Here is a 60,948-nt window from a genome sequence, read left to right on the forward strand (position 1 = left end):
TAAAAGTCAGCCTTTAAAAAAAAACAAAAAAACAACAGTATTTCAGACAACTCTTCTTGGCACATCACAAAACATTTTAATAGATTCTGCTATAACCTCCACAGAGTTGGATTTTTGTATCTGCCCACATAAAGCACGATTAAAGACAACAGGGCATTACATGGTTACAGGAGGGGGCTGTCCGCTAGGATGTTGCTGAAGGAGTGAGGACCTTAGCAAATGGCATTAAAAATGTAAGCAGAATCTTTATTTGCATACATTTGAATTTAAACTTTATTCATTTCCCACTACGTTTTATTTGGATATTGCAAACACTCAGGCTTAATCCTTAAAACAAAAATTTTAAAAGATGCTAAGCTCAGTCAGTGTAAACAGCGAGTGAAAGCTACAGAGATCCACCATTCAGTATGTATGTATACTCAGCCCTTGATTAACACTAATAAAGGTCTGATACGCTGAGGGACCTGTGACAATATAAGGTCCAAATTTTCACAAACTACTAGGACTGAAAAGAAATGCTATAAAATTTCTTCTTTCTAGCCTTGTGCCACAATGTGCCTGGACAGCTTTTTCAGACCCTATCATTTTTCTTGACTCACCAAGAGCTCCTAGTAATTTCCTTCTCCTGACAACTGGTTGCTTCAAGCCAGTCCCTTCCAGAAGCTCAGTCAACAACATTCCCAGATTGTAGCCTTGTTTCCTAGAGTTGTTAGTCACAAACTCAATGGATTGTTGCAATGACACAGATATACATCTCGTAGATTCTGGGGAGAAGGACAGCTTGAGGAAAACATCCTGCTCCAACCTAATAGAAAGCAGGGATCTCAGAAACAAGAAAATCCCCACGTTCTCAGACTTGAAGAAAACTTTCAGAAACAAGAAAATTACTACAGAGAACTGATGAAAATCCTATGCCCAGTACCCAGACAGGTGCTGGGGGAGGGTAGAAGGGAGTGGATTATTTGGCAGGAAACCACTGGAGCAGCTTCTTCCATCTATAATCATACAAAACTTTCAGAAACAAGAAAATTACTACATAGAACAAAAAAATCCTAACTAAATAAAATAATAAACAGTTTTTTGAGAAAAGTTTGCAAAATGAGTCACCAAGAACGAGAGACCAGCAGGAGCTCTGACTCAGACCATGCGGCAGTGAGAAGGACCCAGGGAAAAGTGAAAGGGTAGAGCAGTCAAAGGGGCAGGGCCATCTTGCCAGTGCTGTCAGTGATGGCCTCTCTCAGATATGCATGTTGGAGGTCAGCGGGGATGCCCAACCTATAACATGCCTCTAGGCAGTCATGGTCGTCCCTCCGCATCCACCTCTGAGGGAGGCCACGCCTCCTCGCAGTCTGGTCTGCCAGAGGATGCTCAAAACAAAGAGAGGGGGAATTAGCAGTACTCAACAAGTCCCGGCCTTCAAGCAGGGAGGGGCAGCAAACAGTCTGGGTTCTAGCCTGTGGTTATAAACCCATCCCTCACTCAGGGCAGGGCAGCAAACAGCCGGGACTCTGGCCTTCAGTCAGGCAGAGCTGTAGAAAGTATAAGCCCTGCCTCAAGCAGCATGGGGCAGTAAACAATCAGGACTCTGACCTACAATTAGGGTGGAGCACCTGCAGCTATGATCCCAAGCCCTCGGTCAGGGCAGGGCAGCAAGGCTTAGGCAGGGGTAAAGCACCCAAACACAGTGTAGCGGGCTCAGGCAGGGGTTACAGTCTAGTGTCCTAGCTCAGCAGACTGTAGGCTGATGCAGGCCTCCTGGGCTAAGGACGGGGAGTACTGCTACGCCAGGGGTGGGATGGCAGGGGGGACATAGGCCCACCCAGCTCCACCATGTCCCAGCCCAGGGCCCTAACAGTAGCGGAGCGGTCTGCCACTAGTCAGCGGGGATCTGCCGGCAACACACTGACCTTCTATCAGGCCAGCTCTTAACCAGACTGTTGCCTAGTTTCCCTGGGCTTCTTCCTACTCTCCCCATCGGGCCTACCTGCTCCCAGGAGTCATCCTGTGTCTCCCCAGGATATACCGCCAAGGGTAACAGTAACAGCTCCTCGGCAGTGGGAGTGGCAGCAGCCTCAGAAAGCTCATGCAGGCCCTCAGAGCAGCCACGGCTCTCCTCAGCATCTCACTCCAACAGCAGGGAAGACATATGTGTCTCCCTCCGCAGTTCCCTCCCAACTGAGCTGCCTGGCCGGCCTTTTATACTTCCCCTTCCTGTCCTGCCCCTCTGCTTCCGGTATGCGGGTACTCCTGGCTCCACCTACCAGGTGGCTTGTGACGTTCCCTCCGCATCCGCCTCTGAAGGAGGCCATGCCCCCTCACTACAATACCCCGCCTATATATGCTATTACTTGTTTTGGACAGTAACAGACTGTTCTGGTTATATAAGGAAATTGTTTTTTCAAAGAGTTGGTACTACAAATAGATGAATACAAAACAGACCTCTGTGAATATTCCTTCCTTCACAAATAACATAGGTGTATGTCATCAATGTCTGGTACTTGCCTCTCCCACCTTCGAAAATATTTACAAGGGGGTGCAGGGGGTTGGAGCCAGGGATCTCTAGACCTCTTAGCAGCCACTAAAATCCACAGATCCATGTGGAAAGGACAGGCAAGCTTTATCTACATGGGATATCGCTCAATAACAGAGTTTGTAATCCCAACGCCAGAAGCACATCATCAAAATAGTCAACAACCGACGTTTCTCTATTTTGCACAGTTTTTAGCGCCTCCTTCAGAAGAAATCAATGGATTTACTAGGCAAACAAATTTTTGAAACATTAATTCAATTCTGACAATATTTTTTAAAAGCAAGAGCCATTAGATTGTCATTGGGCAGAGAAAAAAATTAAATCTGATGCCAGACAATTAGTATTCATTCTACTCAGAGCATGTTTTTGTTTTCGTACCATATACACATATTGTTTCAGTCCAGCAACTCATGCCTGTGAGAAAAGAGAATCACAGATGTGGACATGAAATAATTAAGGCCCCAATTCAGCAAGCCACTGGAAGTATGTGCCTATTTTTGAGCACTCAGGTAGTCCCACTGAAGTCAATAGGATTAGTCACATACTTTAAAGTTAGGCACATGCTTACATACTTGCTGAATACAGTCTAAAATACTTACAGACCCAGAGTTAAACTAGAGTATAAAAATCAAGAAAAAAGGTATTCTTCTATTGCTGTGTACATCTAACTTTAAAATAGAAGCATGAATGTTACACTAGATACAGTATTTATATATAAAGAGTACATAGTGTTCAAATGACAGTACATCCAGTATGTGTGAATGCATATTATGAATATATAAAAGGAACTTAAATAAAGCAACTGTGTAAAGCCATAAAAATTCTAATATGAACTAAATTATCATTCTGTAGAAATACACAAAAAAACCCTATGTTGTAATTAATATTTATTTCAATTTGATGAAAAGCCATAGTGGTACATATTGCCTTTTGAAGGGCATCATACAATAGGATCTTTTAAACAGCTGAAATGGAAACCAATACTTCTTGTAGGTAAAGAATTTAATAAGAATTTTTATTATGTATTTTCATATAAAACTCCTCAAGCTTTTCATGATAACATAGTGACTGCCAGTGAAAATGAGGTAGGATCAGCGGCTAAAATAGGGAAAGAACAAGTTAAAACTTACTTAGATAAGTAAGACGGCTTCAAGTCATCTGGGCCTAATGACAGACATCCTAGAATACTCAAGGAGCTGACTGAGGAGATATCTCAGCCATTAGCGATTATCTTTGAAATGTCATGGAACACTGGGGGCGGGAGGGGGGAGGCGGGAACGATTCCAGAGCACTGGAAAATGGCAAATATAGTGCCAATCTATAAAAAGGGAACAACAAACTGGGGAATTACAGACCAGTCATCTTAACTTCAGTACCTCGAAAAATAATGGAGCAAATAATTAAGTAATTTGCAAACACCTAGAAGATAATAAGGTGCTAAGTAAGAATCAGCATGGATTTGTCAAGAACAAATCACGTCAAACCAACCTAATAGGTTTCTTTGACAGGGTAACAGGCCTTGTGGATGTGATAGATAGTAAATGTGGTAGAACTTTACTTTAGCAAGGCTTTTGATACTGTCCTACATGACCTTCTCATAAACAAACTAGGGAAATACAACCTAGATAGAGCTACTATAAGGTGGATGCATAACTGATTGGAAAACCATTCCCAGAGAGTAGTTATCAGTGGTTCACAGTCAAGCTGGAAGGATATATCCAGTGGGGTCCTGAAAGGATCAGTTCTGGGTTGGATTCTGTTCAATACCTTCATCAATGATTTAGATAATGGCAGAGGGAGTACACTTCTAAAGTTTGTGGACGATGTCAAGCTGGGAGGGGTTACAAGTGCTTTGGAAGATAGGATTAAAACTCTGTTGCAAAAAAAGAAAATATCATTCTGGGATATACTACCAGTAGTGTTGTAAGCAAGACACGAGCAGTAATTCTTCCACTCTACTTTGCGCTGATTCGGCCTCAGCTGGAGTATTGTGTCCAGTTCTGGGCACCACATTTCAGGAATGATGTGGACAAATTGGAGAAAGTCCAGAGAAGAGGAAAAAAAATGATTAGAAGTCTAGAAAACATGACCCTTGAGGGAAGTTTGAAACAATTGGGGTTGTTTAGTCTAGAAAGGAAAAGACTGACAGGGGACATAACAGTTTTCAAGTACATAGAAGGTTGTTACAAGGAGGAGGGAGGTAAATTGTTCTCCTTAACCTCTGAGGATAGGACAAGAAGCAATGGGCTTAAATTGCAGCAAGGGAGGTTTAGGTTGGACATTAGGAAAAACCGCGGGCAGAGGGTGGACCCCACCCTTTGGGGAGGCTAGCCCTGCAGCCCCACCCCCTTCTGCACAAGGCCCACTCCCCCACAGCAGGAGCGCTTAGCCCCCCTATCTCCCCCTTCCCACAGCCAGAGAAGGCCTGGGACAGCTCCAGTCGCGGGTCGACTCAAGCCACCCAGTAGCCCCAGCCCGGAGAATGGAATGGAAAACACCAGACGCCTGCCTCCTCAGCAGAAGATTGCTGATCTTTTTATATGTGCAATGGAGGTTCCGGAGCGGCTGAGGAGGTAGTATCTGCTACTCAGCTTCCCAGGTTCATTGGTAATCTCTCTGGAGCTCAGGGAGATTACTGATGAACCCAGGAAGCTGAATAGCAGATACCACTGCCCCGGAATCTGCATAGCACATAATAATAAGCAAAAAACAGCAACCCAGTGTGCCACGGCAGTGGCTCCAGCCAGGGATGACAGAACCGCCCTTGGCCTATTGTACCCACCGCCCATGGGAAAAACTTCCTGTCAGTGTAGTTAAGCACTGGAATAAATTGCCTAAGGAGGTCATGGAATCTCCATCATTGGAGATTTTTAAAAGCAGGTTAGACAAATCCAAGTCAGGGATAGTCTAGATAATATATAGTCCTACCGTGAGTGCAGAGGACTGGACTAGATGACCTCTCAAGGTCCCTTCCAGTCATACGATTCTATGATTTTATGTATTTAAGCAAATTGTTTTATGTGCCCCAGCAAAGAAAAAAAAAACAAGCCAAAACTAGTTTAAGAAGTCTTTTATTCACTGTTTTTTCTTTGTGAAATTTAAAAGAATATGTATTTTAGAATAAGTTTACTCCTCATTAGGGACAATCACATAAGAAAATATAACACAAGATCCAAAACCATATGCAGCTTTTTCAACTTACTGCATAAGATTTTTAATACTTGAAAGGGTGCCGAAAAGTTTGAGATCTCCCTAGAAAGTGATGCACCTGCTGTTTAATTAATGAATGCACACAGTTTGCAAATCTGGCCTTCATTGCCCTGATCCTGAGAGAAATATCTGATGTGGTCCCTGTCCCAGAAAAATGGAGTAAAGATTGTATGTCCTTTCCCTTTCCTTTTAATGTGAAAAGGGCTGGGAGGAAGGTGTGCACACGGTCTTATCACTTCCAGTTCTTTTCTACTTTTGCTACCAGTTCCTTCCTTTCTTTTAAAACCCACTTGATTTTTCCTCTTCACTGCATCAATGGCTGTGTTCATTTGAAGATGGAGAAGAAATTATTTACAGGATGCGGCCCTTTTATGGGAGGAGTTATATTAAATGGGGAGAGTGCTACAGCTTCGGTGAGGGAAAGGACGTATTATAGACTGTTCAAAGCCATTCCATTTCTTGCATATGTTACAGATTTAATTGCTTCATTACTTGAACTGTTCATTCTCACCGTCATCTTTTGGAGTTAAAAGCCACATATGCTCAGTCTCTTGCACATGGTCTGGATGGAAGATTGTTTTCACCACCCTTCACTCCCATTGTGGAAAGCACCACCAGGAAGCGCACAGGAGCTTCTGTAGGAATGAAGGTGGACGCTGCTGTGTTGGTTCAATTTATCTCCCTCCGACAACATCTGGGCAATAGGTTTTCTCCTTCTTTTAACTAGCGGCGAGGGGGAAACCGAGGGAAAAACAAGGCCCAACATTTCTACCTCCGCAGCAAAATCTTAGGGGTTCTTTAAAGTCTCATTCTAATGCTATAAATTCGGTGGTGAATCCTGGTCATGTGCCACCTGAGGCATATCATGCATACGCTAAGAAGAAGTGACCAGTTCTTTGGGAGAGTATTAGAGAAACTATAGTGCCCCAAAGGAATTAAGTGAAAATTTGTCCAATATTTTCTCCACCTAATTTCACCAAACCCTTTTAGGACCTGTCTTGAATGCTGAAATTGTAGCATTCCGATTATGATCTTGCTGCTCCTCCACTTCAACACAGCCATGATTTCAGCAGCTGAGCACAAACATAGCCAAACTAATGTTTCATCTCATTTCAAAGTAGAGATGCAAGCATTCAGATGATACAGTGCACGCTGGTTATTTGGGATGCACTTAACTATTAGCACTCTACTTCAGCAGGAAGTTTCCCAGAGAACCAATTTAAGCCCAGGGAAACAATGACTGCTTCTTAATGGGGACAGTAATTCAGGCTGGCTGAATTCACACACTGTCCTGCATGATTTTCCTATGGCTAGTCTATACTGGAAACGTGTGCGCATGCGCACACACAAAACTTTCTTGACCTTGGCCAGTGAAAAGGAACCGGTACTCTAGTAACCCAGTCCTGAGAATTTTGAGTAAAGTATACTGATGAGCTGTGCACTTAAACGATCATGCATTTAAAACAACAAAAAACTTAACTGTCCAGAAATGTTGTTCTCTTATTAAAATTTGGCTTTTTCTTTTTTAAACTTTCCCCTATTATAAATAGTAACAGTGTAAGTTAAGAAGAAAAAAGATAAAGGAGAAGAGCCTAAATAGTAAACTACTTATAAAAACAATTATGGAATACATGGACAGAATCCCACAGTTGATTAGGATACATAAGATGCCACTGATTACTTTAAAAAACACAAATCAAAAATACAAAGGAATACTGGAGAATTGTTGCAATAAGATGACTGGAGTTTAGGAAGAGAACCTCACATTTAAAAGATGACCTTGTAAGGAAAGTAGGATTCCAACTGTGCAAAAATATGAAACAGCGATAAATTATATAACCCTTGGCAAGGACATGGAAGCAGCTGTGGAAAAGGTGCATGTCCAATGCATGCAGAGACTGACAAGACTGGCACATTACTGTGCGCTAGAGATGATGAGACTGTGCTCAATGTGATAGTATTCAGCTTCAAAAACAAACCACACTTTTCCAATCAAGCCTTTTCCCGGTAATAAAAATTACATAGTGCATATGTATTGCATATCATCTCTACATATGTGGCATGCTGCAGACCCATACAATATATTTAGCATGCAATTCTGACCACCTCACCTGTCCTCTGATGACTAACACATCTCATCTGTGTTCTTGGGTACTTCTTATGTCAATCTTCCCAAGTCATCCCTAACCTGTGCCCTGAATAGTTGTGCTATTCAGCTCTGGAAAAGAGGCAGCTCTTCTAGACATAAAGTGAGTTTAAAGTCTGCCATCCCTGGGCCTTAAGTGTTTAAAAGAAAATTGGAATTACCATTGGGCAGAAAGATTCCAAGGTTCCCAATGGGACTGAGCACTCATTTCCAGCCCTGGAAAGTTCCAAGATATTGGACTTTAAGGTCATGAGAATTTTTATGTCTAGAAAAAGTTTTTAGATCCTTTTTACAGATCTCAGCACCTTCCTCTGGTCCCCATTCAGCAGGACTCATAGTAGCTAAGACTCTACCTGGTCTTTACAAATAGAGCAATACAAGGAGTAGTCCCAAAATATTTTTAATAACTTTCTAACGCATCCCTGAAGTAGCTATTCTGAGCTGTGACATTGACATTGTGAGCTGCACCTGTGCCAGGTGTAGCCTGCCTCCCTAAGTGTACAAGAGAAATGTGACAGCAGCAAGACACTAGGGACCAGGACTGCTGGGAGATATAAGGGTAGCCTGTGTTCAGAGAGGGGAATCTCTGCAGGGAGAGTAGACCTGGAAGGCAGTGCTCCATTAAAGAACATGAGAACAAACAGGAAAAGAGTGAAGAGACCAAGTTAAGCACACAGGAAGAGGCACAGGGAAAGAGATAGGGTAGTCTGAGTTATGGGACAGATAGCCCAACATTGAAGATCAGTTCCCTCTATGCTACCACCTTGTGAGGGGTAGTATGGACAAGTGTTTGGAATGCTGTGCATACCTCATTCATGGCTTCACTGACTGATACAGTCCTGTCAAGCTTGCTCTTTACACAAACACCTTCTAGGTGCCGCTCCCTACTGTAGATACTGGGCACCCTGCAGATATTTTAAAATAGGAACGCACTCTTTCTTCCTTCCTTCCCATTTTGAAGAGCAAACCATTAGCTTATAGCTTTTTATCTGTGGGACAGAGGGGATGAAGGAATGAGGAACTTGCTGAGGGAAAACTAAGCAGAAGTTTTTCATTTAGTTCTGCAAGTGAGAAAGTCTTTATGGTTGTTCATTCCTCTGGTGGGGGTGAGACCCAGAGTTCAGGCCTCACCCCCTGAGAAAGTTCTGACTGCTGCCCTCACAAACCTCTCCCCGTGTCTTGACCGTGTGTCACAAGGAAACAAAAGTTTTATGGGAAGTCAAATTTGTAGAGAGAAGGCATTCTCTCAGGTAGCAGGGTCACTCTTATGCAGGGCTTGAACCAAACTCTGTACTCCTTAGACAGCCCATGGCAAGATACTTTGTCTACATACCTCTTCACAAGCCCTCAAAGATGACTCAGGAAAATGCCTGATTAGACACACACACACACTCTCTCTCTCTCTGCTTTCTATGTAGATTTTGCTTAGCACTTCGAGTCTCATCCAAAGCCCACATAAGTCAGTGGGAGCCTTTCCACTGATTGTAATAGGCTTTGGAACAGGCTCTTCATTACCACAGTGATGAGTACATTGGTAATGCCTGCAGCAAATTAGACACAATCAAACTAACTCAAAGACAGAAGAAAATATGTCACTCTGCTGAACTTAAGAATATTTAGAAAGCTTAAAAAGAATACTGAGAAAAGTGGTAAACACCAAGCAAACAGATGAGACAAATGTGTGAGACAGTTATTGCACTATGTACATATGTTACCTAACAATAGAAAAGGAGATTTTCAGTTCCAGTCCTTTCCTCCAAAACAACTCCCTGCAGATATAACAACTAGACTGGCAGACTCTATTCTTGTTGGCTATTGGAAAAAAACCCAGAAAGATATCCCCAGGATATGTGAACAAAGTGAAAGCTTACCATTAAATTCTACAGGACCACTGGGATAACACTAATTAGGCTTTTACAAGAGCCTAGGAAGACTGGGATAGACAATTTAAAAAAAACAGGGCTTTAATCCAAGCCTTTGATCACTCAAGAGATGTATACTGAAAGGTGATTGTTTGCTATTTCATTTGGTTTCCTTTGGAGATAAAGAAGAAAAAATGCTAACTACCTCGCCTGTTGGGAAAATTACTGATTTTTTGGGGTCACTGGATAGTTCTAGAAAAATCTAAAAAAAAAAAAAAGATGTGGTTGGGGTGGAAGAAGGAGGAAGAGGTGGTGCCACCTCCCTTATAAACCTATGGCCCAGTGATTAGCACTCACCTGGGATGTGGGAGACCCAGGTTGTTTCCTACTCTGCTAATGTGAAGCAGGGAACCCACCCCCGCATAGGAGAATGCATGAACTGCTGGGCTGTGGGGTATTCTGTAGCAGGTCTCAATCTCTCCCATTGAAGCTGTTCCAGTTTGTAGAAATATTTCAACAGTCATTGGAGCAGGGACTTGAACTTGGTCTCTCACCTCCCAAATAGATACCCTAACCACTGGGTAGCTTGGGATGGGTGTCTTGGTCTCTCCTGGTGAAGCTCTTCTACTTGTATAAAATACTTGAATATTCACTGGTCCCGAAAGGGAGAATGACTCTATATCTGGTGGGTAGGGTGCTCATCTGTGAGACTCATCACTGGGATAATTTTCCAAGGGAAGTGGTGAATTCAATCAATCACTTGGAGTCTTTAAATCAAGGTTTAATGTGTGTAAATAAAAGATACTGGGCTTGATAGTGTTCACTTGCATAGGAAGGAAGAGTAACTTCCTGCACTTCAGGAATAGTCTGATGATACTCTATGCCCTACGTTATATGACAGAAGGGCAGACTAGAAGATCATAGTGGTACCCTTTGGCCTTAAAATGGTGGCCTTCTGTAACTGTAACAATGGCCAATCCATCCCACTTAGCTGACAGCTGCCAATCAATCATTAATCCTTCAGGCAACATGAAGTAAGAGATCTCTCAGTGATCACTTCCTTACTGAACTGCACATCCCCAGTACCCACTACAACAAGAGGACTGGTGACCCTCTGCTAACTTCTTCTAAGTAGGGTCAATAATACTCATCTTCAGGCTGTTACTGTGCTACCCCTTCTTCCAGAAGGAAAGTGTGGTGGGATAGTTCTTTCCACATGGAAAGAACTTATGATAGTAGTGCTTTCCAATGGTCTCCAACAACTTCAGGCTGTAAGTCAGTAGGGGTCTGATCTAAATACAACTCAAATCAACTGAAAGGCTCCCATTGACTTCAACAGGCTTTAGATCAGGCCCCAGCTGAGCAACTTAAATCCTTCATGGTGGGTCACTTTGTCACCAACACAGTTGCTACTGGGGGCCTCACAGGTCAAAACCCAGTACTACATTGGCCTAAAGCCTCCATCCAAGCCACTGGCGCTGATTAGGAACCTCAGGCAATACATTGGGACAAGAGGTGAATCCCTTCTGTCCCAAAAAGAGCACAACAGGTAACTATAATCTCAATATATTTGCAGACAGAAATTATGAAATTTTACCAATATGGAGATATGTGCATCTCTATGCAGAAAGAAAGAGTCTGAGATATTGTGTTCCTTACTGTTTATTTGCATAAGCAGTTCAGCTAAACTGAAATTTTCATCATGGTATTTATTATATGACAACTCATTCAAAGCAATGCTGACCAGGGCCTCAGTGAAATTCCACTGACAGACCAATCCATGTAATAAGGACTACAGTGGGATCATTTCTATTTCAAGAAATCTCTTAAGAACTCAAAGTAAAAGTGCCATTCCACATTTTTGCATCTTTCAAACTGGCATGGAATTCTGTTTCCATTTTCCAGTATGTGAATGTGAGTAACAGCTACAGAAAGAAAATGAAATATTTCCCCTTCCAGGAACATTTTGCAAAATTTAAACTTAAAATTTGTATTGCAAATGTAGTATCAAAAATGTATCTTGCAAGGTCTTTCAAGAGTACAATGAGGAGTCTACATTAGTGACAGATCCATTTACAGTGTGCAGTGCAGAATATAAGTGAGAAAATAATAAATGCTGGACACTGTGTGTGTGCATGCGCATGTATCTTAGCACAAGAAAAAGATAGAAAGGGATGATTTTCTTTGCCTTGCAATTTGTCATCCTCAATGCACAAGGTTGTAAATTTACACAGCAAGGCAAGACAATCCCATCCCACTCCAATCTTAAGATGTCTCAATCATTCAGTCTTTTTCCTTGACTTGACATCACTTATCTTCACAATTCACAGTGGATTCTTCAGAATGCTCAGTCTTTAATTTTTTAAGAGATGGCTCTACTGCAAGAAGTGACATGCAATGCTCCAAGGACTGTGCAATTTCATCAATTGTCCATTTGTCTTCATGAAGTGCATGCTCCTCTAGTGTAAATGGTCCTTGTTTGGTCCGGGTCAGCTCTTGCACATTGGCACAGGAAGAGAGTTCTACAGCATAAAAAGGAGAAAGCCGCCAGAAAAGGTGAATATTCAAGTTAAAAACTATGGATGTTGTTCAAAACCCCTACTGAACTAATTTTTTTCATTTTTTTAGTTGGAGAAAAGGGGCTCCTATTCAGATTCTCAGCTCACTTACATCAAGGTAAATCTGGAACAAGTTCAACAGGTTTACTTCAGAGTAAAGGAGATCAGAATCTGAATGAAGGTCTTCAGGAGATTTTGCATATTCATATCAAATACAAAAAAAATTAGTAATGTACATTAAAACAGATCCAGGGTAAAATTTTCAAAGGTGACTTTGGGACTTTGGAGCTTAAGTTCCACTTTTAAAAGCCTCAATCCCTTTTAAAAATAAGGCCTAGGCATTTTCTAAAATTTTACTTTATATCACTTACTAGAACAGTATAAAATGAGGAACAATCTATGATAAATATGATAAATGCAATAATTAATCACCCTGAGACCGAAGAGATTCTGAATCAGGTTCACAAGGATACAGCACAGATAGAGTTGGCCTTTGGACACAGGATAAAGAACAGTCTCTGAAATATACTCTTAATCTCCCGAGGTGTCGGAGAATTTCAAAATGATTTTGAAATGCAATCAAAAGGAGAAATTTGGGGGAGGGACCAGGTCTCTGTATTTGTCCTTTAAAGGATCAAGCACACACTGGTAATGGGAAAAATAAATAAAATCACAGGGCCTTGTATTTTTTTTTCTGCCCAACACTTTCACCTTCTCCATTTTTATTCTCTCCCTTGTGATTCCTTCACAATTATTTATGCTTCTTTCCTTTATGCGCCAGAGGCAACTACCCTAGCACACGAAAGTGAATGACAGCATGGCAGCCCAGCACATCAGGTCTGGTGACCAGAGATATGCAAAAGGAGAATATTCTTCAATTAGCAGAGCTTGTACATTCCTTACGCAGTCATGCTTTTTCCAGGCCTACCTTTTCCGATGTCACTGACCAGGCTTCTCACATAAAAGCCACCTCCACATTCAACATCTGGAATGTTAACAGTGACATAGTAAATTGCCAGCCCAGTATGAAATCTACTTTACACAGAAACCGTGCTCCCAAACAAATGTAAAAATGCACTAAGCAAACAATCAAGTGATAAAATATTTATAGGATACAGTATAAATTATTCATCCTGTAACATATGTGCGGGTGAGATTGCAAAGCCAGAAAGGAGAGAAAGAAAACATAACAGTGACTGAACAAATGCATTATAAATTAACTATTGGCCTTGGCATTTTAATAAATACTTCAGTCTCGTTCATTTGAAAGGTTTCAAAAGGTCTTAAGTTTCATCTTTCCAATGATGAAAAACAGTCATTTTAAGTGCTACTCCAAACCAACAATGAGCACTTTAAAATACTGACTGTACTTAAAGTGAACAGCTGACATGAGCTGTGACATTATAAAAACCCAGCTTTACTATTCCTGTCCTCATTAACTCCCCATCCCTGCCCTTCCCCGCCTCCCGCAGTGATCAGCTGCTAATCTCCCAACCATAAAATAACTAACTATTTAAATAACACACACCACTGAAATATAGTGGCCGTACCCACTTTTAACAACACGACATGTAGTAGACCAAAGGGCTTCCAAGGGAGCAATCAGAGTGATTCCAGAAGGCATATAACTGTTCTGCTTTCACTGTCAATATTAAAGGAGGATAAGATTTCCAAAGGTTCCTCCAATTCATTTCTGCACGTCCTAATGCGTGAACTACATTTCTTTACAGATGGAAGAAGGGAGCGTGGATCTCCTCTCCCTGAATTGGAAATGGGGTCATATCATTGTTCCTCCCTCCCCCTTTCAGGAGGAAGTGAGCCAGGGGTCAGGAATGCAATTGTGGTGGGTGTGAATAATTCCCTTCCCAGCCCGGACAAGTTCCCCACCGAATGATAATATGAAATCAGCTTACGTCAAATCGAATCGGGGCACTCTTGTTGCAAAATGAAGCGCCCACGTGCAGACGCGCACTGAAATAACTAACCATGTGAACTGAAACCCACTTAGTTATTTCATTTCCAGTTTGAGTGTAGACAAGCTGGGAGCATCAGCCTACATCAAATCTTTGTCCCTTACCCAGAGTGAACAGCGGTGGCTGGAAGTTTTGGAGAGAGAGGCTGTATACTGTAACCGGCCTAGCAGGCTTTGCTTCCACTGCTTCTCCTTTCTTCATCAGAGACGACAGCCTTTGTCCATCTCTTTTCAGAGCAGAATAGCTGGTGGGATAGACCGTACAAATGTATGTCATACAGCTGTAACACAACAAGCCTCCTGTCCTCAAAATCCTATTAATACTGCACTACAGAAGGATATATTTTAGCCTTCTAATCCTCTCCAAGTGCTCATAAAAAAAGAACTATTGAAATCATTTGTACACAGGAGCCTCTTTATATGAGAAATAGTTAAGTGCAATAAATGTTGGGAGTCACCTATTCAATACTTGCATTTTAAAACGGTTCATAACTGAATTAATTGCTTATGAAAGTGAGGAATCAACAGTGGGCATGGTAACTGACAAACACATGCCCCCACTGAAGCCTATGGGACCAACACAGATACCGAATGTTATGTTGGGCCCATGATCGGTAAGCAGTGCAGCTGATGCTATACAGACAGCTTCCCTTCACCTTGACCCTGACTCAGAGTATCTCCACTGCTTCAGTCTTGAGTCTCTCATGAGAGGCAATTACCAACTACCCAGCCTTGTTTCAGTCTGTCTAACTGACCACTATTGATTAAACTAGATTAATTTAATTGGTGACAAAGGACCTTATCCAAAGACCACTGCAGTCATCAGCTCAGGATGATGTTAAAAAAGAAAAACTACCCAAGTTTACCAGAAGTGATTTATATGTAGCTTGCAGAAAATAGACTTAAATTTTCAGGAAGCTAGTACTGAAATAATCTCAAACTTTTTTTTTTCTTTCTTAAACACAGAAGTTAAAGTACCATTCTGTTTACAGAATGAAGTGGAAGTCTCAAAATTTTCTCCACTAACTGGCAGATAATGCAGTGTCCTGACAAACTCTTGCAAAAATAATATCAGATTCCTTCTCAAAGTTAAAATTTTGCCACAAAACACAGTACCATGTGACCATTTGTATCGGATGTTCAAATCAACATAACCCTCAGCTCTGAATTTGTCAAGTTAATAAATCCTACAGCCTGTGTAACCCACATGCTTAATAGGAGGATCTCTCTTTAAGCGATCTATAGAGAAGGGTGTGTAGGAATGAGCTGTGTCTGGTTCATTGTTGTTAGGCAGATGCACAATTAACACTCCACCTCAGAAGTTTCTGGATTTGGGTGTGGTAGTTTTGGGTATGGTTGGTACCTTTCCAGTAACTGGACTCAGACTCCACGAGGGTAGCTGCTTTACAAAAGGTCATACACAAGTGTGTGGGTTGGGAGAAGCGGAGACACAAAGCAGAAAGCAGGCTGTTTCCCCCTGACTCTCAAGCCTTTTGCAGCAGGATAGTGATACTGTTAACCCTCCAACAGGGAAGCCCTGGCAGAGTTAATTACAGAAAGGAGAAATTGGAAGGGAAAACTAATTTCTTTCATTTTAATTGTATACTTGGAAGGTTGCTTGATTTTAGCCAAACTGTTTTAAATTGTCTCAACTTGTATGATTCTCCAACTTTTCTCTTATTTGAATGATGATGGGGAAAGTGTCATTTATGTTTTGCTTTTCTTAATTTTGTATTTTTCTTGTAACAGGTTTTGTTTTATTTTTTTAAGTCTATATACTTAAACTGAGCAGTTGGTTAATTAGTTAGCTGACTAGCAGAGGAGGAAGAAGAGTCTGCATAGATTCCAGCCAGAGATTTTTGCAAGCAAGTGGAGGGAAGATGTTGCGGTGCTTTTGACTCGGCAGACTGTATACATTTTGGTGATCAAAGACTGTATCTAAGACTCAGGTGAACTTAACCTAGGTTTTTGGGACCTCTGAGTTACTTCTCACCGTGTTTCGGTTGGGAATCACCTGTTTATATTTGATTTGTTTTCTTTACTTATGTTCATGTATAACTGGGAAGATAATGTATGTGGGTTATAAAGGAACATGCCATGTTATCGAAATTAAGGTGTTATTATTGTTTCTTTATCATAACATTTTATAAAGTTGGTACTTAAGAATTAAACATTCCTTTTTTTTTTTTTTTTCCTCCTTTTTGGACTTGATTGTGGGGAGGTTGACCCTGTGCAATCCTTGCTGAAAATCCTGAAGGAGTGAATTCTGAGTCTCCATGTGCTTTTCTATGGGAGTTGTTTTTAGGCACTAGGACAGGGGTTCTCAAACTTCATTGCTTCATGACCCCCTTCTGACAACAAAAATTACTATAGGACCCCAGGAGAGGGGACCAAAGCCCGAGTCCAACCGAGCCTCACTGCCCCAGGAGGGGAAGAGGCCCAAAGCCTGAGCCACACCGCTCCAGGCGGGGGGGGGCCAAAGCAGAAGCCCCAGGGCTTCAGCCCCAGGCAAGGGGGCCTGTAACATGAGCTCCGCCACCAAAGGCTGAAGCCCTTGGGCTTCCTCTTTGACCCCAGGCAGTGGGGCTTGGGTTTCAGCCCCGGGCCCCAGTAAGTCTAAGCCAGCCCTGGTGACCACATTTTAATGGGTTTGCGACCCACTTTGAGAACCACTGCACTAGGATAAAGGCAGTAAAGTAAACTCTAGCCCACTCAAAGGTTGCACCTGCCTAGCCAATATCTTCTTGTCAAAAGAGAACTCTTTATTTATGGCAAAACTGGATTCTGCTGAAAAATGCTCCAAGTGGAGTAATGCTGCTGGCAGTGCCTGAGTACTACAGAACTTACAGTGGAGGAACTTGCATTATGTCCCCCGTGAACTTTTGCAACACACGTTCAAGATCTTCTTTTGTTATCTGATCTGTCAAAAGGAAACAAGATATACGTTAGCACTGATTATTTATATAGCGCCCATGGCACTTTACAAAACGGTACAAAGAAAAGGTCCCTGCCCTTTGGATCTTATAATCTAACCTAAGAAAAGAATCTCACAGAAAATGGTGGGAGACCACAGTGGGTAGAAGAGGAGGTAAGAGTGAGAGTAAACTTAAGCTAAGGAGGGCAAACTGTCTGGGTTGATTTACATGTTTCTTGCGATTTTAAAAATTTAGTTAAATAGTCCTATTTTAGGCACCAATACAGAAAGATGCTCCAGATTGCAAATATTGTTGTTACCTCCTTTTTGTTCTGTGCTTACACAACACCTAGCACAGTGGGGTTCTGGTTCACTATTAGGGCTCTTAGATGCTACAGCAACACAAATAATAATTAAATCCCATTGAAGTCAGTGGGACTACTCATGTGCTCAAGCATCCTGTTCAACTGCAGCTTAAAAAAAAAAAGTAAGTAAATACAGTGAGCCTGATTCTCTGTTCTGATACTGTCCCTTTGCCAATGCAAAGTGTCTGCAAACCCAGCAGACCTGGCCAGCTGGGAATTTCCCTTGAACAGGATCTCTGGGTAGAGTAGACCCGCATAGCTGCTCTGTGCCATACCACTTCACAGCCTCTGGCGTAAGGGGAAAGGGAGTTGTAGTTAGGAAATCAGTTCTAAGGCCTGGTCCACACACAGTTTTTGCACCAAATTTAATTATTTCAGTTAGGGGTGAAATTTCCTACTGAAATAGTTATGCCAATACAACCCCTATTTGGATCCAGTTACATTGGTAAAGAAATGCCTTATACTGGTGTAATTTATCCCCCTACCTGTACAAGAATACTGCCATCGCTGCATCCATTACCAGTATAGTAAAAGTGATACAATTTATGCATGTAGGGAAGCCCCCAAGTGAGTTTTCTTCCTTTCCCTGGATCCTCTGCTCCCCTCTCATTTTTTCTTTCTGCATAAGTGAGTTAAACTTGGATAAGGCTTAACTTGTTCCATTTCTCTCACCCTTTCCTTTCATGTCCTCCCCCAACCCACTCTCCTTTATCTTCTTGAATTAGGCAGAGGCTCCCCATTCATCCCAGAACTTAATGGACATTGTGAAAGTTAATGCTCCCTCCCAGCAGATGAAACTGGTAGTCACTAGCAGGAACTGGGGCGGGAGGGGTTATACTCAGGAGCTGAAAAACCCCAACATATGTTATTTTATTAATACTTTCCAATTTCCACTCAGGCCTGAGTATTCATTTTTCTGGAAAACTATATTGCAAGACTATGAAAACCGTCTTAGTTTTGATTTTGGTAAAGGAGGGAACTACTTCGCTAAACTAAGCAGCTTCTCTTAACAGTTAATCCCATAGCTTTAGGGGAATGATCTTTCAGGACATTTGAGATATAAAGCACACATTTTCTTTCCAGTAAGAGAAGAGAGTGGGAACACCACATCAAATTTCCCTAACTATCAAGATTTAAATATCTAACCCATTAAAGCTCACGGAAGCATCGTTATGTTTTTTTATGCATTCTAACTATTGCCATTTTATTGCGCAAACACCCTTATTAGCTATCTCTTCTCTCTAGAGAGATTGCCCCCGGTGTACTGAGTACAGTTCTGCACTATTTTTATTAGAAGGCCGTCTCTTCAGTGACCAGTTTTGTTGGTTGCTTAAGAGGGGTTTCAATATGACAGTTGCCTCTTATTGGTTCAGAAAGCAAACCTCATACCTGTAATCCACATGCAAATCAACGAATGACTAGGAATTGGCTGGCCCCATTTCTCATAAAATAGATTTGGTTCATGTCACCCCAGTGAAGTCAAGAGAGAGTTCTGCTTAAAACAAAATAAAATGGATGGCACTCTCAGTCCCTTTATTAGGTTTTATTCTGCACTCTAAGTAGTTCTTCAAAGCAGATGGATCTCACAATATGCATAAGGGTTTAGTCCCCAAAACCAAACAGTCTCCTCTCCATTGCAGCATCGGAGGAGAGCAACTTATGCCTCACTTTTGCAACCCAAACACTGCAATTTCAATAGCAGATGCTGCCATTATGCCCAGCAGCTGTCTAAAAGAAGAGTCATTAATGGTAATGCTGCAGTGATTCATAAAGCAGTCAAGGATGTTGGGGAGACCAACACACACTAGAACAGGGGAGGGGAATGGCAGAATCTTTTATACCATAAATTCAGAGCTTCCCCTAAAGAACCTCATGTATGTTATTGTTTTGCAGTCTTGCTGTTTGCTGCAGTTTAGCACGGTGCCATAGAAGAACCCATATGCCAGTAAATACTATCCTTATGAGCCTGTCAGCTTTTCCACTGTGAACCCATTTGCTCCAGCTGAAATTTGGTATGTAAACTGAGCAGGGGTGTCATTTTGTTTTCTTTTTCAATATTCACCGTCTGGATTGAATCTGTGGTTAGGGCACTTAATGACACAGGCGGGTTCAATTCCTGCTTTGATCTCATTGTGACGGTGCACCAAAATATGTTTATGAATGTATATATGACATAACTGGAATATGTTTTATGCTACACATGCCACATAACATATCTATGTAAAGGTTATGATCTACTGAATATATTCATCCTATTTGTATGCATGTGTCGTTTTTGTATTCGAAGTTATGAATATTGGCTGTATACTTGTTTGATTTTAAATAGCCTTAGTAAGGCATTTGGTCAGCTTCTTTAGAAAGGAATTTGCAAGTTAAGTGCCCAATCAAGAAGCACTTAACGCACAATGGATCTTGGAAGGCTCCAATCCACATAAGAATTCTACATAAGGACATTCAAGGTAGCCTGTGGATCGTGGCTGCTGCCTGTAAAAACTGAGTCATGCATAGACATGTGACTTGCCCATGTGACTCCAAAACTCCATCTTGGAGCTGGACTTTGCAAAGGAGAGAGGAGGGGGTCTCCACCCACAAGAGAAAGTCTATTTAAACCCCTGGGAAATCCCTCCATTTTGTCTTCAGCTGGCTAAAGAGATAGATTCTCCACCCCCAAGGATACCTGAAAGAAACTGGAACAAAGGACAGTAACTACAGGGGGTGTGAGTGATTGCTGGACCCAGACTAGAAGGAGACTAGTCTGTAAAAGGAAGCTTACTGAAATTCCTCTGAGGGTGAGGTTTTTATCTGCATTCAGTTTTCTTACTGTATTAGATATAGACTTGCGTGTTCTATTTTATTTTTCTTGGTAATTCACTTTGTTCTGTCTGCTATTACTTGGAACCACTTAAATCCTTCTGTATTTAATAAAATCACTTTTTACTTATTAATTAACCCAGAGTAGGTATTAATACCTGGGGGGGGGGGTGCAAACAGCTGTGCATACCTCTCTATCAGTTTTATAGTGGGAGAACAATTTATGAGTTTACCCTGTATACGCTTTATACAGGGTAAAATGGATTTATTTGGAGGTTGGACCCCATTGGCAGTTGGGCATCTGAGTGTTAAAGAACACTTCTTAAGCTGCTTTCAGTTTAAGCCTACAGCTGTTAGGAGATGTGGTTCAGACCTGGATCTGGGTTTGCAGCAGACTAGCGGGTGTGGCTCAAACCAGGCAGGGCACTGAAGTCCCAAGCTGGGAGGGCAAGGAAATCAGGGGCAGAAGTAGTCTTGGCACACCAACTGGAAGCCCCCAGGGGGTTTCTGTGATCCAACCCGTCACACTCATACTCCCCAGATTGAGAGGGGAATACAAAAGAGCCCACTAAGCTCTGGAGAAAATAATTTGTGGCACAGCTAATTTAGTAATCTTTGAAAAGAAAAAGAAAAAGTGAGGCATACTGCAGTTCAGTCATTAACAAACGAAGTTGTGCAATGTCGGTTTATCAAAGTAAACATTTACAAATTAGCCTGTTAGGACCTAGAATAAATAATGTTTGTCTTCTGCAATTTCTCACGGTTTGAACAGGCTGGTATTAAAAATGACAATCCTGTCTGCTCCTCCCCCAATGCCATTACAGGCTGATATGTCCGTTTGGATTTTTTTGCTATCTTGAAGCTGTCTTTGCTTTTGTGGGTTTACATAGGATTCGTGACTCTGCTGAAACATAGTGTAAACTCTGTACTCACCCTGCTCGGATTAGAACATACACATACTATACGTAGTGCAGATTTACCCCAGTCCTGAGGTTTGGCTTTGCTGGTAATTCATCCAACAGCCACCACGCAACGCCCAGCCAAACTTTCTCCCCAAGATTGGCTTGAGGTTTTCCCTGCCAGGCCTCTCTTTTTCTAGATCTAGTTTTTACTGCTGTAGAGAAATATACTCTACCCAGTCTTACATCCTGGGGAGAGGTAAAAGCTATAATTGCTAGTAGGACTCAGAAAAAAATTACACAGTACCTTCATGCAGGCTTCAAGCTGCAGATAAAAGGATGACTTAATAGAGGAGCCCTGTATTTCTATGCAAGCTTTTAGAGTTTGCCACCTGTTGCACAATGGTTTAAAATACAGGAGTCATGTCCAGTTAGTGCTTGGAATAGGCACTGCACACAATTTGCCAACAGTTTCTACACACTATCCTAAGCACTGAAAGAAATAATGTGACCAGTGACTGCTACACAGGCCAGATTCTGATGGAATAGTCCCCAGCTGCAAGTCCATCAAGATTCCGATGTACTACTGACCCAAGAACTTCTAGTCTTATCTATACTGCTGTAAATCAAAATAACTCCTTTGTCTTCTGAGACCAGAAGTTCTCAGGTCAACAGTGCATTGGGATGCTGATAAGATTATAGAAGGAAAACAGGTCAATGATTAAGATCAAGCAAAATAATATGTGCAAAAAAAGGATACAAATTATTGTAAGAGCACTCTAGTACAAGCTAAAGAGTCACATTTGTTCAATGTTTGTTTGCATAAACTATTCATCAGATAAACATAAACAGGATATAGATCACCAAATAGTGTCAGTTTAATGGAGCTATGCCAGTATATATCAGTTTAGGATCTGGGATAAAGTCTGCTTGCAAATGATTTTCAAAGAGGAAAAAGAGGGCTGTTCTCTCTCTTTTATAATTATTCAGCCAGTTCTATTAATGACATCCCTTCACTTCACTGGCAAAGATCTGGAGCTGGTCCTTGCAAGTTCTGTTCCCAATGCCTGGATTTAGCCAATAAGAGGCTGGGGAGGGACGTGGGTATACTACTGTGGATCATTACCAAAGGAGCCACAAAATGTAAACGGCTCTCTAAGAAAAGCATCAGAGGAGCTCTAAACAAGTTCACAGCTACTTTCAAAGTCCATGTTCATTTTCCAACAGTAAGGCAATAACGTGAAACAATTTCCACTTGAGGAAGCAAGAATCAATCTCGCTGTACGAGGTGCTTTTTCCAAAAAAAAAAAAAAAAAAAAAAAAAAAAAAAAAAAAACCAAACCCAAAACTTATTAACTAAAAGATGGGGGGGGATTAAAATCCAAGCAGACCTTTTCAACACATCCTTGCAATGTGTAACTTATATTTACAATGGTTTATTTTCTAAACTTCTGTCTAGAGACTTTTCTATAAAATTTTACTGCTTGCTTCTGGTTCAGACAATGGGCAGTTTTCTGTAAGTGCTCTCCACTCTGCACTCAGTGTGATCCTTGAGGAAAAATTCTCCATGTCTCGTAGGCCGCTTTCCCTCCCCCACACTTAGGGCTCAGTCCGGGATTCCATGGGAATAGGGGGCACTTGGCATCTCACATGCTTAGGACCTAAAGGTCAAAGGGAAGTTGAAATTCAGCTCCGAACCTCAGCAGTGTATAATGTGAAAAATCAGTAACTGTGGAGGAAGCTGAAACAGCCGTTTGGGAGGTTGTTAAGAGATGGGAAGAGAAGGAAACAAATAGGGGGAAGTAAGGGTGGAGGAGATCACGTGGTTCTTCTGCTCTCCCCTTTGCAGAATTCACAATACAATCTCACTGGTCTGCACTAATGGCGGCAAGCCCCAGTAAATTTCTGAATGCAGTGAAGACAGCAAGCAAGCAAGGCTAATGGATCATGAAACATACCTGGTTCATCCATTCTGGCAATGGGAATTGAGTTTTAATTACTTGTGATAATACTTCATCATGGCCTGGTGAATGTTCTGCAGTGTATTTTGTCAGCGTAACAGAGTGTTAGCACAGAATCATGCATTCTGCCTTTCTGAGAAGCAAGTAGAGACCACTTTGATTTGTACCTATTATAAAACTGTGTGGTTTAGCAACTCAGATAGGCAACCTTACAAAAGCCTAGATAATAAGATTCTATTGTAGCCCCTGACCACTCAGTAGTGAATGGAGGCAGAGTGAGCAAGTTCTCTGAGCAGCACCAGGCAGTCAAAAAGATATTACCAGCCAGCATCGGCAATGCAGTTCAGGGTGAAACAGGAACTGGTGCTTGCTTGCACCAAGGGTAAGGAGAAAAATTACAAACAAGAGGGAAGGGAAAAAATTCAGCATACCTTCTTCATCACAAGATAATGAACGGTAATTTTATTGTATTTACCTGTTCCTAGGTATCAGAAACAGAGTGGGGCTTCTAAGAGTTGCTAGGAGACCAACTATCTAGAGCATTCTTTTTACGTTGGGAAAGAATTAATGGCAAAACACTTTCAGGTGGGTTCCCAATTAGTCCTGCATTATTTCTCAGACACACAGTGGTTTCTTTGCCCGATCTGTGAATGCACTCCAGAACGTGTGAACTGACAAAGCAGTAAATAGAATTAGTTCAAAACTGTCAAACCTATGCACCGTGGTCTTTGTGTAGGAGAGGCTCATTTATTTAGATTGCTAAGAGCCAGCCTGCAAAATAGAGACAGCATGAACAGGTGAAAAAGTGAGTCTATGCCAGCCCCATCTTAAAATAAAAAAGCCTGTACTTAAAGGGGCTTTTTGGAGGAGAGACGAAAGTACTTCTTTCCTTCTGGGTTTGAAGGGCAAAGGCATCCCTCATGGGATTGTCCACTGAAGGATGACAATTTTACTGGTGATGCCAGTACACTGAAGGCAAAACAACACAGCTATGCCTGATTCTATTTTTCACCTTACTAGTTTGAGGCTAGTTTCTTGAAAAAACTGAAATCAACCACTGTGCTGGACCCACCTGTGAGATCTTAGGCACTGAGGTTAAAGCTGAAAGAATCATGCAATTTGATTTAGAAATTACATTTAATTCTCAGCACCGTATGAGACACAAAGCTCCAAAGAGCTATATCCTCTTGTCCCCAAGAAGGTATTTTTCTTTTAATATTAACCGTTGCAGCAGGTCAGTTTTTTTTCCTTTCCCTCAAATGCAATGCTGAAAAAATTAAAGAGTGTGAAGTCCAAAATGTCTCCCTCACTTTGGTAAGATACAGGCCATTTATTGCACTTTACATTAATCTATATCTATGATTTAATTAAAGTTACCATAAGGCTTTTCTTCAGTTACTTTTCCTGTAGCATCTAATGTATCAGTAGCTTTTCCCAATTCCCCAATGGCCAGGTACTTCTGTGAAGGAAAAAGAAGAGATTAATGTCTTTAAGAGTTTTAACTGAACATCTAGTGAGAACTTCAGATGGCACTACTAAAGCTGAATCATGAATAACCAACCACACAACTCTGGGGAACCAAAGATGGAAATATTAAGATACGAAACTCACAAGAAATGAAATCCAGCATTATGTGGACATATCCTTTCATTGATTTAGGATTTTCAAAAAGATTTAGGTAATGTGGTAGCTAAGCAACATTAAAACTAAGTTGGTGTGCTGTAAGGGCTTAACAATAGAAATATTTTAGTGAAATAAAAGAATGAGCAAACTATTTGCCATAATATCATCTTACATACAGTAGGATCTTTCATCCCAAAGGACTGCACAGTGCTTTACAATCTTAATACAATATGAGACAGAGAGAAGATGAAGGACTTATGAATCACGGTAATGCGGCCATCTCTGAGGCAAAGCAGGACAACTGTTCAGCAGTGGAATGGAGTACTACACCATAGTATGGACGGGAAAGGAAGAAGAATTATCTGATTATCAATGCTATAAAATTTATTAGCACAACAAACAGAATTACACACCCTGTAGTATAGCAAAGGAGATAGCGCCAATACAGAACGCCCAGTACTCCATGCATTATTCACATCATCCCTCGTAGGGACCCTCAGTGCAGATGAGTTGGCTCACATGTAGTCATCAAGTCAGCATTTTCCAATGTCTCCCACTGCCCACAGCCTGGGTACCAACTTTTATATTGGTTTATGCTAACACCCACTAGCCTTATACATATTTAGTGATGATTTTAGCCACGGGCTTCCATACCTCAATAATATTGGGGTTCCTAACATCTATAGGTTAATTAACCATTTACCTCATAGTTATTAGCATTTAAGTCAACTAGTTGCTACAGTATACCTGCAATTAGTACATGTAAGTTTTGATTAAACTCAACATCCTCCAAACTTTCTCTAAAATCCCAAAAGCATATATCTGCGGTTCCTCACTTCACCATTTTCTGTCGTGTACCACTGTAAGACACACCTTGTGACATAAGGTCATCTATGAGTTAGTTACTTATGAAAAGCTAGGCCTTGATTAGGCTAAGCTAATTGTCACACAGGTATCAGGCCTGCAGCCACCTACACTTTATTCATATGGCCTATCAGTGTCCTTGGGTGCCAGGCTACAATAATCTCCAAACAATCCACAAAAGTTACTAGTTTACAACTCTCTCTCTCTGTAAATAAAGCAATATGGAGAACAGTCTTCAAACTACTGGGGCACAGCCAGAGAGCAAGAAAGGACTTTTGAACAATAAGATGCAAAATAAAATACTATATATTGGACAACTTTTTCAGATGTTACAATGAGTGCGTGAACAGGTCTGAATGGTTCGATTACTACTAAACCTTTAAGGTCTTTCATTAGATTTCAGGCTGAAAGAGGTTCCAATGGAATGAAAGCCCTGGCATCTTCCTGGCATGGATGATGATTTTTTAAAATCTGGTTATAAGCAACTAGCCTCAGGCTGCCCATTACAACCACATTGTTAAATTTAACATTCCAGCAGTGGAGAAAAATTCTTTATGCTGGATCTATATAAACAGAAACTCCATCACTGAATGGTGAACACATTCCACAGTCTGGGTTTCTATCTCTTCGGTTCTGCATAAGGTCATAAACCTTTCTAATTTACAAAAAGTGCATGTATCAAAGGATAATTGCAAAGAGAAAATCCCAGTCTAGTTATAGACCAACAAAGCGAGGGGTACACTAATCCACACCTGGAGAAAAATCAAGCCACAAAAGGTCAAGGAAATTGAGAGTTATATTTGATTCATTATCAATCTCAACAGCTCCATTGGGTATTTGTAATTATTTATTACAGTCCTCATAGGCCATTTACAGGGTCTGGGATCCCTTCAGTCCCTGCTGATCACAGGAGGTTGCAGAGGAGAGGCCAAGAGCTCAGACTGAGCCTAATGCTCCTCTTAGACCTCACTTGACTGTCTTAGAATTCGGAGTTGTCTTCCCTTGGAGTTAAGCTCTCCCTGCCCTCAGAAACATCTACTGAGTCTGATTCTGGTGACCTTTTCCCATCTCCACTGGCCATTTGTCTCTTCAATTTTTAAAAATACATCTACAGGCGCCAATCCAGCTCTCTCATAAGTGATAAATTACCACATCGCCATAGAGAAACAGCTGCTCCTCAGCATCTCCAGCTCAGCTCAGACCCTCCTTAACAGAAAGAGAAAGAGGGTGGGCACTGCAGCGCACTCCAAAGGGTAACAAAGATGGGCTTGTGGAGCAAGTGCCAATGCTGAAGACTTCTCACAGAGAACACCCCACCAGCAGCTCCCTCTCATCTCCACTGAGCAAGCTCTGGCCCAATCACCTCCGCTAATCTCTCCCTGGGATATACAGTTGAGAGTTGATCTCTCAGGTAACCAGGTCCCAAATCATTTAGGGATTAAAACCAGCACCTTGAATTCAAGCCAGAAGTTTATTGGGAGCCACTGCACATCATGGAGCACCAATCCAATGTAATCCTCCTTAACAAGCAAGTGGCAGCATTCTTCACTAGCTTCAACTTTCAGCCCCACCTACAGCTATCTAATCTGGAGGAGACAATGGAGGGATAATTGTGGCAAAGCCTGTATTGGACAGAAATGGTCACATGTGCCCTGCTACTATCTGGAGAGGGAGGCTCTTGCTTCTATAGCAACTGGAGCCAAAGCCAGCCTGGCAATCAGAAAGTTGTGGGAATTGACAAACCTCCCAAGTGCACTGCATTACGTGATACATACAACATTAGTGCTGCCTCCCTGTTCTCGTGTGCTGAAAACTACAGCTGTGGTTCACAGAGCAGAGACCACCCTCCTCTAGCAGCTCAGGGCTTTCTGCCCTGTCTTTCTCTCTCCTCCCTGCAAAAAGCAGAGAGGTGTCTGAGGGAGTGACCCCATGAACTAACAACTGTAGAGAGGGAGGAAGCAGGCTAAGCCACTGCATTTTTCCACGGGAGACTGAGCTGCTCCCAGACTAAACTGATTGTATTGTGGGGCAGCACCCACCACCTACTTCCTCTCTAAAATTGCCTTCCCCAAGGCACTCCACGTGAGGTTCAGGCAGAAACCCTCTCTCTAAGCCTCCCAGTGCTCAAACAAGCTGTGCAGGGATTTTCCCCCACCACTTTTCCACACTGTAAGAGACTGCAAAACAGGCTTGTTTCATCCACACAGTGAGGAAATATCCCTAAAAGCAGGTGTTAGTGTCAAAGCATGGGGCATTCTGTCAATTATGGTGGGATGTGGAACAAAAGCCAGGTGTTCCACACTTTGATCATTCGTGACACATCTGATGGCTTGGGTCACCCACTGGCAGATTTGCAGGATGAGAGGTGTGGGGCAGCTTTTTTTCCTGCAGTCATCACTGCAAGTGGGACCCTGGTAACCTGAGCCATTCCCTTTGGCTCTGCCGGGTAAGACTGGCAGGAGTCACACACAAATGGTAAACCCCCCGGGGATTACATAACAATGTTTCTTTTGGTAAAAGAATAGCCACTCTAAATAAATGCTTCCAGTTTTAGACTTCAACTGATATTTACCGGTTAAACCCTGATACCCAGGCTTAATATACAGATTTACCGGGGGGGGAGGGGGGGGGAAGGTACATGGGTTCTCTGCACCCATAGCTAGGAACTTTACATTCTTTCTAGTCAGTTTCACAATGGTAAGAGACCCTGGGCTGACAGCCAGGCATGTCCATACCACTTGTCAGTGAAAATGCCAGAGAGACCATGGGAACAGTACTTCTCAGTTTTGTTTTATTTTATATATCAAAGTTTTATTGGGAAAAGGGCCAGAGACCTGAAATCCTAAATTATAACCTGTTTTAAAAGCTTTTTTAAAAAAATGGAACAGCAACTTTTAGAAGAGAGACTCAACCTCTGGGATGCAATTGTAAAATAGGGTCATTAGTAGCTGTCTTTAAAGTTGCAAGGTGGCTCTCATTGCTGGAATTTCCTGGAAAGGAAGTACTGTAGGAAGTAGGACAAATGGTTCTTAGAGTTCATTTGAGGATAAGCTATTTTCAAATCTGAGCAGCAATTGAACATGGGACTGTAGGAGGAAAAAAAAAAAAAAAGTTAAGAACCCTATTTGATAGACTGAGAATCATCAGAGAAATCAGATTTGAGATAAATAGAAGATCAATATATGTATGTGCCTGACTAAGATGTGAGCATAGGAAGCCTACAGAGGTTGCAAGGACACTGGTAGCAATCAGCTGGAGCACAAAATGGGTAAGTGTGCATCAAAACTACCAAGCTGGTGCCTAATCATGTAATTGCATGCTTTGCGCCTACAGTTCCCATACCTGCAGATGCATCTTGGTTGCAAACGTGGGCCTCTGTATGTATGAAATTGGCCCTATATGGTTATTTATAAAAGTACATTCAATTTGTGTCCATAGATTCATAAAATTTATCACTAACTCCTGACCAAGATTAGTTATTTACGTAACTTGTCAAATTTATTTCAATAGCACCTAAAGGTTTCAGGCAAGACCAGGGTTCCATTGTGCTAAGCACTGTTCAAAACAAATAGCAAGAAACAATGCCTGGCTCTAAATAGAAAAGACAGCCCAAGGATAGGAGAAAATGGATGATTATTTTAGTCCCGATTATTTTACAAAACAAAAGAACTTCCAGCAGCCATGATCAGACATATTAAAAGCAGAAGACCCCCAAACAATTTGAAAATGTTACCAAAAGACAAAATTAAGATTACAGAGGGGACAAAAAGAATTTTATGACAAGTTCAAAATTAACAAATAGCAAACGTCCTCTTACTACAGAGAAACTACAATTTCTCTCCTCTAGCATCCATTTTTCTCCTGCGTGAAAAAGCTGACTTCGTGCTAAAGCTGTACTAAATTTTATTTACTGTTAGATGCTGTAATCGTTCTGTCATTGCTGAAAAACTATCTGATCTTTACCCTAGGACTAGCTGGATTGTCTGACCCCTTATATCACCCTCTTACTTAAAACGCTCTAAAACATGGGGTGACCTGATTTTCAAAGTGAAACACTAGCACCACCCATCAGAGGGGAGCCTGCAGCCGAAAGTTCTGCCAGAGATCAGGAAATGATTTGATAACTCGGGGGATGTAGCCAGACACTGCAGGGAATTCTAAAAGCTAGAACAAAATACTAGAGTTTTGTAAAAATATTAGGGACCTCAGATCATCCCCCAGATTTCAGTGATACATGGTCACACTGCTAAGCACAAACAAGGTCTTACAACATGCAGACCCATTCAAGAAACCAGCTGCTTGGTAGTACCAGGTCTCTTAATTCAAAGCTTCCAGACACCTTCCCCACTGGAAACTCTCTGCACTCACTAGAAAAAAAAAATCTCAACCTTGGTCTTGAATAGAGGTCATTTCCAGTTTTGTTTTGACACAAGCTCATTCCCTCCTTCCCACTGCTAAACTCTACCACCTGTTCAATGGATTACACAGGGGAAACACAACCCCCCACCCCACCCCTAACTTTTTGAGGAATCGGGTATTATGGAAATTCTGGATTTTCTTTCTCCCAGAAATAGAACAGACTCTTCACAGGAGAAAAGAGATGGTTTTAGAATGGTGCAATGGGGTATAACTAGGAATGTCAAAGTAAATTATGAAAATTAATATTTAGGTTAAATCCAAAGAAGTTTCCTCATGCTAAGATCTAGTAAACTCCAAATGGCAGCGGTACAAGAATCTTTGAGTGACTAGAAAGGGGCACCAAAAGGAACAGAACTGCTTCAGCGTGGGAATAGACAGATCTGCTAACAGGTCATCTGTTTCTGACTCCCATGATTTCATAATTAAAAAAAAAAAAAGTTGACTCTGTGTCAGCACTGTTATTCAATATTTTGTTGAAGTGGGAAGGAAGAATTGTATATGTAGCGAATACAAATATGTAATTTACAGAGGTCAGAAGGAGGGGGTGGGTGTAGGAGAGAGAGAAAACAGAAAAATTTTAACTGGAGCGGGCTCTTTAAATACTCTCCGTTTTGTGAGGCAACAGTTCCCACAGCACAGTAAGTGTAGCCTCTTCAAAATTTTCAATACTGTACTTTAAAAAAGTCTGAATATGAATAGAGCATGAAGCAGAGATATTAATAGGTTAGCCCCTGCGGTTAACATGAAAGAGAGAGACTTGAGAAATACACAGCACGCAGAGCCAGCTCACTAATGGTAGGGCAGCAGGCAAATTAATACCTGCACTACATACCTGGGGCCCTTTTATAACCTATATTTTGGGGAGAAGATGTGGGAGGAAAAAGAGGGAGGGGAAGGGAAACCAGAAGAGTGTTTGAATTCAGTAGCTCCAGTACCTATGTTTAAAAAAATATATAGGGTAATACAAATCTTCCAGTGCAGATATAAATCACTAGAGTGGACTGTCAGAGACTTTAAGGTTGCAGAAGCATTTCCATTCAAACCCCATTTTCAGACACACAGAACTTTCCAAAATTATCACATTTTGCTCTGAAATTTGCCATGTGAATTTTTTTCTTAACTTAAGCAAACACGGTTGAGTTGTTTTTAAGATATGAGGAGGGGATGACGGAGGGAAGAAGTGGGGATATGGGAAGGAGCACCTTCCCCATTATACAAAGACGATTCTATCTGACCTTCCCTCTAATAAAAGGTATCTCTAGCAAAAAGGAGTCATGGTAGAAAGATCAAATTTGCCAGAGGAGTAGCTCCTATGGGGGAGGAATGCCTTTACGTGTTCCAGTGAAAACTGATTTTGATTTGACCAAGTTACGATCTGCTGGAAAAAACTGCATAGTTGGTATACACAGTATGTTTTGCATTGAGTTCTCTCAATAAACTCATACAAGGATTAGCAGCTGTGCACCCTTTGCCCTGCAAAATGTCTCATTGGCACAAGTCATCTTATCAAAATCAGTTACTTAGTAGCCATATACAACACATTTCCTTTTCACGATATATGGCAGCCTTGCTTAGGTGCAATTCAAGGGACGAGACTGTTAGCTTCAAATATAATGTAGTTGTCAAATGAAATAGCCTATATTTGCCAGCAGCATTTCACTATTACTCTGTGTTTTCACTTAATCTATACAATACATTCTGACAGCAACATTTAATGTGTGGTTACCGTACAAATGGCTACTGCAGAATGCCTCCTAGAAAAGGCAAACAGCAGAATCCTCTATGAATAATGGGCTATGGACATCAGCATCCAGATCTAATTTACCTGTTCAATGTTCAGATACCCTGGTGATCAGTGCTATAGATAAACACTGGATTGAAACTGTATTATATTTTATTATGTAATAAATAATAATAATAAAACAGACTCCCTAGGCTTCCAGGCTGTCCTTCATCTGGTTCCTGTTCCTGCCCCAACCTTACCGGAGCCTTGTTCCAGCCTGCTCAAGCCTTGTCCATGTCCTTCTCTTTTATCCAGCCCTCCATCACCTCCTGACTCCCAAGCCCTAGGACTGACTCCAACCCTGCTTCGACCTATGGCCTGCATCTGGACTCTCACTACGATACCGATTTGGTTTGTCTATGGATCTGACCTCAGTTCTGACCCATGGCCTGTCCTTGGAACCAAGTTTTACCACTGCCCTCGGCCACGTCCTGATCCTACATCCGGCACTGACCACCACTCCAACCACCAGGTCCGACTGCCTGGAATCAGAGCCTGACAGAGTCAAGGTTGTTTGTGGAGCCTTACCTTTGGCATTTCCTGACATCTGCATGCTTCACTGTGCAGGCATAACTTTATCTGAACACACTCTTTTTGTACCGAACACCCCTTTGCATTTCCACAGTGCCTTCCATCAAAGTATCTCAAAGCACTTTTAAAACAATGAATTCAGCTTCACAATATCCCTGTTAAGTAGGTAAGTATTAGCTCTGTTATACAAGGAAGAAGGGAGGAGGCAGGAACACTAAGACCCATTTTCAAAAGTTGACACTGATGTGAGGTGACCATCTTGAGACAGTTAGCATCCACAACATATATATGAATGAAAACAATCAGGCCTTGTGTGTCACAGTGGGTACACAAAAATTGAAGCACTCAAAATCAATTTTTGAAAAATCTGGGTTCAGGTGATTTTCTCTAGGTTTACTCAGGAAGCCTATGACTAGAACCCAGTTCTCTTAATTTCAGTCTCTTGCCCTAATAAGGCTATTTTTCTGCCACTTCCATTTACAAGAACTACAGCTCCTAATCATTACAGTACAACAAATAATAATTAGCAGCAAATTCCACCACCTAATTACATATTCTTTGAAGCAGTATTTCCTCTTATTGATGATAAGTTTACCTGCTATTAATTTAATAGTGAATCCTTGTCCTCTACTGTGGAACAGTGTAAAAGAGAGGACCGATCATTTCTTACTGTACCCTCCATAATCTTAAATTGTTCAGTTAAAAAAAAAGGAAACACTTGTCAAGGTCTAAAATAAGTAGTGTGGGCATGTATCATTTTTCCAATGTGTGTGTGTTATATTCATGGAAGTAGGTAGCAAATATCTGCTCAATTCACTCTTCACAGCTACAGGAGCATCTGCTTTTTACACAGCCTCACAGCTCTTTCTGTTCATCATTTCAATGATTAGACTCTGCTCTGTTCTTCTTGTAAAATTCTTTAACAGATGAAGAGTCAGATCATCTCTCTTTCAATGGAGCAAGGAAACAGGAGAAGATACAGTGCAAATATTGGGTGTGTGAGAGGGGGAGTATTTGTTTGTTTTACTGATTCTTAAATTTAGGGAGGAGGTGGTTCTTCCCACCCAAGATTAGAAGCTTCCCAAGGAAACTGGCCCTTACTTCAGCGCGTTTCATAGTGCACAACAGTCAAGGGATTCTTTTTCACGTTTTACCTTTTTATCTCCCGAGTGCATGCTTTTAATTATTAACCCTCACTAATGATGAAAGGCCAAATACAGATACCTTTACTCATGATTTTAGTCCTATTAAAGTCAATGGGACTACTGAAGAGCATTTGTGGAGTAAGGTGCCGTTCAGTGTAAGGGCATCAAAAAATTCTAGTCCTAAAGAAAAAACTCCCCCCACACCACACCCCACCCCCAAGAGCCAGCCATATCCTCACTTGAGTAGATTTATAGGCAAAATAATGGCCATAATAGGAAAGACAAGTGACAAATTTATCTCCCCAATCAATGAAGCAGCATGTCACCGCCTTTTAGTACAACAGAAGATCTACTTTGCGGGACCATTTGAATATACTCCTGGCAACTTTCATAAATAATTTACATTTGTTTACAATAATTACTTCCATGCTGTAGGTGTTTATTTCGTTTAGGACAGTGCTATTTTGACTATGCAACAATAAAACCATTTCAGACAAATTTATAATCACAAAATCATGAAAGAGGGTGAAGTCCTGACTCCATTTGAGTTAATGGGAGTTTTACCAATGACTTCAACTGGGCCAGGATTTCACTCCGGGTATGTCTACGCTGCAATTAGATCCCCGCAGCTGGGTATCTAACTCAGGCTTGAGGGACTGTTTAAATGCAGAGTAGACATTCAGTCTTGGGCTGAAGCCCGGATTCTACAACCCTGACAGGTAAGAGGGTTCCAGAGCTTAGGCTGCAGCCCGAGACCGAACATCTACACTGCAATTAAACAGTACCGCAAGCCTGAGTCAGCTGGCACAGACCAGTTGCGGGTGTCTAATTGCAATGTAGACATCCCCTCACAATGTTTTGCTTAGTCTGTATTGCACAGTGTATTATTTTACTGGAATGGATAGCTGGCTAGATAAAATACCACAAGGCAAGCAGGTGCCCTTGATCTGCTTGTGTGGTGCTACTGTGGGGAAAAGGTGTTTTAATACTAAACAGTAAAGATGTGTGCCACATAAAGATTCCTCTGAAAAGAAAGTCAGTCATTTAGTTTCTTACACTTGAAAAAATTCACTGCATGCACTAGGATGTTTCTGCAAAAAAAAATTTAACAGAAAAAAGGAAACTTTAAAAAAAAAAAGGCATAATTACCCCACGGAACTCATTGCCACATGATGGTGGCCAAGTCAAAAAAGAATTAGATATTAATATGCATAATTATTATATCAACAATTACATTAGATAATATACAAAAACGTAGGGATCTAAATTCTCATGCTTCTGGGCATAAGACAACTCGATGTAAATTACTGATTAGGAAATAATGTTCCCTATGAGGCATTTATTTCATTATAGGCTCTTGCATCTTTCTCTACAACGTCTGGGACTAACCTCTGCAGAAATGATACTGGATTAGATGGAGCATGAATCCAATCAGCCACTTCCTAGAATGATCCTACAATAAACTTACAAGCCAGTAAGAAGTTCTCATACTACAAAGGAAGTTGGTCCAGTTTCTCCTGGAGAATCCTTAAGAAGCAAGCTCCGTATTTATGAGACAAAACATGGTGAAGCTACACTTAAAAAAGGCTGGATAATTGAAATAGTTTCCATGCCCCATTCAGGATCCTTGGGAGTTCAGTTTTCTAACTATAAAGAATCCACACTGTTCCACATCAGGCTACTAACTCAGCATCTTCATTCTCCCCTTGATCCCTATTTGCCTCTTTGAGGCGATTTGGAGTTTGGGTTTTATATTATCCAGATGACATTTTGATAGTGAGCCCCTCTGGAGAGGCTGCAACCTTTGAGATCAAATGCTCAATTCACCTACTCTCCACTCAAGCATTTGCAATCAATGCAGGGAAGTCAATTCTAATTCTCCACAAGTCACTGGAGCTCCTGGGGCTTCCGATAAAAAAAGAAGAATGACTAGAGATTCTACCCTCCAGAAAAGAAAAGCAGGTTTTCAACCTGTCAGTATTTGAGGATTCAGAGCACAAAATGCTCATGATGGCCCAACTTCTGGTCTCATTTACCTTGGTATGACCCCAGTAAAGACTCTGGGGTCACCCTGATGCATGTGACCCTGCTGAGGAGAATGTGAGTGAAGCCAGAGTTGGGCTCTTTATAAAGCAATTAACTAAATATGAGTGAACATGCTACCTGGGTGTCTGAAGTTTTGATTATCCTGTTTTATCTCACTTCAGTGAAGGCTTTCTGTGCTAGAGACATCCCTGCTGCACAATCTCCCCCTGCCCCATTGGGAATTATTAGAATAATGCAATATCTCATTACTGGCTGCTTAGGCTGTCAAGCCTCCTACCTCCCTGATGAGCCCACAACTTCTTTCTGCATAGCTACATTATTACAGCACATCTTAGCGTGGGAGAGATTTTTCCAAAGCAATGGTTTCCTTTAAACTTTTTGCTGTTAGCAAGAGCTCTCTAAATTATCTGCCCACAAACATCACCTCCACATAGTCTCAGTCTTAGGAACAGAGTTACTCTGATCAGACTACCTAACGTCTTTCAGAGGAAGAATAGCATGCTAGTCTTTGAGCCATAAGAGTAGCCCATTCACATGCCGTAATTTATTCCACAACTTTGCTGGAACATTTGAAATAAAAAAAAAAACATACAGAGACGTCTATTTCTGGAAAAATATTAAGGAACTTGATAAGAAACTTGGAGCTTTGAGAAACTTTGCTGGACGTTTCTATTTCTTTTGAGTTAGTCCTTAAGGAGGTCACATACTTGATTACAGAACTGATAAATCATGATATTCTTTACAGAGGCTGAATGAATTACAGCTCAGGGAATCATGCTGGTGGCAATCAAATCAGCTTAAATTTGATAGGACGTTTGGAAAAATTCTGACATCCATCTCTTTGGTAGAGCTGCCATACAGAGTTCACAGCAACCACGTAAGTTTTGGGGCACGAGTGTAATTATGCTGCCAGTGTTGATAGACTGGATCTGATTTCTCTTGAAGACAGCTTTAACGGAATTAAAAAGAAAATCCCCAGCAGAAACGCATATTGAATGTAGTGGAATCGAACATAAAAAGGAGAGAATTAGAGCAAAAGTAACAATTATTTCAAACACATGATGTATGATGAAGTAAGAGACATCCAATCTAGTAGACAGCACGACAGCTAAAAGGCAAAAAGTTTTTCAACAGCTTTAGAATAAAGAATAGTCATGGCTAACTACTATGAGTCCTGAGACCTCTGTAGCCACCCAGTTAAACCTACGAGTCTATCTACATAGATTTGCAGACTGGTTTAACCCTCACTTAAAAATCATTTTAACTTGTGTCAATAAATTACCAAATTAAACTAAACCAATTTGGATGAGAGTTAAATGGATTTAGGAGCATCTACATTAAGGATTTGTACTAGTTTAGCTAGAACTATTTCAAGCTGATTTAGCTAATATGACAAAGCTTTTCTGTAATGGATAAGGTATTAAAAAAGGGGATGTCAGACTATAAAAAGTTAAAGTCTCAAGTAACAGGGACTCAACCTCAGGAACTATAGTAAGTTATATGAGTACTATCATCCTAATCCAAAGCCCACCAAGGTCAACGGAAAGACTCCAATTAGAGTCAGAGGTTAAGGCCAGAAGGACTACCGTCTGACCTCCTGTATATCAAAAGCAACTAATATAACCCAGCACCTTCACACTAAACCCAACAACCAAAACTAGGACAAATTAATATAAACCACAGGAGACTAGATGGTTATGTGCCACAGTGAGACAATAAGAGGGACTGAGACCTACCAACGCCGAGGTCCCTGCAATGGCAGGGAAATCATTGAGACAAATAACTGGATGATCCTTGCAAGTGACTTGCACTCAGTCACTGCAGTGGAAGGCAAAAGCCCCCAAGGTCATGGCCAATCTGACCTAGGGGAAAACACCTGAGCTTGTGAGCAAGAACCAGCCAGCCAAGCACCTGAGAGAGAGACTGCTTGGTACTACCTCAGAGTCCTGGCTCACCCTTTCCAATATCTCATCTCCGGCTGTGGCCTTCTATGATGCATCAGAGGAAGGAGACCTAAAAATATCTAGAATACACTGGGAAGAGAGAGTAACAGAATCCATTCCTGACCCCCTCCTGGTGGCCAGGTGAAGCCCTGAAACGTGAGCTTCTAGGAACGTAAGACAAACTGGAAGTAACCCCAGCTCTGCTGTCTCCTACTAGCACAAGCAACCCCATCACACAATCACACTCATAAATTTGCCCAGCTCTAAAGAGAGAGAGGTTCTTTGCCCCCACAATTGTTATTGGGAGGTTGTTTCAGAACCTCACTCCTCTGACAATGAGAAACCTTTCAATTTCCAGCCTGGCCAGTTTGTTCTTGTGGCAACATTGTCCTTTAGCTTAAATGGCTCTTCCCCCAGTTTGGTGTTTATTCCCCCGATGTATGTAAAGAGATCAGTCATATCCTCTCCTCAGCTAAACAAACTAAGCTCTTCCCTTATCTTCTCATAAGATAGGCCCTCCTCTTCCCGATCATCCTTGTAGTTCTTCTCTACACCTGTTCCACTTTGTATTCATCTTTCTTGAACATGGGAGACCGGAACTGTGTACAGTATTCCAGATGCAGTCTTACCAGTGCTTTCTGCAATGGCATTAATACTTTTCTATCACTACTGGAAATGCCTTGCTTGATATAGCCTAGGATGACGTTTGCCTTTTTCACAGCCATATCACATTGGTGCCTCAGTCATCTTGTGATCACCCAGGTCTCTCTCTTCCCCTATCATGTCCAACTGATGAGCCCCCAGAAATTCTTATTGTTAGACCCTTAGACCTTGCACTTGGTACTGTTGAATTTCATCCCATTTCTGTCACTCCAATCTTCAAGGTCATCCAGATCATTATCACACACTTTACTTTTTGTGACAAGGTCATTAATAAAAATCATGAATAAGATTGATTCCAAGACCAATACTTAAGGAACTCCACTAGTAACCTCCTTCCAGTCCAATAGTTAACCCTTCAACAAAACCCATTGCCTTCTCCCCTTAAGGCAGTTCTTTATCCAGTTTACAATGCTTGTACTAACCCCATATCCTCTAATTTACGTAATAATTTCCCATGTAGTACTGTGTCAAATGCTTTATTAAGTCCATGCATGTTAGATCTACTGTATTTCCCTTAGTGAAAAAAATCAGTTAATTTCTCAAAGAAAGAAATCAAGACAGTCTGGCATGATCTACCTTTGGAAAATCATGTTGAATTATATCCCCTTTGCTGTTTGTCTCCATTAACTTAATTAGCCTTTCCTTCACAATCTGTTCTAAGGCAGAGATTCTCATACTTCATTGCACCATGACCCCCTTCTGACAACAAAGTTACTACATGATCCTGGGATGGGGGTGGAGCCTGAGCCCCACCAACCTGGGGAGGGGAGACAGGACCACAGCCCAAGCCCCACCACCCCTGGTGTGGTGGAGAGGGAGCCACAGCCTGACCCCCCACTACCCCAGGTGGGGCTGGAGCTAGGACTTCAGCTTCAGCCCTGGATCCCAGAAAGTCTAATGCTAGCCCTGGCAACCCCCTTAAAATCGGGTCACAACCCATTCTGGTGTCTTGACCCACATTTTGAGAACAGCTGTTCTATAGCACACTACTGAGGGCAGACTAACAGGTCTTCAATTGCCAGGATCACTTTTTTCCCTTTCTTAAAAATAGTGACAATGTTAGCTATACTCCAGCCATATGGCACTAGCCCCAGATAGATAAATTTATTAAAAATCCTTGCTCCTAGGCTACCAATCTCATGTGCCAGTTCTTTCAGTATTCTCGGATGGAAATTATCTGGTCCCCCTGATTTAACCACATTAAGATCTTCACATTTTTCTCCCACCTCAGATGTCGTAATTTCCATTTCTATACACTCATTTCCATCTGCCATCCTGCCTTCATACCCATGTTCCATATTATCATCCTTATCGAAAACCAAGGCAAAGTATTCATTTAGTTTTTGGGTCTTCCTCTTCAACCTCCTTCCCATCCACACTGCATAGCGCCCAACCTCATCCTTTCTTATTCTTTTTTTTTTTTTTTAATATAGATATAAATCCCAAGCCTCTTCCACATTTAAGTCTTTGATTGCTTCAATCGAGTTGATGTCTTCAACTAATTCCCTTAATTTCCCAAAGTCTTCCCTTTTGAAACCAAAATCCATAGCTGATTGCTTGGTTTTTGATTATCCTTCTACTTCATTTAAACTAAATAAACTCAGGATCACTTGAACCAAAGTTATTTCCTATGAGTAGCTTTTCTAGGACATCCTCATTACTTACCAAAACCAAATCTAAAACTGCATCACAATTGACTGCTAGGGACTTTAAATCAGGCCCTATTGCCACAACTGCTTTTCTGTCTTTTATCTCTTCTTAAACCTGGGTGAATATCAGTCAGGCTCTAGTTCAGATCATCATCACAGCATCTATAAATAGTTTATTGGTCATGGATCAGAGATGAAAAAAGGAAGAAAAATAGTCAGCATGAAATGCATTAGAGGAGCTGTCAATTGACTTTAAAAAGTCAATTATTTTTAAGTCATTATTGACTTTCCTAAAGTAACAAAATCTGGAGAGCACTTGACTGTTATATTGATTTCTTCATGTATTCTTGCCCATTTTTCCATTTTAAAAGTATTCTCTAAACAACAGGACTTTACATTTTCAGCTTTCAAGATGTATGCAAAACCCCTAACACCCAGGGCTGGAACCAATCCTACTGGATTAACTGGAGCAGGCCCACCTATCCACTTACCCAACATCTATTGCCTGGAAATGTAAACACACAAGTCAAGGTTTTGATGCAACTAGCCAGAAAGTACAACCAGAGGTGAGTCAAGTTCCCATCTGTTAACTATGCAGAATGATAGCTCTCCAAATCCACCTGTTGTCACTTGTGCTTTGCATACTAATGTCTCAATCCTGCAAATACTTATGCACAGAATTAATTCATGTGAATAGCCCAACTGACGATAAAGGAATTCCTCACATGACTAATGCTACTTAGGTAGGTAAATGTTTGCAAGATCAGTCCTTAAGCTGGTAATACATGATGCTTTTCTCTTTTGTATGATAGCTCCCAAAATCCCCATTCAAGACTGGAGTCCCACAAAGTCTTTGTATATATGTTCCCCTGATCAAAGAGTCCTTAAAATCAGAGTCTAGGAGCGCATAATGTCCCAAATGCACAGTGTGTTTTGAATAAGAAAACATTAATAGAAGGTTACTTATTAGCCTTGCAGGTCTGTTTGACAGCCACTCTTAGAACCATCTATGCATTATATGTCATGCTGCCTTCGATGCATGGAACTCCCCAATGGAATTAACCCAGAACACAAGTACCCGCTCCTTCTCCAATTCCTTCCTCTTGACCAACTTTTGCTGTGATACCTACAAAGAAGTCAGCCAACTAATGATCTGGTTATACATCCATGGGAAACTGCTGTTTGTTTGTTTTTTATAATCTAGGATGATTTGGAAACATCAGTAACCACATATATAAATTTGTGTGATTACATAGATTATTTTTGTCACCTTTATCCTCCCTTCCTAATTTTGCTCACACTTGCTTGTTACATTTTGTGTCAAATGTTTTGGGGCTGGGATTATGCACAATGGAGCCCCCATCCCCACTTGCATCTAGCCATTATAGCAATACTAATAATAAAGATTAAAAAAAAAATCTAAGGGTTTCGTCTTTTAAGACTGCATGGAATTTTTAAGAAATCAGATGTGAAGAACAGATGTAATTTCATAACAGCTTGTGATGGAAGAATTATAGTATTACTCTTTTATGTCTACTTGAAGGAAAGGATAGGGGGGATGGGGATTTTAAAGTTTTGATTTAAAAACAGAAGACGTTACAATATTTACAGGACATCATTCATTATTGTGTTTCTATATCTCATATTTAAAATCTACAAAGAACTGAACATTGAAAAAACCTTCCTACAAAAGACCCCAATCATCAGTAAGCTCTCTGAGACAACATCAGAGAGACAAGGGTTTCCGACAGACAGTTAAGCATGCTTGTGATAGCAACACTTTGGGTCCCTGAAGGAATGAAGCCATTCTGAGTCCTTGCTTGATGCTGGATGTTTTAGTTGCCTGTATCACGATTCACCTCGACACAGAAAAAATATTCTGATCAATAACTTAGTGTGCCATACCTTGGAGCCTGCCAAAATGTTGCTCAGCATTTTAGTTCCTTTTCCAATACCGACCACTGCAAAGACAGAAAGAGAAATATTACAGCATTCTATTCCATTAACTAGATTCACATTCTCCCTCTACTCACTATCACTCAACTCACTGCCATACATCACGTTAGTCAGAAATAACACATTTCCTGCACTGCTAGCATATAAGTGGCCTCAATTATCATGATCAGCTGAATGAGTCTTTTAAGAGGAGGATACCAAAAGATAAAGATATTGCCTAAGAGAAAATACCTCTGATGCTGTATCTACTGGGACTGAGGACAGGACAAGAAGCAGAAGACAGATAAGCTTTGCCTATTGTTAAAATGCTTTAATTCTACCCTGTGATTGGACTTGATTTATTTTGCTGTACTTTCAGTCTTCAGTAAAGAAAGACATAGCACAAACCATGGCTCTCAGTCTGGCCTGATAAAGTCTTTGGCAAGGTTCATTATTAGTGAGCTAAAGCCATTGCTGTAACTAATGGACCATTTAAAGGTTATTAGCAGCCTGTAGTAACACAGCTAAGGTATACCGTAATGAAATTAGTTTGGCAGTGATAGGACCAGGGCAAGAAAGTAAAATAATCATGAGGTCCCTGAGTCTCTTGCTAGAATCATTTATAAATCAAACAGGCAGACTCGTGTTTGTGTGGCCCACTGGCTTTTCCAATTTTAAACTACATTTTGACGTGTCAAAGCGATTAACAATCAGATTTTCAAAGTAAATGGGTAGGAAAATTGCTTTACTGTGTTAGAATTCACATTAAAACTTCCTATAGTAATGTGCTTTTCTTTACTAACTTTTTCCATTGGTTTTCTGCACAGTGTTCAGAAGTAGTAGATACAACAGAAAGAGGAAAACAAGAAAACCAGGTACATTGTAACCACACATTTGTAAAGCTGTCATCACCATACAAAGAGTATACAGTAGGATTCTCCAGTACTACCTTGTGTAGTGGATATACCTCAATATTGATGCAAAATGGTTATTAATAAAATTATGATAATTCTCTTTTATACTGTTAGAGTAGTATAATCTTGCCTTTGCCTTTACTCAGTTTTAGGAGATACAACTGTTTCCACACAGAATACTTGAAGAATATGATAGCTCATGTGCTTAAGTTTTTAGTTGCTAATTTAATGAAATCAAAGGTTAAAGCTAATTAAGGGAATCCATAGGAAATCTCTGCTTTCCATCAACCAATAACAGGCACCAAAAGTGTCAAAAAGCAGAACACCTCGTTAGCCATAAAACCAAATATATTACCTCCTAGAATGTTTATACATGCTCTGGAATGCAGCTTTACAACTTCTGTTTAGCTTTAACGGTCTATATTTTCTTTTACACACATCTTTCAAAATAGTATAAAAGTGTTCATTATTGTGATTTGTGCCTTGTATAGACTATTTGATAAAAGTTAATTACAAGCTGTAAATGTAGGAAGCATTGGGTCAAAAGAAACAAACAACAAGAGTGTCTCTTTAAAGAACAGGACACCTCCCCTTGTACAGGACACTAGTTTGGTATAGACATGATCTTTATCTCAAGAAAACAACTTCTTAAAATACTTGTGTTTTAGAAAGAGATCTGGATGTGTATTTAGGATATTCCAAAGGGGGTTGATGTTTTAGGATGCATTATCAGAGCTAGAAACTGAGTAATAAAAGAGGCCGTCTTTATCGCCCCCCTTTGAAAAGGGAAAAATCTAGAATTATCCTTATTGAAACTGATTTCTTTTATAATTGGTCTAAAGTCTTCAAATGGTAAGAAGAACATTTATGGTTGGACAATGTTTTATGGATGATGTTAGTTATGTCTAACTCTATGTTTCCTCTTGAAGATGAAAACCTTTGTTGTCCCTTAAATGCTTTGAGATGTGTATTTGCAAATGTAATAACTGCCTCAATACCACTATTATGTGAATAGTGGATGTTTTATGTAAAAAATTGAATCAAATGACCTTGCTATAACAGATTACTAATATAAGAAGCCATCTGAGTATAAAATCATTCATATTAATTGGGAAATTAGTTAGTTATCTGGCAATGTTTAACCAACTCCTTACCAAACTCAGTGAGGCAAGGAAAACCTCTCTATAGATTGGTAAGAAATAAGACACAATCTCTCCGCATAACCATTTAAGTTGAACAACTTTATTTAAGAATCATTTAAGTTTAAAATGACTTCTAAGAGCTTAAACACTTTTATATGCAAAACAGGAGTGTTTGGACTCATTTGAAATAGAATTTCAACTTCTATTAAACCTTGATGGAACTAAAGGGATATCTCAGAAAATTGACTGAATAAAGGAAAAAATTACAGCTCTAATTTAAAGATGTTCTTAGAGTTTTCTCAACACAAAGACAAAAGCAATTTAGCCAGCTGAAGAATTATTTTGCTTGTCTTTAAATCATAGTGCCTTCCCACTCCCCATGGCATGGCAAGAACCCCATGTAGCTGAAATAACGGGACTCTCATCCCTGAACTGGCATTAAGACTAGACCTACCATTTCCTGTCTCTCTGAACTATATGATTTTTAGCCATTTTTGTGGTAAAATTACTTGGTGCTCAAAACCTTAAATCACCCCTTTTTACCCACATTTGCAATAGGGCAAGCCTACAAGGCTATGTCTACAGTGTACACTAAACCCATGCTCTGACTCACGTTTGAGTCCAAACCCCGCTGCCAACCACACACAAATCAGTCTGACTCAGGTGAGCAAGCAGACAGGACCCAGGTCCTAGGAAGCTGCTAAATGGGCAGGTCCCACTGAGACTTGGGTCCAAGCCCTGTCATTTTGCAGTGTGGACGCAGGTCAAGCCATATAACCAGGATGGAAGGTCTGTGTCGTGCAGTATAGATGCACTGGCACAGCTGAGACCTGGGTCCAGCAATGGTTGACCTAGGTTTACAATGCAGTGTGAACGCTCAAGCAGGGGTTTGGAAACACTGAGTCCACAAGCCTGAGTCCCACAGACGGAGACATACGCCAGGTACGAAATAAAGAGTCATATAAAAATGCATCTTTTCAGAAAAACAGTGTCTATACATTTGCAATGCGCTCAGCTCCAGAGTATCCAAGCACCTTATTAGAACTGGATAGTAGTGGAGAACTAAATGGCTCAGTTATTCAAAGGGAGAAACCTGGAAAGCTGTATGCAGAAGGGTGCAAACACGGAGGAGAGAAATTCTTTAGAGGGGTACAAGACGGTAAAACAAGGAGTCAGATGATGAAACTAATACAGGGACATTTTAAGGTGGATGACAGGAAATACTCCCTGATGAGGAGAATGAGTCTGGGAGAGAGGTCTCTCAGGGTACGTCTACACTACAATAACAAACCCGCAGCATCGAGTCTCAGAGCCTGGGTCAGCTGATTCGGGCTTGTGGGGCTCGGGCTGCAGGACTAAAAATAGTAGTGTAGATGTTTGAGCTTGGATTGGAGTCTGAGCTGCGAGACCCACCCCCCTCACGGGGTCCCAGGGCTGGGGCTTCAGCCTGATGCCGAATGACTACCCTGCAATTGTATAGGCCCGTAGCCTGAGCCCCACAAGCCCAGGTCAGTTATGGGCATGCTGCAGGTCTTTTACTGCCAATGTAGATATACCTTCAGAGCAAGTGGAGGGGGCCACAACCACTGAGAGTATTTAGAACCAGACTTGACAAAACACTGTTAGCATGTACCATAGAGAACCATCCTGTTGCGGCTGGGAGACCGACTCAATGACTCGATAGCTCTTTTCCACGTCCATTTGTTTTAACACCATAATTCATGGGGTACAACATCATACTATGGAGACACTGATGCTGCAAAAGAGCAAACAAACCCACAGCTGTGAGTCTCAGAATCTGGGTCAACTGACTAGTTAAAAATAGTAGTGTAAATGGGCTCGGACCCACTTCCCTCTTTGGGTTTCAGAGCCCAGGCTCTAGCCTGAGCCCAAACTTCTACACTACTATTTTAGCCCCATAGTGTGAGCCCCTCACGCTGGAGTGAGTGGACGCAGGCTTTAAGACTTGGTACTACGGGTTTTTTATTGCAATGTAGACATGCCCTATGAAGTCTTTAACTTCTAGGTCACTGACTCAAATACAGCTTAGGTCAACAGTGATTGAACGTGGTCATAATCTGATAGTCAGTGATCTATACCAAATGAAATACTCGTTGCAGAACGTATGCCAGGTTCAGAAGAGAGGCTGAAGCTCACACGGACATGCAGACTGAACTGCTCTGACCCCTAAAGGGGAGTCACTACAGGTCAGGGTAGAAGAACACTGGCAGAGTAGCAGGGGGGCGGGGGAAGCTTTTAGGGCTGCTGCTCACACTTTGAACCTATTTCATGGCTAACTAGCGAACATCAGCCACTACCCAAGTGGGTGTCTCTTATCTCAGACGACTTCCATGCACCAACCATTCCTCAGCCTGTGCTCAGTTCTGAGAGGATAAATGGTGTCTTCTGCCTTGTCAAGAAGGTGATTGAAACTGATTTTCATATCAAAGTTCTTGCACAATTTTCTGCTTTCTCTTCTCACCTTCCATCATGCAACCATCACACTTCGCATAACTACAGTCTGTTCAACTCCTATTCTGGGGCAGAACTCCAGCCGCTGAGGAAGACTATCAGAAATGTTTGGTCGAAAGTTTTCCAAAGGCTTTACATTAGAGCCAGGCTGCTCCTTAAAAAAAAACCCCAAAGTGAACTGTATTAGGCCTTGCTCAAGCATTGCCTAGTGATCTCTCAAATGCTAGAACATCAGTGGAAAGAGTGCTTTCACCCAGCTGTTACAAATATGCAGAAAGGTCTGATATCAAGCAGCGAGAAAGGATCAGAACATAGATCTTGAAATTTGAAGCCACACAGGCACAGAGCAAGAGAGGAGGTTTAGTAGCCTCAAAGGCTTCTTGTGATACTGCTTTGTAGGTGGAAGAAAGCTTCCCCCACCACCACCAATACGCTGGAGACAACAGTTAACTGAACTGTTAGAAAAAATAACAGAAAGAAAAAATATTTTTATTTTATTTCTTCCCCTCCCCCAACTATTTCTTCTCACATCTTTTGAAATTTGAAAGCATTTGCTCCCACCCTCCTATGAATTTTGTCCTTTTCTATTTGGCTTGCATTGATTTTTCTCTGTCACTAGCACAAAACATCCTTTGCCCTTGTGAAGAAGCATCGATCGGAAACATATTAAGGTGATGCACTTCTCTGTCTTTACCAGAGACACACACACACACACCAAGCTTGAATACATTCTGTCATGCCACAGATGCAAGCTCTGGAGCCCACTGGCTGCCAGAAGACAGTAGAAGAAGCAATTAAAAGGCCTCAATGATTTTTTTGTTTTGTTTTCTGGATCAATGCTGATGGCTCCCCACAACAAGAAATAATGCGCTCAATAGGAACATCTGTGCAAGAGAAAGAACCTTCCGTTTCAGATCCAGAAACAATGTTCTTCAACAAATGACAACCCGGTAAACAGGAAATTGGAACAAGCAGAGCTAAAGTTTACTTCTAGTCTATGGGAGTTACATTTTACAATGCACGCAGGCCACAGAGAGACAATTACCAGCCTACTGGCAGCCATTAGCAACAGTCTGTTTCCTTGAAGCAAAGTTCTACTTTGAGAAGTGACTATGTCAAAACTCAGTGGATCTGTTCCCTATGTATATTCACAGTCACACCTGTTGAATTCAATTACAAAACAGAATTTTTACTGTTTTTATTCCTTTTAGTCCTACAGAGCAACACAGCTAAGATTATGGAAGCTGCAGATTCTGCTCTATGTTGTTCTTCAACAAAATTATTGATGATGATGTGCAAGCTGGGATTAATCCATCTTGACTCTCAGACCCAAGGCTGAGTTTACACAGCTGGCAATTATCATTCTATTACCAGTAAATGGAACACACTTGATATTGAAATCATTGCGAGATAGTAAACGTAGAAACCTCATTGATGCCTTTGTTATTAAATGAGTTATTTTTCACTTCCTATCAGGAACTACTGTGTTGCTGCACTCCATAGCTGAACTGAATCCTATGTATCTCTAGTTTCTAAAGCACTTTGGGATCTTTTGAGATAAAGACATAGAAATATAAAGCATTATTATAACAACAAACACTGCAGAATATTACAGCAGCTACAAAACACCAGCTTAGCCAAACAAAAGTATCTGTTTCTCCGGCTATTAGAAGTACAATTCATTAAATAAAAACAACAAAGGCAACTGTTGCAGATACTCATATTTTAATTACCCAGAACTCCTGCAGCTGCACTATCTAGAGTCCCACCATGTCCAATCTTCAAAATCTGTTTTTTCCTCTTTCTTGCACACTTTTGTATACCAGCTTCTGCAAAAATAAATTGACAAAACGCATTACAGAACAACCTCAGAACATGGCAAATGCAAAAAACTTATTTATGTTGCAATATATCAAAAAAGACAAAACAAATTCAATGGAAATCATTTTTCTTCATGCTCTGATTAAATCATGAATTATATACATATATACACACACATATATAATTTCCTGTCTGCGAAAGTGGCTGCTATCAGCTAATTATAAATAATCTTATGCACCATTATAAACAGAAGTGTTAAAGGAATATACAAGACACACCAGAGTGGACAGGTTACCTGATTTGTTTCATTAATGCAACATGTAACACTATTACCAGCTGAGCACACTCACAGAAAGCATCAGGTACACTGAGCATTCTTGCTTTATTTGATTGCACATAATGGGCCACATACCACTCAGCTACGTGAATGGTTTCAATAGGGATGCCTACATGCAACTGAGTGGAATTTGCTCTTTGTTGCCCATCTGCTGTGATGGCATATAACAAATAGTCTCATATGGGGAAATGTGACTGGCCTGTTGCAATCCCACCTAGGAATTCCACAGCCTTGATCACTCCCTGAAAAAGAAACATTCAGCAGATTCTCGGGGCCATTATAAACTTGAAAGGAAGTCAACTGAATATACAGTTGAAAGAGCTAAACATGCCCCCAAATCCCCTGAAGTGAAGAAACAGATTGACAGAGCCAGAAGGGTACCCAAAAGTCACCTACTACAAGACAGGCCCAACAAAGAAAGTAACAGAACGCCATTAGCCATCACCTACAGCCCCCAAATAAAACCTCTCCTGCGCATCATCAAGGATTGACAACCTATCATGAAGGATGATCCCTCCCTCTCACAGACCTTGGGAGACAGCCAGCCCCCCAACCTAAAGCAAATACTCACAGCAACTACACACCACACAACAAAAACACCTACCCAGGAACCAAACCTTGCAACAAACCCCGGTGCCAACTCTGTCCACATATCTATTAAAGGGACACCATCATTGGACCTAGCCACATCACCAGGGGCTCGTTCACCTGCACATCTACCAATGTGATATATGCCATCATGTGCCAGCAATGCCCCTCTGCTTTGTACATTGGCAAAACCAGACAGTCTCTACGCAAAAGAATAAATGGACACAAATCTGACATCAAGAATTATAACATTCAAAAACCAGTCGGAGAACACGTCAATCTCCCTGGCCACTCAATAACATACCTAAAAGTGGCAAATTCTTCAACAAAAAAACTTCAGAAACAGACTCTAACGTGAAACTGCAGAACTGGAATTAATTTGCAAACTGGACATCATCACATTAGGCCTGAATAAAGACTGGGAGTGGTTGGGTCATTACAAAACCTCAACCTAATTTCCCCCTACTGTTACTCACACCTTCTTGTCAACTGTTTGAAATGGGCCACTCTCATTACTACTACAAAAGTTATTTTTCCTCCCTTGGTATCCTACTGTTAATTGAACTGTCTCATTAGACTGACCTCACACTTGGTAAGGCAACTCCCATCTTTTCATGTGTTTATTATACCTGCTCCTGTATTTTCCACTACATGCATCTGATGAAGTGGGTGCATCTGATGAAGTGGGTTCTAGCCCATGAAAGCTTATGCCCAAATAGATTTGTTAGTCTCTAAGGTGCCACAAGGACTTGAAGGGACCTCAGGAGGTCATCTTAGTCCAACCCCCTGCTCAAATCAGGACCAATCCCCAATTTTTGCCCCAGATCCCTAAATGGCCCCCTCAAGGATTAAACTCACAACCCTGGGTTTAGCAGGCCAGTGCTCAAACCACTGAGCTATCCCTCCCCCCTGTTTTTTTTTTGCTGATACAGACTAACACGGCTCCCACTCTGAAACTCATTTCTAATTTCTGTAGCTTTATAACAACTTTCCTATTATTTCAAGTGTTTCTCTCTCTTGTGTTACAGTGAGAGACCCATACAAACAACGGGAAGAACTTAGAAACTAGCTGTCAACAAAGTGCTACCACTGTAATTATACTACACAGACAATTAATCCAGCACTGGGACTCACATGGGCAGACCCCTGTGCCTGCATGGAGCCCCACTCAACAGGTGTCTACATGGGACAGAAATACTGCAGTTTTCAATGCAGGATTGGGGCCTTATACTGCAGGAAACTCTGTAATCCCCAATCAGGATCAGGGCTCCATCATGCTACGTGCTGTATACAAGATAACATGGTCCTGGCCTCCCAAGGAGGTTACAATCTTAAACCCCAGCCCTGCAATTCACTATGGAGAGGTGGCGTAAGGAGTGGCATGGGGATTGGTTCTGTAGCCTTCCAACTGTGTTTTTCACAATCCTTAAATTCTGCTCCACTCATACAGACTCATGGGCCTCTGGGTGGGACTAAAATTATTTCCGTGGGACTTGATGGAGAAATAAGAATCCCACCACCATAGATCATACTGCAAGATCAGGACCCACCAGAGTAAACAATCTGAAAAATTAAGGAGAAAATACATTTTTCTTGCTTTCTCTTTCCATGATAGACAACAGTGATATGAACTTTGAAAAGGAAGAGGTAATATGTTCCTAGGAGTTGTGGTTTAGACCTTGCCTGTGTTTGCTGGGATACTAAATCACGCCTGTAATGGAGATTCACAAAGAGGAGGCCCATATACATACCAGAAGCTTGAAAAAGCCTAACTAGGTGAACACCGATGAAGTGAGCTGTAGCTCACGAAAGCTTATGCTCAAATAAATGTATTAGTCTCTAATGTGCCACAAGTACTCCTTTTCTTTTTGCGAATACAGACTAACACGGCTGCTACTCTGAAACAAATGGACAATGTATTTTTGAAATCAGACCTCTGACTGAAAGCGGCACCTTCAGTTTGGATTTAATTTTAGGCCAGTTTTTAGTGTCTCCCTCCTGTGACGAAGGATTATTGTCCATATGTATTTTAACAGACATTTTACAAATCTCACTTCTCTCTAACCAAAGTATTCCTCCTTTAGACTTTTCCAGCTCTGCAGCCCTGGAAAATCTGGATTTTTAAACTTGCTTTGAAACTTTCAGGGGCACATCAGGTATCAAAATGTGCATGTCAGACTCATGGTTCTCTCCATGCGCAGAAGAAGGGGTGGAGACAAATTAGGTGGGGATTCAAACTACCCTGATTAGGGAATATGAACAGGTGAAGGTGCAACCTGCACAGCAAGGAAGCTACACTCAGGCAGTAATTTGCACACACAAAACCCTTACCTGGGCCTGGGGTAACTGGAATGGGACACTTACAGGGGCAAGGGCCCCAGCCACCTGCAGAGGGGAACTGATGGTGCAGCAATTGGCTTTGCATACATACAGTTAGAGGGCAAAGTACTGGGTGCAGGCGGATACTCCCAGCACTAATGCTGTGGGACTCCTACCACCGTAGGAAGAGCATGAAGTTCCCAGCATGTGTCATCCAGACCTGCCCCCCAAGGTACCCCCCGTCCCAGCTTGACCCTCCCGCCGTGGCCTCCCCGCACCCAGCCCGAGGGTGACATCCTGCCCCTTCCCTGCAGTACCTGCCAACAGCTTCTCCTTCAGCTGGTTGAGCACGTTAGCTGAAGTGGGCCCCTTGGGTTTGTACACAGCGAACAGCCCGCTCAGAGAGAAGAGCTTAGCTGCTGCTGTGTTGGCCAGAACAAGCCCCAGCTTCCCGTGCACCTTCTCGGCCATGCTCCGGGCCCGGCTCGCCCAGGCTGAAGATGCACCGAGGAGGCCAGGGGACGGCGGCTCGGGCCCGGCTCCCTGGCTACCCACGTGGGGCCCTGCAGCAGAGCAGCGGCGAGAGGCGGCGCGGCGCGCCGGGCCGGGACGGTCGCGCGCAGGCTCGCGCGCGGGGAGATGGAGGATTCGCCGTGCCCGGCCCCGGCCGCGGCAGCTCGCGCGCACGGGCTCTAGAGCAGGCGCGCGCGGAGGCGGCTGGAGAGGCCTCACCCTGCAGCTCGGCTCGGCTGGGCCAGCCCCGCCTCTGCCTGCTGCGGGAGGGGCGGTGTCCGGGCAGCACCGGGCTGGGGCGCTGCTGGGCCCCCCCCCCCCCCCCCGAGATTCCGTTCCGCCTGCGGTGCACAGGCTGCTGCTCTGGGCATGGCGTGCACACGGTTGTGCAAAGGGTGAGCCGCTTTTCAGAGACACACCTGGTCGCGGGGGGGTCACAGGGATGGCACCGTGCAGCTTTGCTGGGGGCGCCTGGGAGGGTTTCTTTTGTGCACCGGGGGGGCGGGGGATGGGAGAGGACAGACCACTGCGCCCTCCTCCTGCCGGCTCTCGTCTCCACGAGTTGCTCTGCTCGTCCGTGTCGCACGCAGGTGGGGTTTTTTTATGGCCCGTACTCACTTTCTTTCTTCAGAGTCCCCAAATTTACAGTTACGGCTGTTGACCCAGAATGGCCCTGTGCTACCAGCGTGCCCTTCCTGTTGGGGGTGGGCCTATGCTGTGCCACACAGCTCCCCTGCCCAACACCCCCTGGATCCACTATGCCCTGCACCCCCTGAACCCACTATGGCCAGAGCCCCCCCAACTCCCCCCCCCCATTTCCACCACAAATGCACAGTGCTGTGCACACCACCACCCCTGCCCAGCGCCCCCACAGCCCCACCACAGCTGCCCAGCACCCCACACACTAGCTTCCCAATACACACAGATTTCTCCTCCCTCCCAGTGCCCTTCCCCGCAGCCCCACCACCACAACTAAACAACGCCCCACACAGGCCCCCACTGCCCTGACACACACTATCTCCCCCACTGCCTAGCACCCCAAAACTCACAAACCTCTGCCACAGCCCAGCGCCCTCCACACCCGCACAGCCCCACACACGACACTCGCTCCATCACACCCTGCCCCCTTCCCTGGCTGCACTCACCAGCCCTGCTGGGAGGCCTCTGGCTCCTAGGGTCAGAGCAGCGAGGGGGGGTCTCCAGACTGTCCACGTGCTGCGCCCGCCACAAGCGCAAGCTTCATGGCTCCAGTTGGCCGGGAAAAGCCCCAGTGGGAGCTGCTGGAGCCACAGAGTGGGGCTTGCAGGCACCGGCAGTGCGCAGAGAGCCCCCCGCCCCGCCCCAACCCTAAGAGCCAGAGGGACCTGCCGGGGGGCAAGGTGGAGGTTACCGGCAGGTCCCTCTGGCTCCTAGGGTCTGGTGGGGTGGGGGGGCGCAGGGCTCTCTGCCTGCTGCCTGTGCCTGCAAGCCCGGCCCCCGCAGCTCTGATTGGGCAGGAGGGAGATGGTGTAGCACCCGGAGACACCCCTCCGCCTCTGTGCCTAGGGGCTGCCTGCACTGTAGGCTCCTGCCGACAGGCAGGTGCCGGGAGCTGCCCCAGGAAGCGCTGCCAGCCCCGGGATTTTGGTGCACGCGGGGACTCATGGTGAGCGGTCCCTGATATCGGGACAAAGGGCGTCCTGACCGATGTGCGGTCAGGACGTGGGACAAATGCCTTAAAATCGGGACTGTCCCGATAAAATCGGGACGTCTAGTCACCCTATTTAGAGACACTACATCATTCTGCAGCAAGGTACATGGCTTTCTGATTAATTGGTTTGGAAAACAGCTCTCCCTCTTGCCCATCACACTGTTAGTCATTGTACCTTTGTTACAGGACTTTAAATAATTGTATTCCAGTGAGTACGTATTAAGGCTATTAATCTTCCTGCTTTTTTAGAGTCCTGCAAGAAAGTACTGTATTACTAGGACAGGAATTTTCTAGATTTCTAAGCCATTCAGTTTAGTCACTGTCGGAAGTGTAGCACTCAGATCTAACTCTTCAGGCCTGATTGCTGCACACTCATTACTCTGAAAAAACTCCTATGGGTTCTAATGGAATTTGTGCTCGAGCAAGGAATGCAGTATTGAGGCCCTGATTTTCTCAGAGAACATAAACCTAGCAGATAAAAACAAAGTTCCACTTTTAGCAACAAATATGTGTATGGTTAGAGGGGAATGGGTATCCCGTGTGGAGCACAGAGCTTCACAGCGGCAAACTTTTACCTGGAGCCCACCCCACTTAAGTCAGCAAGCAGGGTTCTGTTTGCATGGAGCTCAGTGCAGGATCAGGGCCTGTATCTATCTATCTACTTCTTCTGTGGCCTATGGTAGATTAACTGATTTGCTCAAGGATGGGAACTGAATACAGAGCTTCTGAATCCTACACCCATGGCCTAGCCACTTTCTTTCTCTCCCGTATTGCTATGAAGAGCCTCAGTCTACAGTTTCAGCTTCCATTGACTTCAGTACCACATAGGCCAGGCCACAGGTGAGTAATTTGTTTTAGTAAAATCCTGTGTGTTAGTTGTAGAGTAGTTTGTTTTTTTTAATGATCCTCTCCCTCTTAAAAGATAATGGGTGTACAGTGCTTTGAAAGTGCTAAGTAATCTTTTATAGACAGGTCTCAGGAAAAATAAACCATCTGGAGGTAAAGCAGGACTTAATTATATAAATTCTTTGCTTAGACCTACACTCTGAGCATAAAAATATTTGCTGCTACCCTAGGGTTAATTTCCTAAGGAGTGGTACATGTGGCCATCATTGCTGATGCATGAAAGTGAGGTGCCATGATCCTCTCCTAGAAGGTAAATGGAGAAACCTGGACTCATGGAAAAGGTAGATGGGAGTTTTGCCATTGATTTCAGTGGACACAGGTGTAGTAAGATGAGGCCTTGAAACATAAACCCTTGTATCAGAGGCCCGGTATGAGGCCTAAGGCCTGAACTTTGTTAAAATAAAGCAAAGTTAAGCTGTGAGCAAGAGGCAGGCCCTGCTCAGAGTCTGGTAAGGAGAGGGCTGATGTTGCAAAAATATATATATACACCTAAAAGGTACTGGACACTGGAGATATAAAGATGTGCCAGGATGGTACCAGAACACTCCGATACTTGCACATTCCACACAGATAACAAGGAACAGGCTGACCCATCCTAAAGACAGGGGGAAAAGGGTAATATGGTGGATAGAGTTGTTCTGTTCGAACCAAGATGTACCAGGTGAGAGGTGGCACCTTAACACATAGAGGGGTTGTACCACAATATGTCAGGAATGATGTGTAACTTGTTTGTACCTGTGTATAAAAACGCATCCCTGGGGGGTTGGCTTTGTCTGGTCTAGGGGACAGTGGTAAATCCCACCACTGACTGAGCTGTTCCATTGCCAGGGAGCATATATATATGTACTAGTAGAAGTGTAGACATCTGATCTGGGGAGCTAGAGACTGTTTCGTTTGGCAATAAACCTGGCTGGGTGCCTTCGTACCTTATTGGAGTCTGTGGTCTTTGGGCGGTTTGCTCGAGATCTGCTGGGCCAGCTATCTGCACAGAGCTGGGACAGCACACAGGGAGAGCACATATGCACGCAGCCAACTGTTATCAACATTGGATAGAGCAGAGCACCACACTGGTGACGCTTGACGACAACAGGGTTTATCCCAAAGCGTGAGACATGAAACCTCTACCTACAACAGTCCTGGCATGAGAAGTCCCTTTTGCATGTGTAGTTTAGATATGTTAACCTAACCATTTGAAAATGGGATTCTAACGTTGTCCTAGCTAAAAACAGTTTGAACTGCATTCTAAAAGTCCTGTGAAAAAAGATGCCAATCTAAGGATTGAAATGTGAGCCACTTGTGCCTAGCACTGTCATTAGTGGGCTGATGTTTAGATGGATCAGTGAAACAGACTGCACAGAAATGTGAACATCACCATCCACATAAAGGTATTCATGCAAAGAACATCTTGGCTTTTCAATATTGCACCAGCAGCTAGGGACTATGAATAACCTTCCTGTACAGATTACTTGAGAAGCTGCTTTTTAAGGGCTGGTTTAAATCAGAAAAGGGTTTTGAAATGATTTGGCTAATATAGGTAACTTTACACTATGGGTGGGCATAGTGTTTGCATCTGAATTCCAGCATTGCTCCAGCAAATAAGGAGGAACTTGTTTTGCTATTTTTTTGTTTAAGGCTAGGATTTTCAAGGAGTTCAAAGGAATTAGGCTCTCTACTCTTACTGAAAAGCAATGGGAGCTGAGCATGTATTATCTTAGGCCCCTTAATTCTACCTGAATGATTAAAAAACATGTTATGCATAAAGGACCGGACCTTTTAAAGACTATAGAAGACTTGCTTTGACTTCACTGGGGATTGGATCAGGGCCCAAAACCAGGAAATATGTAAAGTTACCAAATGCTATGTGTATTACAGATAAAGGGTGGGTAGGTGGGTAAATAGATTCAGACTTCTCCTTTCATCAGGCAACGCTATTTAGAACTCAGGGAATTGGAGCTGGGAATCAGTTACTTGAACCACTTATCTCAAGATCACAAGTTAAAATTTGTCTCATCGGTGGTATTTGAACGTCATTACCATATGCTCAGTAACCTATTTGAAATGAAGCGTTGGTCTCGATCTGGTTTCCAGCTAACTAGGATCCAGATCACAAAACAGCACTACCCAACTGTCAACTTTGTTGGCAACTTCACTAAAGAGGCCAAGGGCTGAAATGGCAGCCCTTACAAGTGGCTGAAGTCTTGTAATTGTAATAGAGCCCCGTGCAGATACAAAATTTGTATCCGCATCCGATCCTCAAACATGGTCCGCAGATATGAAGTGGATATCCACAGATTTGCAGGGCTCTAGTTATAAAGGTGGCCCAGATCCTCACATGAAGGCAGTGGAGTTACACTGACATTCATTCGCTTTGGATCTGGCTCAGTTATGTTGTACTAGTGATGGTTAATTTGGTTTCATTACTCGATTTTCTGAACTACTGAAGGAGTGCCCTTTTCAGAGAAGAAAAATTGTTATTGATTAGCTAATGTGGTGGTATTTATAACCCATGGCTTTCACCAGGATGCCCACAGAACAGAATAGAGAGTGACATTTCCTTCTGCAAGTGACGCTGGTTACTGCTCTGCTTGCTGTGGGAAAGTGGCCTTTTCTTTAAAAAAAAAAAAAAAATTAAGATAAATGACACTGGACTTCAGTGTCTTATAGAAGACACAATAATGGAAATCTGTGACCATGTATCAACTTTCTGTGACTCATTTTGTGGTTCCAACTTTGTTTTCCATGTCCACATACAATGAATAATTGCAGGGAGATAAATTATTTATGCTCTTTCTGCAAAAAATACAAGCAAGGATCCAGATGTGTGAAAATGTAGGCTCCAGTTCTGCAAATCATTCTGCATGGATGCACCCTTGTGTCTGTATCTGGGTGCAACAGCTTGCAGGATTGGGGCCTTAATCATTACCTAGAGGCACCATGCCACAGTGCGTCACAGCTGAGGATGCCAAATTCAGGACAGACTGCTGAGAAATAGGGCAGACTCACCCCAAATTGGTGGTTACTCTGTCATTAGACTATACCAAGACAATAACAAAATGAACTTCTACACCACCACACCGATTAACAAGGAGTTAACAAAAATGCAGTCTCCTTAGGCATTCCAGTCCTTAGCTCACCATCCAGACACTAGACTTTGAGTGGTAACTGAAAAATCAATTTAATCAGTTATAAGGTCCTTCCAACCCCAAGGGACAGCCACTTGGCCAGATCACTATATAACTCAGCTTTTACCCAATAATCATGCTGATGCTAATCCTTTAACTAAAAACTAAAGGTTTAATAATAAAAGAAAAGAAGAGTTATAAGTGGTTAATAGATCATATATATAACACACAAAAGTGATTGCAAAGTCCTTATATCAAGTTTGAAGCAGTGATGGAATAAACTGCTAGCTTGTAAAAGTCTCTCTGGAATTACCCAAACAGTTTGGGTCTCATCAACCCTTATTCAAAGCTTCCTTGTTAGAAATCCAGTCCAGAGAAATGAAGCAGGAAATTAAAGACAAAATAGAGATGTCTTAGGTGCCATGTGCATGGAACTTTATTGTCTCAAACGAAGCCCACAGCCCAGGTGCATGGAAAATTACTGGCCCAAGATGGAGTCCAGGGTCACATGAGCATATCACATGTCTTTACATGGCTTGATGCAACCACTGCCCATATTCTTTCTGAGGTGTCCACAGGAAGGCTTACTGGACGGGATGAATATCTTCGATGGCCCATTGTGAGTTGAGTGTCCTTAGTGGGTCATCAACACATAGCTGTCTGTAAATTCTACCTGCAGGGTGCCACACAGGAATACTTCATGTGTAAGATACAAGTGCATAGCCAATATTGGTAACTTCAGATACAAAGAGGATACATGCACCTAAACAGGATTATCATACTTAGCAAATCATAACTTTTCTGTTGACACCTTACATGACATACTTTGAACAAGATTTGTTGCAATTGTATAACAGTGGTAATATCAGTGGTCATATTCAATCAGACAGCATCACACCTAGTAAGTAAGTTCTTGAATATAGTGTGGGAGGAAGAATAACTTTTTTCATGTAATCCAAGCAGCTAAAACATCGAAAGAAGTGATAAACACTGCTGTTTGTTGGTTCATTTTGGTTCAGATTCAGCCAGGTACTTAAGCATGTGCTTAATTTTAAGCACCCGAGTAGTCCTACTGATGTCAATAGCACTACCCATTGTACGCACATGCTTAAGTACCTTGCTGCATTGGGGCATTTCTGAAAAAAATATAAATCATCATTGCAAATAAACTTTCTATTTAACTCTATTTGTACCAATATTAGGTTTTAGTACTTTTGGGTAATTATCCTCCATAGAAAAAATGATTTTTAAATCCAAAATATTTCATGAATAGATTTTTGTTTTGTTTCAGAGGAAAAGAAATGGAGATATTTAACACCAATTTAAAGTTTAGAAATTAAATCTAAAAATTGTTGTAATTTTACTTGTTTATAAAAATACTTGTTTTTTCTAATTCTAGACAAAATGTTTGTGTAACTATGAGAGACAAATTTTGCTCTGGATTACTGGCACGGATTCTGCTTTCATTAGTCTGAAATAAATAGAGGGTAGCTCCACTGACATGAACAGAATTACTTATAATTTATAGTGGTATAGCAGTTGAGAGAAGAATTTCACCCACTGGCTTCAGTGGAATTAATCTGGATCTATGCCAGTTGAAACAAGAACAGGATTTGACTCTGTAAAATTGGAGCTATGTTTTTTAATTAATTAATTATTTTCTTTTAAAGCAAATTTCTGTGTGAGTCAGCCAACGAGTGAGAGAACAGACTAGCTAGATTTCTTGGCTAATGATAAAATCACAAGGCTATAGTCTAACAGCTTTCATTAAAGGGTTTTCTAAACATATTAAATGTTAGTAAATCGGGCAAGATATATAATTAATACTGAGTGGGATGTGGTTATTAATCTGATATAATCTTGAGTCTGTAATGACAAGAGACCAGGCAGTGTCTGGAATCAGAAGAATCAGATATGCCTGGGGGGAAAAATCTAAATGAAATACATTTCTCAGCCCTTTGATTTTGTTCCTAACAAAGGTGACCGTGAGAGTCTGAGCCCTTGTTTAAATTTGCAAGGTTTATTATTACAATTGCTTTTGAAGAATTCTAACTCTTCAAGAAGCTGGATTCCACTTAGGAATGAGGAAGAGAGGAATGAGGCATTATTTTTAGCCAGTTGAGGCCCTGCCTGCCGCTCTGTGGACTTATAGATTTACAGAGTTTAAGGTCAGAAACGACCATTAGATCATATAGTCTGACATCCTGTATAAGACAGGCTATTACATTTCACCCAGTTACCCTTGTATTGAGCCCTTATTTTGACTAGAGCATAACTTATGTTTAGCTAAAGCATATTTGCAAGAAAGGCAACTAATCTTGGTGTGAAGACCTCAAGAGATACAGAATCCACCACTTAGCTTGGTAGTTCGTTCCAGTGGTTAATCACCCTCACTGTTAAATAATTTGTATGGAATTTCTAATTTGAATATACCTGGCTTCAGGTTCCAGCCATTGGTTCTTGTTAAGCTTTTCTCTGGTACATTAGAGCCCTTTAGTTCCTGGTATTTTCTCTCCATGAAGGTACTTATACACTGTCATCTGATTTGTGATGTGATTTGCAACCTGTAGTATGAGCTGTGTCTGTAGTGATAGACTCAAAGAACTCAATCTATTTAGCTTAACAAAGAGAAGGTTAAGGGTGACTTGACCACAGTCTATAAAGTACCTACACAGGGAACAAATATTTGATAATGGGCTCTTCAATCTAACAGAGAAAAGTATAACATGATCCAGCGGCTGGAAGCTGAAGCTAGACACAATTCAGACTGGATATAAGGAATAAATTTTTAACAAGGAGGATAATTAACCACTGGAACAATTCACCAAAAATTGTGGTGGATTCTCCATCACTGGCCATTTTTAAATAAAGTTTGAATGTTTTTCTAAAAGGTAAGCTCGAGGAATTATTTTGGGGGAGTTCTGTGGCCTGTATTGTACAGGAGGTCAGACTAGATGATCACAGTGGTCCCTTCTGGTCTTGGAATCTATGGAGCTATAATTTACTAGATCTGTCAAAGCTAAGGTCCTGCTTGCTCCCATGGAGTCAATAGAAAAAACCCTCTGAAATTCTTCTTTCTAAAATTTCATTCCCGAGGTGGTCAAATTTCAGTGATGAGATTCCTCTACAGAAAGAGCACCAGAGACGTGTGAAGATTCTGGATTTTGGTTTCCATGGGAATCTGTCCAATAGTTTTAGACCTTTGGGATCTATGAATGAAAAGTGCTATATAAATGATTATTAATAATTATAGAAATTTAAAAGAAATGCCCACAGGCGATAGTCCTTTTCTGCA

At 41.9% G+C, this 60,948-nt stretch overlaps 1 protein-coding gene across 1 annotated transcript; it reads right to left on the reverse strand.

Annotated features, from left to right (window-relative positions):
* Positions 1–11,416: 11,416 nt before the first annotated feature.
* Positions 11,417–52,036, reverse strand: TRUB1 (TruB pseudouridine synthase family member 1). Its single transcript, XM_074960045.1, has 8 exons — positions 51,740–52,036; positions 48,091–48,186; positions 41,800–41,855; positions 24,606–24,687; positions 17,126–17,198; positions 14,384–14,523; positions 13,235–13,291; positions 11,417–12,270 (listed from the first exon to the last, which is right to left on the reverse strand). Exons 1-8 carry the CDS (start codon positions 51,891–51,893, stop codon positions 12,056–12,058), a joined length of 873 nt encoding a protein of 290 aa, XP_074816146.1. The 5' UTR covers positions 51,894–52,036; the 3' UTR covers positions 11,417–12,055.
* Between the last annotated feature and the right edge of the window lie 8,912 nt (positions 52,037–60,948).

Source organism: Natator depressus, chromosome 7, assembly GCF_965152275.1.
Source record: "Natator depressus isolate rNatDep1 chromosome 7, rNatDep2.hap1, whole genome shotgun sequence".
In the NCBI taxonomy this organism is placed as follows: Eukaryota; Metazoa; Chordata; order Testudines; family Cheloniidae; genus Natator; species Natator depressus.

Bases quoted from the DNA above. Each gene is read 5' to 3' on its own strand.
- TRUB1 (XM_074960045.1), bottom strand. From the start codon at position 51,893: ATGGCCGAGAAGGTGCACGGGAAGCTGGGGCTTGTTCTGGCCAACACA. The intron at 14,524-17,125 runs GTAAGTTCTGTA...CTATCCCACCAG, and splicing joins ATAATGCAAGTTCCTCCACT to CTATTCTGCTCTGAAAAGAG. The intron at 12,271-13,234 runs GTAGGCCTGGAA...TTTATGCTGTAG, and splicing joins GGTCAGTGACATCGGAAAAG to AACTCTCTTCCTGTGCCAAT.